This window comes from Phragmites australis, chromosome 12 (genome assembly GCF_958298935.1).
Source record: "Phragmites australis chromosome 12, lpPhrAust1.1, whole genome shotgun sequence".
Classification (NCBI taxonomy): Eukaryota; Viridiplantae; Streptophyta; class Magnoliopsida; order Poales; family Poaceae; genus Phragmites; species Phragmites australis.
The window spans coordinates 28016852-28086672 of NC_084932.1; the positions used below are offsets into that span (position 1 = coordinate 28016852).

Consider the following 69821-nt stretch of genomic DNA (forward strand, 5'->3'; position numbering starts at 1 on the left):
TCCACATGCCGATAAATGGAAATGGAATCTAAGGAGAAGAGAGAATGTGTTTAATGTTTATCTTTTTAAAAAGAAAATAGGTATGAGAATCGTTTATTTATATTAAAAAGCAAGAACAAATTCTAGATATATAACGTACACAGAGGGCGATGCTTATGAGAAAAAACAAAAGAGAAAAAAGATTATCACGATACAAGGCAAACAAATTGCTTGTCTCCTACAAAGCTCCTCATTCTTGAGCCTCATCTTTTAAGCAATTGCGCGGAGAGCTTCACCATCATTGGCTACATATTGTTATGGATGACTTTTCAAATAATTGGAGTGCATACAGTGGCGCATGCATGCGCGCAAAATAAAAACAAATTTAGATATTAGACGGCATGGATGTAATTAATATACAATCGTGGAGGGGCGTCACGATCACTATGGACAGACCAATTGTTACCTTAATTCAGTTGCATGCGCATACTACAAAATCTCGAAACACGGTTTGACGTAGTCAAGATAGAAGATATCAACCACACAAAACCCCTATACATTAATAGTCACCCCATCACACAAAGTGCCATCCATAGATCACCAAGAAAGCTGCGTGCGTGCATGCATGCATGCATGCATGTGTAGCAAGCCGCCGCGCGTACGGTTAGCCAAGAGCTCATCCATCCATGCACGCGCCGCAACGCCTCTCTGTCGATCGATCGGCCAGCTCCTTTTGTGTGTGTGGCTCTTGACTAGCTAAGTCTCTCACGTACGTACGTGCCATCTCCATCGACGACACTACACCAGCACCAGCAGAAGCAGCGTCGATCGTCAAAGCTTTCGGTCGTGGATAGACGCACATGCAATCATTGTTCATAGGCTGGCCTCACTTTCCACGGCCGGCGTCGCATCAGATTACGAGCTTTCACTAGCTTGATCACCACGGCAAACTCTACCTGCTGGTCATGGTCATGGTGTGGCAATGTCATGGCCTACAGTGCCTAGCTTAGCTTGGGGCCCAACCCGGAAATTAGAAAGCGCAACGAAGAGCACTGCCACACGTACCAACAATCCCTAGCAAAAAAGTGCAAAAATCTTTTCCTTTTTATCTACAAGTACAATCTAGACGCGTGGAAAGTGTTCATTAGAAAAGTACTTCATGGATGCAACTACAAATTGTCTATTAGAGATTAGGGAAGGTAACAAAGAGCGTCGTCGATCGCCACAAGTTGGAACAATAAAATAGAAGTGTTTTTTAATTTACGAGTACAAGTTGGACACATATAGAAGTGTTCATCATGAGAGGCGACACCAAATTATTATTACTACTAGAAGAGCAAAGATATAGAGCGTGATGAGATGGTGACGCGACACCGCGTGAGGGGATCGAACGTTTGTGCGAAGAAGAAGTCGGTTAGTTTCTCTCGTTAGCGTTGGCGGCCGGGACGGGGAGAGTAGTCATGAGTGGATTGGTGTGTAAGTGCACTCCTAATCCACTTTTGACTAGTTAACGACAACAATGCGAGGCTGATTGATACACCCGTTCACTTTTGACATGGTCATTTCTCGCTAAGTAACCACAACTGCGTTTTACTATTCATGGTTATTGATTTGTTGATTGCCTGCCAACCATGCAACAACTCCAGGGGAAAAATTATTAGGAGGTCTCAAATCAAGAAGACTATCGTTGTGCACACATAGCCTTTTAAATTAAAAAAAAGGCTAGCTTGCTCCCACACTGAAAACTAACACAAGTGATCCATGACACCCTTTTTTTTTTTGCCTCCAAAAAGTCTTTTGAGCTCCTTCTTAGCTTGGTATGTATGAATGACAGCTCAAGAACCCTGAAGTGTCCAAGGCACCATAAAGAACCTCATCTATCTTTTTTTCCATGCAACACAGGGCCAAGATGCAGCACGAGAGAGAAAGTAAGGTCTTGAGTTGTAGTTTGGCAAGGCACGTAAAGAGGCAAAATAAAGGAGATTGCTTAGAAACCAAGATGCTCATGGTTTCGTTGGAGTGCTGGGGGCGAAAGGATGCATGCCTGGTGTGCAACCCGGACCCACAGCAAGGGTACAAATGCCTCAGGGGAAAAGGTGTCCAAATTCCTACTCTCCAGTCACAAAAAAGAAAATCCAAAAACAGTTGGTCAGTAGCCTTTTTTTCTTGCATCATTGTAGATGGATGCTTCCTCACTAGAGAGAGAGAGAGAGAGAGAGAGAGAGAGAGAGATAGAGAGAGAGAGAGAGTTTATCCACTGTATTGGTAGGTTTGCATTGTAATATGTGCATCTTTTTTTTGGGAGATCCCCACAGTATATAATTTTATAAAGAACCAAGTTCAAACAAACAGTTCATAAAAGAGAAACTCACCTGCAAAAGAAGAGCAAGGAGGAAGAGGAAAACAAAAGAACAAGGAGAACAAGGAGGGAAAATTACAAAGAATTGAGCCAGGCTAAAACTGGATCTCTAGTAGCGCTGTTAAATCTTGTAGTATGAAGAGTCATTTCCTCTCTGAAGAGGCGCCACCAAGCTTCAAAAGACTGTTGAAATAGAGATTCATGGAAGCCGCCCACGAGAGGAAGAGGAAAATAAGCTCTGTACGCACGCATGAGAGTGTTCGACGAGCGATGCCTCCCGCCGGCGACGGCGACGAGCACCGGAGAAAGCCGGCCGGCCGACAGCTGAGGCTATGCTGCAAGCGTGAAGGCGTGGTTCCATTCCAGCCCAGAGGTCCTGGCTACGTGCCTCCAAGAAAAGTTGCGTCAGGTAATTGGGCCTCCTCTTAGCCCAGCCCAGCAGCTTTGCGCGGGTCGGTGAATCAAATGAGTCGATCTAATCCCAGAGTATACGTTATATGCACGAGAGAATTTTATTATTTTTTAACAAAATTTTTAGTAAACTAATACATATATATAACTATTATCATGTTATATTAGGTCTTGTGAATTTTAGATGCAGATATTTATTTATTTGTATGTTGCAGTAGCTATTACTTTATAATTAAATTTGATCTAAAATATTTAACGACTTTAATCAGGGCAGGGTGGGGCGGGGCAAAAAAAATTACTCGGTCCTGGGTCAGACGGGGCGAAGCAGCGTGGGGGACAAGTGGGTGAGGGCGGTGTAGCGAAAATGATTTTAGTAGATCATGATTGTGATTTTAATGATTAATAATAATATAGTCATTAAGACTAACATGTTTGTCAAGAATATATGTTAGTAGGTCTCATAGATGCAATATACGAAGAAGCTACCGAAGTTGGGATAAAGTTTGGTTAAATTAGAAAAATTCTCAGGAAAAATGACTAGATCGGATGATCCGGTGCTCTGGGTATTTGCACTCACCGGAGCATCTTTGTCAAATGGGGACAGAGGCATAAAAGCCTCACCAAATATTCTGGTGACGAAGCAAGGCAACACCGGATAATACACCGGACAATGAACAATGCAAAGATGAAAAAGAAGCAGAAGACCCCACCGAATAGTCCGATGATTGATTTGAACACACAGAAGAAATGCACCGGAGCATTGTTGACAAAGGGGATAATGCAGTGACCTCAGCGGAAGGTCCGGTGCTCTAAAGATGTATACACTGGAGCATATTTTTCAGAGAGGGTTGCATTGACTCGGCTGGCTGAGGATAACACATTGGATGGTCCTGTGATGAAGTGATATGCACCGCAGAATACACCGCTGCAATTTACACAAAGAAGATGTTGAATTAGATGGCTAAGGTATACTCACCGGAAAATCCGGTGATGAAGATGGAGTATACACCAGAGTATCCGATGTTCACAAGTTCCAACAGCTAGTTTCCGAGGAAGCACTCACCGAATGATCTGGTGTTAGTACTACTGTTCTCACCTGATCATCCGGTGTTAACAGTTTTTTAGAGCCGTTGGGTTAACGGCTAGTGCGCGAGTTTGAGGCTATAAATACTCTTCCACTCAGTTATTTTAGTGTGCTGGAGTCTAGAGAAGTTCATGTACACCTGAAAAGATATCCAAGCCACCAAAGTGTTTAAAGTGATCATCCAATACGATTAAGCACAAGATTAGTGAGTGATTAGTGCTTATAGACCTAGAGAGTGGGTTGCTAGATAATTGCTGCCTAGAGAGTGGATTAAGAAGTGATCCAATCTTATACCTTTTGGTACGCCGGAACCTTAGAGTCTTGGTGACTCGCCGGAAAGCTTGTTGACCCTCCTACTTGGTGTAGAGCGGTGGCAAGATGATTGTGTGGGGACGCGAAGACCCTTTTTCTTGGTGGCTCAAGCTCTGAAGTGATGATGACGGTAAGAAATCGGAAGAGAGGCTTATGGTGAGACCTTACCTTGGTGGCTCGGTGCCTTATCCGGGTGGGGGCCTTGTCTTTGTGACTTTGTGGCTCAAGAGCCGTGACCGGGTGCCGATCAGGAGCATATCCTTTGTGGAGTTCCAACGTGGATTATGGGTGACATTCATGCCATCGTTATCACAGGATAACTCTATCTACCTTATCTATGTTTCCCTAATTACATTTTTGCAATTTACCTTCTTAGATAGGTTGCAAGCGCTTTGATCAGTAGAGTAGACACACTAGATAAACCTAGAGCACATCTAGATATACATTGATATAGGTTTATCTTATATAGTTTTTAGAGCCAAATAGATTTTAAGTGTCCTAATTCATCCCCTCTTAGAATGTCACATATTCCTTCAACCATAGACGTCTAAATGGGGGTGTGGAGACGGTATCGATAGGGCCATCAAGAGGAGGAGGATACACCACTGTCTCAATTTAATTCATGGCTAGGAGATGTGTGAGTACATAATCGTTTGGGACTTGTTTATATATAAGAAGTTTTGGCAGTAGTGGATAGATGTGACAGCAATGAAAATCCTATTGGTTAGACTACACCGGTCTATTAGGGATAGCACTGAAAAGTCTATTCGCTAGACTGCACCAGCTTATTATGGGTACCACTAAAAACTGTATTTTTTCTGAAACTACGTAATGACCAATTACTCGGTCCGTGCACCGCCACTCGAAAACCACACACCCGTGACTAGAAACTACACGCCCATGACTTGATTCCAACACATGGTTGGATTCCGTGAGATCTCTAACACATGCCACCGCCACCTACTATATATAAAAATAACTCCAATGATGAATACCCTTCAGTGCATACGGACCGACTACTTCATCTCTACCATAATCCCATTCATGACTTCCAGGTCTGTGTCCAACAAGGGTAAGGGCAACATGGGCCCTTACGAGCTATGACACGACATCCTTGATACACTCAAGTGTGAGACGAAGAGCGAAAGAGAAATGAAGACTCATAGCAGATTAAGAGGGAGATCGAGCTGCAGATAGAAACGCATGAGGCACGCATGCCACGATGCGACTGCGATAAAATAGCATGCCAAAAATCGTTCCCGCTTGCCACGGTTGCTTAGTACCGATGTGGGGTAAGTGTACATGATATCCTACCATGCTACAAATTTGATCTAATTCACCTGCTTCCCTCCAAGAGCATGACAAGCCTATGTGCAAGTATGAATGGTACACGAACGAAGAAGAGTATGCGAACATCAATTACGACTACGAGGAGGCTGAGGCAATGAGGCGTGTTGATGTCAAACGGCCCAAGATGAGGCTAAAGGATCTCAGTGAAGAGTGGTGAGATAAGTACCTCACTACATATGGTAACATGCAGGTTCCTCCACGATGCGTGTACGGCCTACCAGCTGTGTCGAGACCTGAGGCACGTGACTGGCACAGGGGTATGTGTGCAGCAAGCCCTACCCTTATGGATGCAACTTTCAATAAATCCACTTCGAATATCTGGATGAGAAACCTACATCTTTTTCACCAACCCAATAGAAGTTTTCTTACACTCAGCAATCTGTCTTTCCATACGGCATGCTTAATTTAGCGATGAGGTACTACGCGTCATTGTAACTTGTTGTAGATTCTGTAGAGATAGGGTCCGAGTCGGTCTATGTTGCCTTATGTACTGTAGCAATGTATATGCAATGAATGATTACGATGAGGCTTATATGTAATATATTTTACTTTCATTGAGATGAGGGCCCGTGGCTAGGTGGATAGTCAAACAGAAGTAGGAAGGGTTGGGGCTCACCTCGTGGTTGCGACATCGCGAGATGAGGGCAATGACTACAATGGTGGTGGATCTAGGTGGCAGTGGCTTGAATCCGGTGGCAGTGGCATGGATTCGGGTGGCAGCGGCTCTCCCGAGGCTGGCTCAGCCTCCACGAGTGGCGGCGATGTGAAGGTGGCCAGGTCCGAGCAAGGTGGAACGATAGGAAGGTGGAGACGCTAACGCAGGAATGGCCAGGGCAAACTTTATGGCTGGGGCGGCGCAAGATGAGGGTGTTGACGACGATGGTGGCGGATCCAAGCGACATAGGTTTGAATCTAGTGGCGACAGCATGGATTCGGGCAGCAACAGTTCTCCCGGGGTTGGCTCGATAGGGGCGGCAATGATGTGATGGCAACCCGGTCCAAGCAGGGCCGCGTGAGAGGAAGGTGAAGGCACTGGCGCAGGGCGGTGGCGCCTGACCCGGTCCACCGTCAGTGAAGGAGACAACACAGATTTTTGGGCTGGGGACTAGAGTCTACGGAGGCAGGTGCTGATGTCTCTAGGCTTCACGCGAGGCGGGGGTTGGTGCCGAGCCAGGACCCACTTGTCATAGATGCGCTACAGGAGCTACAATGTCCTAATGCCCTTAGGGCTCACCGAGTTCTAGCTCTTTAGTATATAAGATATATTGGTAGCTCTCGTGTCGGTTCATTTAAAAAAAAAGATTGATCCATTCTTTATAATTTGCCTCATGGATCTATATTTTGTATGATCGATTTGTATTGTGTTTGTAGCCTAACCCAATTAGTACATGCATCAGTCTCGTGATATACATAGCGAATCTGGATTTAATCCAAGCCCATCCAACCAAATGATGCAAACAAACCTAGGATTTAACTCTCCAATTTGCAAACAAACCTAGGAATCATGTTATCAACTCAATCCTCACTTGGTTTGTTTTTCCTGTTGAAGGGATCGGTGATGTCTTAAGACGGTGGTGAATTAGGATACTTAGAACTATTTTGGCTCCAAAAACTATACAAGATAAACTTATATCAAATTCTATCTAGATGTGCTCTAGGTTTATCTAGTGTATCTACTCTACCGATCAAAGCACTTGTAACCTATCTAAGAAGGTAAACTGTAAGAATATAAATACAAAAACGTAATAAGGTAGAGAGAGCAAACTCGGCACAACGGATTTTTCCCCGTGGTACCGATGACATGAATGCTACCCCTAATCCACGTTGGAGCTCCACAAATGATATGCTCCCAGTCGGCACCCGATCATAGCTCTTAAGCCACCAATTCACAAAGATAAGGTCTCCACCTGGATGAGCCACCAAGCCACTATGGCAAGGTCTCACCACTAGACTTTCTTCCAGTTCCTTACTGTCGTGATCACTTCAGAGCTTGAGCCACCAAGGTAAGGGTTTTCGCGTCCATGCACAATCGCCTTGTCACCGCTTCACACCAAGTCGGAGGGTCAACAAGCTTGCCAGTGAATCACCAAGACTCTAAGGTGCCAGCGTAGCACCTGGTACATGCTTGGATCACTCCTTGATCCACTCTCTAGGCAACAATCAACTAACAACACTTTCTCTAGGCCTATAAACACTAATCACTCTCTAATAGTATGCTTAATCGCCTTGAATGATCACTTTGAGCACTTTGGTGGCTTGGATGTCTTCTCAGGTGTACATGAACTTCTCTGGACTCTAGCACCTTCCAATGGCCATTAACCCGCACACTAGTCATTAACCCAACAGCTTTGAAAAGCTGTTAACACCGGATCTGGTGAGAATAGTAGTACTAACATCGGATCATCTGGTGAGTACACTCTCACAAACTAGCCGTTGGAACCCCACTCAAACCTCTGTGAGCACCGGACACACCGGTGTATACTTTATCTTCATCACCGGACTATCTAGTTAGTTATCCTGAGCCATCCAAGCCTTTTCTTCTTCTCTGTGTAAATTACTTCGATGTATGCATCCGGTGCACATCACTTTATCACCGGACTATCCGGTGAGTTGACTTTAGCCAACCAAGCCAATGCAACCCTCTCTGAAAATAATTCTCCGGTGTGCACAACCTTCATCACCAGACCATCCATTGTGTTAAACTTCGTTCTGCCTCTTTGCACTATTCATTGTTCGGTGTATTATCCGGTGTTTATTTCATTTACACCGGATCATCCGATGGGTTGAACATTCTCTTCTTTTCTCTGGAAATACTCCGGTGCAACTACCACTGATCACCGGACTATCCGGTGAGGTATATTCTTTAGCACAACACCTTCTCTGGAAGAATTGCTCTGGTGAGCACTCTGCTCAAACACTGGATCTTCCGGTGAGGTGTTCAGGCATCTCTTCCATTTGGCAAATATACTCCAGTAAGTTCAACACTCAGAGCATCAGACCATCCGGTGAGGCAAATTTTTCTAGGACTTCTCCAATTTAGTCTAATTTTATCGCGACTGTAGTAGCTTCTTCATGTATTGCATCTATGAGATATACTAACATATATTTTTAACAAACATTAATCACCAAAATTACAATCATAATTTAATAGGATCATTTTTGCTACACCTGCAAGTAAATATTCCCCACTAGCCAAACTAGCCCTAAAGGTCAGCCAATAAATCACATCTTAATGAGCAGATAATGTCATCTTGAAAACCATAGCAGCCAATAAATGACATAAAAAGCAGCAAATATAAGGCATATAAAAATATGGTTTGCAATGTATTCAAAATAAAACTCCGCTAAATTGTTCATTGCACTTAATTAGGACAATAAAACTAGGAAACATTAATGGAGCAGAGAAAAGAATGGTGTGCATTAATACCTTGCTATGCTGTCTTCAGCTCATAAAGCAGCCAAATAAACATACAAAGCATGGACATATCACATATATAGAGCCAATGCAACAACACATCAAAACACAAGAATAACACTAAAGGAAAATTTTTACAAGATCATACGGACGCAATGCTTATTAGGACCGTTTATTTGTATTGAGATTCATGTTGAAAAGGTATATAAACAAATTATAAAGTAAGCGAGAATTAATAGATTCATAAGTACTTAGATAGAATAGATAAATGATCGAGATAGACAATACGCAAATCAGTGAGACGAATACACAAGAAAACTAAGGACCGCCACTCCCTCATGGCGCTTCTCAACAAGGATACCAGGACTATGTGCTTGGCAGCCCTTGGTGTCATGGCTATGGCATTCTCATCCTGTCACGCACAAGGATGTAATTTCTACAACCGCACATATGCATAGCATTACTTGTTTCTTCATATTTACATATTTATATTTTACATGTATGTATATATACACACACATTGCGCTATAGTGTGCAATCCACTCCCTCGATGTAGCAAGAAGCTATGCACATGGAACCGTGAGAGGCTAGGGTACGACAACCCTAAGGTGCGCTGCAATCGTGCCAAGCCAGGCCAGCTTTACGACAATTGTTGTTGCCGAGTATAAAAAATGGGTGTGCACCGTTTTCTGTCGAAATAAAAAAAAGGTATTCTACGAACGGTACCCTCGATGTTGACCGATTGAGAAACAATAATCTGTGATGTTGAGTTTAGATTCTTGGCTGCATGGATATATCTTCCGTTTTGTTCATACAAAAGTAATCTGAATTTTCACACAGCCGATTTGAATATTCAGTAAGTTCTCAATCTGAATATTCACAATGACATGAAGTCTTCCTGTCAGCACGGCACCTTGAAGTAGCCTTACCACCATTCAGCGCAAATATTAATTTATTAATTGATGAGAAATTCAGAACGGTGGTGATGATCATCACCTCCTGACAGTCTAATTACACGACGTAATAAGTGATGGATCCAGACTAAATATTTAAAGGGACTAAATCTCTTCTTCTTTCTTCTTTCTCTTCTATTTTCTCTTATTTTTCTTTCATCCTCTTCTCTCTTTCTCTTATTTTTCTTCCTTCTTCCTTTTCTTTTCTTCTTCCTCTTCTATACTTAAAAATTATAAAAGAGATCCGCCGCTGGACGTGACTGACATTACCTACCAATTTTTTTCCAGAAGAGTCACGGAGAACAGTACCTGCAAAACAGGTAGCATGATGAGAGAGTTGTAGAAACGAGGAAAAGGGAGGGAAGACGACGGATCTGATTGTGTAGAGCAAGAAGATAAGAGGGTAAAAAAACAAGGTTCCAAGGGCTTAACTGCGAGGAGAAAAGATGAGGGAGGATGCAATGAAAATTACACAGGCCAGCCGACTTGCCGAGGGCTGAACGGCCTTGTGGTTTCAAGGAATAAGGAGGATAAGGGTGCAGAAGCAAGCTGCTAAGGGCATGGATGTAAGAAACAAGGGACCAACATATAAAATCTCAAAAAAATTAGACCATTTCTCAATTTGTGCCTTTTCATCGCTGCGCTGGGCTAGATTAAGGGCCTGTTTGTTTCAGCTGGAGATTCTGAAAAGCAGCTTATAGAAGCTAGATTGTGAAAAGCTATATTGTAAAAAGCTGGATTGTGAAAAGCTTTTAGACTGTAGATTCTAAAATAATTTGGTGGACAGTTTAGTAAAATGAACTTTCACAATCTATCAAAAGCTGAGAAAAACCAGCTTCTCAGATTCCCACAACCCAACCAGCAGATTTTAAAAAACTATAACCAAAAGCTATCTGTTTGTTTCAGCTTCGGATTGTAAAAGCTGAAAGCCACAATTCGAAGCTGAAACAAACAGGCCCTAAGACTATGCCAAGGGTTTCCAATCTTGTCGTGAAGGGATTTTTGTTTTCTTTAGTGCTTCAACGGTTCCCCTTCACAGTTTTCGTCACGAAGGGATTTTCATGGTCATTACCTTTAAAACGAGATTCTCTCTCATTTCTCTTCGCGATTCTCCTCGAAGTGAAGCTGTTGGAGATGAGACAAATAAAGGAAATAAGAACGGAGAAAGGAATCGAGAAGGGAACAAAATAAAGAGAATATGGTTGAAGATGATCTAATCTTGTGTATGTTCCAATTTCATCCGATATCTCGGAAGAACCAACAGCGCTACAATCTCCCTGCTTATAGGTTGGTTTGTTTGTGTATAGGGGTGAATCTATCTTATATTTAATGTATAGGACATCGATTAAATTTTTATTTTCTAGTGTTCTATCACATGTACCCATTTATATGACATTTTCCAACGTAATAAGCAGGACATTCAAATCCCCTACTGTTTGGGTTCACATGCCATTTGGTACTAAACAAGAATCAATGTGATTTTTTTTTAAAAAAAACTTTTACCTTCGAAATAGACGTAAACTTTATTTTCAGCCAATGTCATCCTTGAATCAATATTTTCGTGTTTGCAAAAATCTTAATAGAGAAAGTTAGATTACTTAGGTCATCTTCAGCAACTACTTCAATTTTTATCATAAAAATACTTTTACAGTATCCTCTATCACTATTACAATATCCCTTATTTTTTCATCTCCAACAGCTACCCTATTTTCTACTTTCTACTCTTTTTTTTCTTTTTGATAACAGTACAGCTACAGTGTTGCTACAGCACTAGTACAGAAACAATCCTCCGAGCCCACTTACAGTACGTGAACAGTAACCCCGTAAAATACTGTAGCACCGAATCCACTGTACCACTGCTATTGTCGGAGTAGGACAACTGCTACTACTAGCCAGGAGACAAAAGACGAAAACAACAAGAAAATAGAGGGGGGGGGGGGGGGGGGATGGCGGCGATGCTACGCCACGCCGTCGCCGCCGCTGCGGCTCTCCTCGTCGCCGCGGCCGTCTCCACCGACGGCGCCTCCACGTTCTACTCCTCGGACCCAAACCTCGGCTCCGCCCGCATCGTCTTCCAGGTCACCCACGATCTCCTCCTCCCCTGTCCCCTGTTCTTGTTATTACCACTGCGAGATTCGCCCGAGATGTCTGATCTAGAATTCGCGCGAAAGGAGCGATTTTTAGTTGACTTTGGGGGAGGAATCGAACCCAGTGATATTAAATTCGCTAAATTTGTTTGAGAGATTGGGAGTTGTGAGGGGATCTTGGCGAGAATTACGGGAGTGTTGTTCTCGTGCTTGCGAGAGTTGTTCAAGAACAGGTTTCACACGGACAATGTGGTCGGGGACTGGAGTTGTGTTGTTAATAGTTGCAACGAGAGGGGTTAGGGTGGTTTGGTGATGCGTGGAACTGTGAATTGGCAGTGCTCAACTTGCTGTTCCTATACTTGTTGAAGGATAAATTGATGGGTAGTGTTCAACTTGTTATTTTGCAAGAAACTATCAATCTATCATAGAATGGTGTGTTAAGGCGCTTCCAAGTGGATTGATCTCATCTTGCATATTTCTCTTCAAACATCTGATTTTGTCACTCCTATTGGACTGTGATTTCCGTTCCCCACATAGTTTATTTAAGCTGCAAACCTAGTTTATTTATTTTCTGTTGCTTTTATGATCCCCCTTAGTCCATACATCAAACCTCCAAGTACACCAGTGGAAATTACATGATAAAATGATAGCTTCGACATGAATCTTACTACTTAATAATGCTTATTAACATTGTGCGACTGATTCAGTCATTGTAAGGAGGAAAATCTGGGCAAATTAGATGACTCAGAACTTAAAATTCTTGATTTTTGGAAACTTTGGATACATCGTTCCATTTGAGAATCTAAATCCCAGATGATGAAATAACAAATCAGGTCCTTCATTACTAAATTGGTTATGCCACTTGGTAGTGTTTGTTCCCGTTCTGATCCTCATATGTCTGTTGCAATTGCACCTGCAGACAAATCATGGTGATATCGAGTTTGGCTTCTTTCCTCATGTTGCACCCAAGACTGTTGACCACATTTTCAAACTTGTGCGGCTTGGATGCTACAACACAAATCACTTCTTCAGGGTATTTATCAGTTTAATTGCTTACTTCTTTACTTTTCATCAACACAATTTTTTTGTTTTTTTCAGTGAACTACTTTGTGAGTTAACAGTAGACTGTATTATTGCCTTTTTCAGGTTGACAAGGGTTTTGTTGCACAAGTTGCTGCTGTTGTGGGAGGTAGAACCGCCCCTATGAATGAGGAGCAGCAAAAAGAAGCAGAGAAAACAGTTGTTGGTGAATTTAGTAGTGTCAAGCATGTCCGGGGAATTCTCTCCATGGGAAGGTAGGTGTAGTACCTCCTCTATGTCTTCTAACATATCGCTTTTCTCTCTTCTGGTTGTGGCCTAAAAAAAAGACTATAGCATGTAATATCTTTCTGTCAGCACTTCAAAAGTTCATCAACGATTATCAGCTTGTTTAGTAGGAAAAAGATGAAGTCAGCCTCTTCATGTGGTTTTTCTTTAGTTTCTTTCCTTATTTGCATATTTGTACAAATCAAGAGTAGTGCAGTCTATACTTGTACACAAAGTCTCTAGCAAGTATCAGGAAATAATTACTTTTACGTGTGCACTGATAGTTATCTTATTATTGTTCTTTTTCCCTTCTGCAAGGTACTCTGATCCAGACAGCGCTTCCTCTTCCTTTTCTATCCTTCTTGGTGACGCGCCACACCTTGACAGCCAGGTATTTAACACTGCTAGTCTACTTCAAAGATTCATGATTAATATCGAATGCTTAACTGATTTGAGATTGTTTCATAATGAATTGCAGTATGCTATATTCGGCAGGGTCACTAAAGGTGATGATACATTGAGAAAACTAGAGAGGCTTCCCACCCGTAGAGAAGGCATATTTGTTATGGTACGTGAGAGAGACAGTTTTCTTTTATGCACATGACCCTTGTAATATTCGTATCTTTCATTAACTCATTTAATGATTTTCCCTCTATGCCTTCTAATTTGATTATTTAGATTATCTGCAAATATATGGAAAAAGTCTGTGGTAAAATGATGTATTTGTATGCGATGGCATTGAAATGCATTGTTGGATAGAGCTTTCTGCTTTGCCTTGGTACAGATTGTTCATCAGGCTCACTGACTGATGCATAACCTAAGAAATATTTGAATTCATCCACAATATTGTTACATTACTATATGGTTGAACTTCTGTTAAAGTGTGCCTGATAACTGAAGCTCAAACGTTCTGTTTTGTTATTATCAGCCAATCGAGCGTATCAACATCCTGTCAACGTACTATTATGGTAAGAACTGAAAGTTTCTTGTTTGTTCCTCCCTTTCCTTCATGATATTTTGAAAATCTTATTATGCAAAGTTACCAAACATAATATTATATATGCAGACCCATTATGCTTTGTGGTGTTTTACTAAATATATATGTGCCTAGGATTTGAAGTGCCAGCAGTTCTCATGTGTCTATGTTCTTAACTATGCAGATATTGATGTAGAGAGTTGCGAAGCAGAAAAATCTATTCTTAGGAGGAGACTTTCTGAATCAGCATCAGAAGTTGAGCGATGGGTGAGAATCTTACTTACAAATAATGAAGACAATTTTTCCTATGCAAACCTGAATTCAGAGAAACATTTCAAGTGGTCAACTGATGTAATTTGCATCTTCTTTTTTTTCAGAGAAGAAAATGCTTCGCCTGATGCTGGAGTTACGTTAGGTGAATTATTTGCTTATTGATTTTAATATCAGAATAACATTTACAAGGCAGGAACTTGCTATATGCGCTAAACAAAGTTGAATGAATATGCTGCACACATGATATTAAAACGCTTAAAAGGATTAACAGACTGACCTTGGTGTATTGCTTTCAGTTTGGATGAGCTATTTATCAAACGATGTGCAATCTTCCCATGATACTTCGAAATATGAAAATCCCCATTCGTTTTAGTTTCCTCTTAGTGTTCTTGTTTGTGCAAAATATTCAGTGGAAAGTTTCACAATCCACATTGTTAAGGCATTTGTTTTAATGCTGTGATAGAAGTGAACCGGAATTTTTTTTTTTTTTTTGGAACCGATAATTTTTTTTAGACCGAATGAACTAGCAATTTGGTCCTTGCACTTATGTAGTACTAGATTCCATAATGTTCAGTCTCACTAGTCACTACTAAGCTTGGCAAAATAGTATGTTCATTGATAGATTAGTAGTATGCTTTCTCCTGGTCAATTGGTTCACATGATAATCTGGGACATGCGAACAGAGTGCAGTTGCTGTTTACCATTCCAGCAGCGATTAAATTGGACCAAAACCCATGAACTATCTCTTTAGTGATTGACAACTCCTTTCATGGTAGCTTGTTCACCCTGATTTAAGTAAATAGGGTGACTGCTGTCTTTTGCTTGACTACATCCAAATATGTACTAAGTTCTTCAAATGACTAATTTATTAAGAAGTAATGCCGTAAGGGTGATAACCGGTGATTTTTATTCTTTCAATTACTCTGCCAGCCCGCCCTTTGGAAGAGTCCTTTGGTACACGTGGTAACTAATGTTATTTATTTGTACTACTATGTGATTACCTTAAATTGATGTGCGCTAATTTTTTTAAAAAAAATGAACTTCCGAAGCGTAATAGGCCAATACCTCAAATGTGATACAGAAATTGTCCTTCCAAATTAAAACAGAAATAATACCTGATTAACTTAAGTTTGACCAACATCAATTTTGCACACTAATTGCTTGCCATGTAAATTCTATCTTTTCGTTATGCAGGGCTGGTTCCATCTCCTGGGGCTGATGGCTGAGGCACAACTATGGGCGCCCCTGGAATGTGTATGTTGTGTGCATTTATACTAGCAAAGTGTTACATGAGTTGATGCTATAGCTGTAATGTGGAAGCAGTTTGATAGAAATGCGAGTAGATATTCTGTGGATCTTATTTAGCACACTATGGAATTCTGTACCGGTTGCGATAGTGCCTCAATTTGATTTTTGTAGCTTGGTTTTGTCAAACAATGTATGTTACTGGCACCCACACTTGTGTAACTTTTTAAAAAAAAATCATGTTTTTCCTGAACTATTATGTACACTTGGCTCTAGAACCACGAAAATATGCAATGAAAAGGACAATATTTTGTTCTAGCTGCTGTGAATAGTGATGCACTGAAGTCTGAACTTCCGCAGGATTCTCCTTGCATGATCCATGGAATCTAATTACTACTGAAATGAATTATGAAAATAAATATAATTACATTATTCTTTCCAAAGCTTAGATAGTACTGCTACTTGAGTTTAGTCATTGCTTTTAACTTGTCATCTCATCTCTGCATCTCCTGCTCATCATCCATGTGACTATGCGAGTGCATGAGCTGGACTGACAGAGCTAAAAACCAAGCCCAACTTGCCGCATGTCGGCCCGTATCAGGCACCAACGACAACGGAATATATATCATCTGATTTTATTTTATTTTTACCACCTCTCGTACATGAAACCAAGGAAAATTGTTTTGTTGGAGCTGTTTCGGTGATCAAAATTTGCAGTACTAGGATACGACTGGTTTGGCATATATATGAGAATGCCACTTTTTTTTTTCTCCTAGAAATATTAGCTTCGTCACTCTCTGAAAGTATGTGGGCACCCAAGTCGGTCTAGGACTGAAACCCGGGTGGGAGGAGGGAACGATAGGTACTCATATTATGCTGAATTTACGATAGGTATTCATATGATGCATTGCTTGGTGTCTAAAATAGTATCTGAAAATACTAGCCAATTGATATACTAGAAACATGGTATAGTTTTCTCTCTTCTTCTTTTTTTTTTTAAAAAAAATAGAACATCGTATAGTTATGCCCACAGTTTTTGGGACTGTCCCATCAACCAGACAAGCATATATTTGCATTGCCGGTTCCTATTCAATCGGCACCGATGCGCCGTTACTTTTTATCTGTTCTATAGTAGTTGCTGTATTTCTCAGATCCTGATACTTGCCAGAGACTTTGTGTACAAGTATATATAGTGATTTGTACAAATACGCAAATAGGGAAAGAATCTAAAGAAAAACCACATGAAGAGGCTGCCTTTATCTTTTTCCTGCTAAACAAACAAGCTGATTATCGTTGATGAACTTTTGAAGTGCTGACAGGAAGATATTACTACATGCTATAGTCTTTTTCTAGGCCAGAACCAGAAGAGAAAAGCGATATTCCCTACATTCAAGAATGTGAGGTGTATTTTGTTTTAAAAAAATCATCAAAAGTAAACTTTAATCGTTAATTTCTCTTATAATATGTTGTCAATTGCTATATATAAAATCAACATCATATTGAAAGTACATTGAAATACACATCTATTAAAATAAATTTTATATACTAAACATATATATAATTTAACTAATTGTTAGTCAAAACTGACGAAGATTGATTTTTTTTAAACAAAACATATCTTATATTATTGAACAGAGAGTATTTTACAAGGCAGATCATATGTCTGCAAATATTTCATAATTCATAGAGGAGGTACTATGTAAAAAAAAATAGAACATCGTATAGTTATGCCCACGGTTTTTGGGACTGTCCCATCAACCAGACAATCAATTCTGCCAATAATTTTCTTCGTCCCAATGGAGACTTGTAACGAAAGGGAGGATGCATGCACAGACAAATGGTATAGTTTTTTTCTAAGAAAATTAGAACATGGTATAGTTATGCCCACATTTTTTTTATCTTATCCCTTCGTTCAGAAATAATAGACATGTTTTTAAGAAAAGTCAAATTTTATATATTTTAACTAACATTTCATTAAATTATAAGTATGTCTAGTGTATAAAAAATATACAATTAGATTCGTAACTCAAAATAATTTCACACTATATATATATTTCATAACTATAAATAATATATTTTACAAGAAAAATTTAATTTCGAAAATCGAGGCTAAAAGAAATTGATCTATTATTTCCGAATAGAAAGGGTAGTACACTGCGATGCATGCTAGTATAAAGTTCGAAGCTAAAGCCAAGACTTTCAAGTCTCAAGTACTCTACATCTGCAAAAAGTGAGCTATATTTACACTGTAAAGAAGCTAGGAGCTACACTATACACGACCATGTCGAGCCGGCGCCGGATCGGAGGTCGCCGCGCGTCGTCGTCCTCACTCCCGGCCACCGCCGCCGACGAGCGATCAGTGGTCGAGCTCGCGTCGAGGCTGCGAGCTCTCCTCCCTCCCGAGGCGGCGGCCGCCACCGGCAATGGCAAGGTGCCGAGCGCTCAGCTGCTGCAGGAGACGTGCAGCTACATCAGGAGGCTCCATCGGGAGGTGGACGGCCTCGCCGAGAGGCTCTCCGACCTGCTGCCGGAGCCGTCCGATCGCGGCGTCATCGACGGCGCCGATGCGGCTTTTCCGCGCCTTTCTGATGTGAGGTCAAATGGTGCCATGCCATCACCTGGTTCCTTCAATTAGGAGTAGTTTCTTTCCTTGGCCGCCGTTGTGTGTACATGCATACGTATCGTGTATCGTGCATGCATATACGTAATGTTGGTGGTACGTACTAGAGCTAAATGAACTTATCGGATCGTGACTATGTACAATATACTATCGATGTACGTGCGTGGATTAATCAGTGCGTGTATTTTGAGGGCGTTCAAGTGTGTCGAGCTGTATTTCTCGGATCCTGATACTTGCCAGCAGTTGCAAAGCTGGAGTGAAATGGAGGGAGTGTAGGATTTTATCCATGCACAGCTTTACAATGATATTAGTCTGTACGATCTGTTATGGGTGTAGAAGTTTAAGCCATAGTGAGTGCGATAGAAGTAAAATTTTGAAAGTTAGTATTGATTTTCGATTTTTGTATGGATGCATCGGCACCCTTCTCTTCATGTACCTTGGCCCCTGCTTGCTAGAGACTTTGTGTACAAGTATATATATAGTGATTTGTACAAATATGCAAATAGGGAAAGAAACTAAAGAAAAGCCACATGACGAGGCTGCCTTCATCTTTTTCCTGCTAAACAAACAAGCTGATAATCGTTGATGAACTTTTGAAGTGCTGATAGGAAGATATTACTACATGCTATAGTCTTTTTCTAGGCCAGAACCAGAAGAGAGAAAAGCGATGCTCTCTACGTTTAAGAATGCAAAGCGTATTTTGTTTGAAAAAAATTATTAAAAATAAACTTTGACGGTTAATTTCTTTTAATAATAGGTTGTCAATTGCTATATATAAAATCAAAGTCATATTAAAAATACTTTGAAATACACATATATTAAAATAAATTTTGTATACTAAATATGCATATAATTTGATAAATTATTAGTCAAAACTGATGAACTTTAATTTTTTTAAACAAAACATGTTTTACATTCTTGAACAAAGAGGGAGTATTTTACAAGAAGATCATATGTCTGCAAATATTTCATAATTCACAGAGGAGGTACTATACCTACCTTCCCATGGAGAGAATTCCCCGGACATGCTTGACGCTACTTAAATTCACCAACAACTGTTTTCTCTGCTTCTTTTTGCTGCTCCTCATTCATAGGGGCGGTTCTCCCTCCCACAACAGCAGCAACTTGTGCAGCAAAACCCTTGGCAACCTGAAAAAGGCAATAATACAGTCTACTGCATGTCAACCGACAAAAGTAAAGAAGTAAAGTAAAGAACGTTCACTGAAAAAACCAAAAAAAAATTGTGTTGATCATTATGATAAGTAAAGGAGTAAACGATTAAACTGATAAATACCCTGAAGAAGTTGTCAACATCACTTATAGCAACAGAAAGTTGGAGCGCGGCTAAAATGAGATTGAGCCTAATACAATTGGTTGGGCTCAACTGACTTATTTACCGAGCCTAAGCCTCCATTCTCGTCCATGTCAAGCCAAGCTCGAGTAGCTCGTCTAGGCCATAAGTCTTATCTTTATATACGCTCTTTTTTTTCTTTCTAAGATTTATTATTGTAGCTCTACATTAGACCATGTGTTCATTAAGTGAGATTTGTTACTGAACTGCAATTTTCTTTAGAGTAACATTCTGATCTTGCCCTTGGGCCTAGATTAATTATCATCGCGTATACTTACAGGTCCCTTGATCATCAGATTAAGATAATAATTAATTGCAAAAAATTAATGAATCTTTTTTTAGAGGACTCAGCTTAAGAGAAATAATCAAACGTCTTAGATCGATGGACCTATTTGGAGGAGAGAAAAGCAAAGCCCGCTTCCTTTCGCTGGTTTAATTGGGCCCGAAGCGGGAGACCGGCCCACAGAAGAACGAGCGCGCTCGGCGACTGGACTGCGGGACGCGGTGGACAGCCAAGGTTTAGTCCCACATCGCTTGGCTAGACATAAACAAACCAAGTTATAATCCGTGGCGTAGAGCGGAGTGTTGTATCTTCGGAGACATCCGATAAAATTGGAACGATACAGAGAAGATTAGCATGGCCCCTGCGCAAGGATGACACGCACAAATCGAGAAATGGTCCAAATTTTTTTGAGAATTTGTGCACTGGTCCCTCGTTTTCTTACATCCATGCCCCTAGCGGCTTGTTTCTGCACCCTCGCCCTTCTCGTTCCTTACAACCAGGCCCTTCAGTACTTCATGTACACCCTCCCTCATCTTTTCTCCTCGCAGATAAGCCCTTGGAGCCTTTTTTTAGATTTTCAGCGCTGGTCCCTCGTTTTCTTACATCCATGCCCCTAGTGGCTTGTTTCTGCACCCTCGCCCTTCTCGTTCGTTACAACCAGGCCCTTCAGCACTTCATTTACACCCTCCTTCATCTTTTCTCCTCGCAAATGAGCCCTTGGAGCCTTGTTTTTTTACCCTTGTATTTTCTTACTCTTCACAATCAGATCCTTCGTCTTCCCCTCCTTTCCTCGTTTCTGCAACTCTCCTCTCATCATGCTACCTATTTTAAAATACCCTTCAGCTTGTGATTCATCGTCCATGTATATCCATGTTCCAGTTTTGTTGCAGTGTTCTGGTTTTTCGTTATGCTGTGGCAGTGAGCAGTTACAGTGGTGGCAATGGAATCACTTGGAGTGCATCCATACAGCAGCAGCTGAATAGTCTTTTTCTCTTTTTAGCCCTTGGCTGAATCGCTCTGGCCTCGGTTATGTCTGAATCGAACAACTTTCTTGCACGACGCCTCGCCATTCTGCTCCACATCTCCGCGACTTTTCTCGGAAATTTTTTGAAGGTACTGTCAGTCACTTCGTGTAATTAGATTGTCCGTTCTGAATTTCTCATCAATTAATAAATGAATATTATTTGTGCTGAATGGTGGTAAGGCTGCTTCAAGGTGTGGTGCTGACAGCAAGACTTGATGTCTTTGCTTGCCGAATATTCAGATTGAGAACTTGCTGAATATTCAGATCCAGTGTGTGAAAAATTCAGAACTTGTCGCGTTGTACAAGGACGTACTAAACGTTCGTTCGGGGCTAAGATAACCAGATTAGCTCACTTTGTCTAGTTAAAAACAAGATGTGCAACAGATATGATATTTCTCGTACTGCATTCATATATAACTGGTAGCATGTAACATCCCGGGGACCAAAACAAGCCCGGAAGGTCACTTAGACCAACCTACAAATCTGCCGAAAGCTAAGGAAAAATTTCGGCAGTACCTCCCCTGAAAGTGGAGGTATAACAGGCAACAACAAACCAGACAGAACAGATATAGAATATCACACTAGCAAAACAAAGATCCTAGCAACGAGGTAGCAACGAGGTACAAGCCTCGACCAAACAACTGAACCACCATCAAACTCATTATAAACATTACAGGGCAAAAGACAATATCTAACAGGGCATCAAGTTTAGCCCAAGAGAGAAGGTAAACGTGCAGGCGACGTGCAGCTACCCATCCCGCAAGCGATTGACACCTCAAAAGGAACTTGGAAAGAAAGCACGGGTGAGATTCGAAAATCTCAGCAAGTGAAAGGTACTTTACAAAAGCTATTTAGCCACAGATGAATGTGCTAACAATTCTAAATAGAAACTAGTAATGAAACAGACCGCCAACACTAGGAGAAACAATTATGACTAAGCAAGTCCAACGATAACATTAATCATTTTAACATTCGGTTGGTATAAGCCTTCAGAGCCGCATATATATCTATATACAAGCTAACTAAAGGAAATAAGATTTGATGTGAACAACCCATTGAATTTCATAAGAAGACATAACCATGCACATGACATGCTCTCCTCACCCTTACCCCTCCTCGGGTAACGTAAGGGTGTGCACCGTACCCCTCCTCGGGTAACATACGGTACTGTACCGGTACGGTCGCGGCCAGAAGACGGCGACAAACTTCCAATGCATGAGATGTATATGTATGACGTGCTTCAAGCATAACTATCATAACTCCCAGAATATGCTTGAGACTTCGAAATTAAACATTGCATAAAACAATAATGAACAACTGCATAATGGCATATCGTGCTTACTGCACTTCATAAATCAATCATCGAGTAAACTTCTGGAAACGTAAACAACATAGTAACCATCTCATCATCAGCTATTCAGATTAGATGAATGCATTGCAATTAAGGAATGTAGGCAATCCAGTAAGAGGTTAAAGCGTAGCCATTCACTACAATCACTTGCCTTTACCGACGATGAAGCCGGGCACTAGTCGTGACGTGAGGTCGCACCACCTGAACAAACACACCATTAGCACAACGACGCCACAATGACGAAGTAAAAGAGGATGCACGTCAATACGCTAAATGCACCTAAACCAATTACCGAAAAAGAATAACGTCCATGCCATCGGTACGCCTATATTTCGGAAGACTAAACAGAAACTGTATCACATGAAATGATACACTATTTCCAATTCAAAGCCGAACTAAAATCTCACTAATTAGACTTTGCTCTGATGATCGAAATGAATATTTCAACTCGGATGTCGTATCTTCGAATCAATAACGATTATTGAAACGAATCAGACTATTGATCACATGAAATAATACGACATGAATTGATTGATTTGATTTAATCCAACCACAAACGTCCAGAAATTACCGAGAAATCACCTTCGAAGGATTGACGACGAATCCGACGAAAATCCGAAATTTCCAACTTTTCCTTCTTTTTTTTCCTCTTTTTCTTTTTTTTTCTTTTTTCTTTTTTTTCTTTTTCTTCTCTCCCTTTTCCCTTCTCTTTCTTCCTTTTCTTCCTGGCTTCCTTCTCCCGCGTCGCTTGCTTGCTTGCTTCTCTCTCTCAGCTGCTAGCACAGAGGCATGGTGGCCGGCTTGCTTGCCTGCACGGCAGCACGACGGAGCGTGGCCACGGCAGCGGCAGCGGCGGCCCGGCGCACGGCTCCGAGAGCGGCAGCAGCGCGATGCGCAGGCGCAGAGCACGGCGACAGCAGGGGCCGGAGCGACGGCGCACGGCAGCGGCGCGCGCACGCAGCAGCGGTGGCGGCGCGCAGGCCGGCGACGGCAGGCTGGGCTAGCCCGGCGGACGGCGAGCAGCACACACAGCGCACAACGGAGAGAGAGAGAGAAAAACGCGAGCAAGAAGTGTCTGGATGGATCGAGCGATCCATCCGATACTTATCTTCCTTTTTTTTTTATTTTCTTTTTTAAACAACGAACGGTCTAAATTGATTGGGCTCGCTACGGGTCTCACAGTGCCCGGAACGGACATATGAATAGCAAAATGGGTTCGTCTCAACGAGATGAACGCGACTACGGTCTCTGATCGTCCATACGAGCCACGGATCACAAAGTCAATATTTAGTCAACTCTCTCTTCTTCTTTTTTCTCAAAATAAATTGGTATTACATAGCACATCATCTCCGCAGAATTGAATGTACTGAACTTTCCCTGTTCACCAATTCTGAATCCTGAACCTGAACAAAGGGAGTACAACAGTACGCGTTGTTCAACATTTTATTATCGCGTCCAAGCAAGCAATATATATCGATGCAACCAAGAATGTGACCAAAACTCTGCATCACAAATTATTGTTTCTCAATCCAGGGCACGGTTGGCAGAATACATTATATTTCGACAGAAAACGGGTGCACACCCATTTTTTATACTTGGCAACAACAAGTGTCGTCAAGCTGGCCTGGCTTGGCAGGAATGCAGTGCACCTTAGGGTTGTCGTACCCTAGCCTTTGACAGTTCCATGTGCATAGCTGCTTGCCACATCGAGGGAGTGGATTGCACTCTCCTGGACACCATGTAGCGCAATTCATCAGAGTCGGTACATATATATACATAAATACGCGTAAAATGTAAATACGCAAATACGAACAAACAAACAATCTAATACTATGCATATGCGTGGTTGTAGAGATTATTACTTTGTGCATGGCTGGATGAGAATGCCATAGCCATGACAACAAGGGCTGCCAAGCACAGAGCCCTGGTATCCTTGTTGAGAAGCGCCATGAGGGAGTGGCAGCCCTTAGTTTTCTTGTGTATCGATCTGACTGCTTTGTTTTCCTCTCTTTTTGTGCGAACGAAGTGTATATATTCTGACTGTTATTCTTATGTTTTGATGTGTTGTTGCATTGCCTCTATATATATCCATGCTTTGTATGTTTACTTGTTTTTCTGGCTGCTTGATGGGCTGTAGAAAACATAGCAAGGTATTACTGCACACCATTCTTTTCTCCGCTCTGTTAATGTTTACTTGTTCTGTTGTCCCAAGTGCAATGAACAATTTAGGCAGAATCTTATTTTGAATACATCGTAAACCATATTTTTATATGCCTTATATTTGCTGCTTTTTATGTTATTTATTGGCTGCTATGTTTTTGAAGAGGACATTATCTACTGATTAAGATGTGATTTATTGGGCTGACCTGTAGGGCTGGTTTGCTGTGATTGATTGAGTTGATAACTTGATATCCTCCCAGCACCCAATCCTTTCCCAAATTGGAGAGTTAATTCCTAGGTTTGTTTGCATCATTTGGTTGGATGGGCTTGGATTAAATCCGGATTCGCGTTGTATAACACGAGATTGATCCATGTGCTAACTAGGTTAGGCTACAAACACAATATAGATCGATCATACGAAATACAGATCCATGAGGCAAGTTACACAGAATTGATCTATCTTCAAGTGCACACTGATCAACACTGCGTGCGTCGTGTATAACGCAAGGATCTGCATGTGTCGGTCTCTGCAATGTATGATCGAGTTCGCGTTGTTTCTAGAAAGGCAACAAAAATCAATATTGTTCTTAGAGAGAAAATTCTGAAGACATTTCGGAGAGCGAATTTTACGAAGACCTGGCATCATTTGACATGAATAGACATCACTGCGATTTATTTCTATTGGTGATATAGCCTAGAGACAATCATAGATATGATTGTATCACGTTTATATTTTATGTACGTTTGAAATCTTAGTTTTGAAAATATCAAGAGCACATGAGCTTTACGCTAAATTTAGAGCCTATGAATTTTGGATAAAGTAAGTTGTCTTCCTTGACACATCATAGAGGAAGGAGTAGTAGTAGATGTTGCCAAAGTAAAAACAGTCGACAATTGGAATCAATCAACTAATGTGATCAAAGGTTAAAGTTTTCTTGGACTGATAGGATACTACTATAGGGTCATATAAGGATTTTCTAAAATAGCAAGGCATATGATTGTTTCATTATGCCTATAGGCTCTTTTTATAATAAGTTATATATTGTACTCTAAATATTATATTTTAATTGATGTATGTATCAGCTATTGATATACGAACTTATATGAGATACATAGAAACCCAAATATAGGTCCGATAACAACATTTCACCTTTAGACGTGTGGATACATAGAAACGTTATTGTTGTTGTATACGAGAGTGAGATGTTCTTCAAGGAACCGATGACGTGGCCCCCGTGTCGTCGATGTGCGATGCGACCTCGGCAGAGGTCCTGCTTCACGGTCCCGCGAACTTCCATCTGCGCCTCCGCTCTCCGGCTCCCGAAGCCAGACGAAGACGAAGGCCGCACACGAGACGCCCAATCCGGTCGGTTGGCCGTGTGAAGAATGTCAGGTCGCTAGCGCCCCGCTCGCGGCATGCAGAGGCATCAAGAAACAGAGCAGCAGTGGAGTGCTCTGTCCTTCGCCGTCGAGCCGGGTCGGCTCGTCTTATTCCACCGTGACGAATGACCATCTCGCGCGCGCCGTTCAGCGGAGGCGAGGGAGGCCGAGGCGCGCGCGATCTATGGCGCTGTCCTCGTACCTCAGCTTCTCGCCTCGCCACGGCCACGGCGAGCGCGCACTGGCAGGAACCGGCGACCCAGCTGACGCCTCCGGCAGTTGGCTACCATCCCTGCCATGATGAAGCGCATGCAACGAAAAGAAATAGGACGATGAGGAGGTAATGGGATCGAAAAGCTGGACGTGGAGGAGGCAGCCAGTCGCCGTCGCTGGCTTGCTCCGGTGCTCGTCGCCGTCGCCGGCGGGAGGCATCGCTCGTCGAGAGAAAGACTCTCAACGTGCGTACAGAGCTTAGATTTCATTCAGGCTCCTTCCTAACCGTTAGCATATGTGCAGTTGCATACATGTGAATTGGTAACTAGTGTGTAAATTAATCATCTGTTCACGAATCAAACAAGAACTTATACACAAGGCACACCACCACCGAAAGATCGCTGTCAATATTACAGTAGAACAGCATGTAAATCAATCTTCTATAGCTGCAAATGTTCCCTTAATTGGACGTGTCTCTTAGTGCTTGACCACCTCGCCATTTTTGAGTCACCATCGACCCATGCAGCCAAAGAAGTAGCCCTTGAACTTGCTCCTCCCCTGCTGTTGAAGCCAAATTAAATAAAAGAAAAAAATTGCAGGTCAATAAATTAATCCTGACAGTTTAATTAGCATGACAACAGCACATTCAAGCATGCTCAGCAGAAGCCCCTGTTCAATTCACTGGAGCCAGCTAACAAAAGAAAATGTCAAAAACTGCGAGATAAGTCTCACGATGCAGAGGCCGGAAAGTTTATTTTGCTGTCTAGAAAATTTAAGATAAGCATCTACAAATTAAGCGAAGAAGAGGGAGAGGAGACAGAGGAGAGGAGGAGGAAGAAAGAACCCCTATAATTTGTACCGATAATAAACATAATCATTAGAAATTAGCATGTTCTTCTTTGAGTAAAACAAGAGGTGGCATAGAGTGCATATGTATCTTCCCTAGAAATCTCCCCATAAAGTGTCTTGGGATTATCGGTACAACTGTATCATTGCTCAATGCTCAGAGTAATACGTGTTGATTTCTACTCTCTTTTGAACGATAAAAAAAAATGCTGTGTTCTACTCTGATCAACAAATTCCAGCAAAGAGTACAGGAAATGCAGAGCTAGCTCAACATTTCTAGTCCATTTGTGATACCATAAGTTCAGAGCTGCGATCGAAAAGGTGATATATGTCAGCTGACCTTGGGAGCTGCGCGGCCCGGCCGGAGCGGAAGGCGGGCCTCGGTGGCATCGCTGTGCTGGCGGCGGTGCCGGCGTCGTTCGCGGTCCTCGCTGCCGCCGCCGCCAGCCGCCGGGGAGCGCTGCTGCTCTTCGTCTTCCCAGCCGCCGGCGAAGCTGGACCAGGAGAGCGCCTTCCTGCGCTGCATCCTGGCGGCGCGGATCTTGGAGAAGTCGAGCGAGTAGTCCGGCAGCGCGCCGCCTTCCCACCCCCCGAACGCCGGCACCGACGCCCGCTGCCGCTGCTCCCCGGCCTGCATGAAATTACACACACATATCCTCTACATGTTACACCTGCGATCCTTGGAGATGAGCGCAGAAATGGAAGGTATCACAAGTTGCACCGGCTCTCACCTCCATTCGGCTCTCCCTCGATGATGAACTCAAGGTCAGAGGAGAGGAGAGGAGAGAAGAAAGCTGCTTGTTGCAGAGCAGGCTGGAGATTACAGCAAGTCTAACAAATTTATATCTGGCGGTTTAGCAAGAAACTAGCTGATGAAAGCAATGGCCATGGCCACGTCTCCGGCACAGCACCGCGTGATTTGTGTGTTCTTGGCGCCAGCGCGAGCTGTCTCGGCGTTGGATATGGCCTGTGCTAATCGAGCACAGGCGTGATTTCCTATTTGTTTACGCTTATTTCGGATCATAACGAGAACATGCCCAGCGTGTAATGCTTGTTTGCGCATCAAATCGATCACAGTTGTTTCTTAAGTAGTATTTTTCTTGGTTTCTATATTCTGCCAACGAGCTGTGCTGACAAGGACAGTACAGGTTTATATGCATTCCCAGTTATTACTACTGCTCCATCTAGTAGTAAAAACATGACATTTTAGATAAAATTTTATCAAACTTTCAAAACTGTGACTAACAATAATTTTTAAAATATTTAATTTGAAAATATTAAAATTATATGTGTAAATTTGTTTTAATACTGTGTAAATTTGTTTTCTGGTCTATGCTTGTTCTCACTCCCAACGAGATTTACAAGAAAAAGATGTGAGTAGAGAAACCCACTGAGGATTCATTTTGCTGCGTCTCGATGTACGTCGGCATATATAATCCGTGACGTTCCGAGTAGTATTTGCAAGATCAATTTGTTTGGACGTACGTACTAATGAACAATGATGATTTCACGTGAAACCGTACCAAAAAGTTTCCAATTTTGACTACGTGCATTCTAAAACGACGACAATTTGAGACCGGACGACCAAAATTCTGCAAGAAAATGAGCAGCGACTCAGCAAGCAAGGAACCGGCTGGCACCGATAACTTATCTGCCGGACCCGTTTGCATGTGACAAGTGGATGGTCGCCGGTGGCCGCGGACGGAGCTCCGGCCGATTCCATGGAGGGCCACACGCTCGGTCCCGCCTGGCTCCGTCGGCGAACCTAGGCCACCAGAATTCTCTCACCCAATTTGATGTAAAAAAAAAGAACTTCTCGCCCAATTTGTGCTAAGGCACTCATACTACACATACAAATGCTGGTGAGACTTTTTGAACCATGTAAGTACTATGGGTCTATTTAGCAGATCTTTTAGATGAGTTTCTAAAATGAAACAAGCTCTGTTATATAGTTTTCAGTTTTTATAGTAATTTTATATAAGTGATTTTTTGAAATAAATTAGACGTTGAAAACTAAAAAATTCACCTTCTCCTAATTCATTTTCCCATAAAATCACTTCATCTATAGAGTTTACCCTAAAAAATCAATAGATAATCACTTTTAGTTATAAAATTACTTTCATCAGATAATTACTTTCCCCAGATAATTTAGATGAGAGAGAGCTCTACCAAATATACCATACACCGTAGGTGAATCGTGCTAAGAGATTCCCCCAAGGAAAATTATGCTACAAGTATAGGAGGTGTTTGATTTTATTTCAATATTTGCTGGTGCTTGTCTTATTAAAATTCAGAAGCGTTAAGCATATTTGCCAGGTACATGCCTTACAAAAACTTGGCAGCATTAAGCATATTTGGCAAGTATTTGGTTTTTCACCCAATTTTGGCTGATTTTCTCCCCACTTTGAACCTTATATCATTTATTTGCCAATGTCTAGCCAAACCATTAGTTGCTAAACCGGCAACTAAATTTTGGTAAGGCAATTTTTTCTAAGCTTTGATGGCGAATTTGGCATCAAAGCATCAAACCAAACAACGCGAATTTGGCTTCAAAGCATCAATTTCTAGACTTTGTTGTAGGTGAGAAAGAAAATAATAATAATACACAACCTTTTGACAGCCATGAGCACAACCACTTTGCAGCCATGACATCATTGGGCTCTTACATATCCTGAATTCTTGATAATAGAAAGTTTATTTCGAAGTCCATACAAAGTTCCATGATGTCTAGCTAGTATGGCCATTCCGGCCTCCATGACACGAGAAAATAGAATATTAATACAATAGTAATTAACGGAACAATAGCACTATGTAAAAATATGCAAATAGTTTTAGTAAAATATCATTTGTCGATTAATATACAACATGAAAGATTTGTGCGAGCAACACTTGTATGTCAATTATTCATAACTCGTATGCGAAACCTACTAAGAAAAAAAAATCTACATCCTGCCTCTCAAAATTTTCGGACCACATGAAACAACATAAAAAAAAATACTCAGAAAGAAAAACGATTTCTCCCCTTCCCCCTTTCCCCAGAATGACCACAATAAAAACCAAAATTAAATAACAAAGCTAAAATCTGCATAAAAACAAAAAATAAAGCTAAATGATAAAAAGCAATTTTGAGAGAGAAAATAAATCGAAGTTATTTAAACCCCTCCTAGGTGACATATCCCAAAAAATCACCAAGAAAATTTGACAAACACTCTCCTTCTTCTACACCTCCTCCTTCCTCACCCATACACTCTCTTGGTTGGGTTTGTGTTGTGTGGTCTCTCCCCCTCCACCCAACCCAACCAAGAAAGAAGAGAGAGGCCCGGCTCCAGCTCTGAGAACTCCATGGCCGCCATGGACCTCCTCTCCTGCAAGCTCCTCCGCTCCCTCCGCCTCCTCTCCTCCCCGCCCTCCGCCTCCCGCTCCCTCCCCACCCGCCGCCGCTGCCGCCGCCCTGCTCCGCTCCACTGCCGCCTGACCACCTCCTCCTCCCCCTCCACCTCCACCGCCACCACCACCGAGGAGGACGAGGCGAAAAACCAGGACCTTTCCTCCCTCTTCTCCTCCGACGCCTCCGCTGCCGCCGGAGCCGGCAAGAAGAAGCGGTCGAGCAGCGGTGCATCGAGCATCCCGACGGGGGTGCGGCTGGAGGCCATCTCCAAGTCCTACAAGGGCGTCACGGTGCTCAAGGACGTGTCCTGGGAGGTGCAGCGCGGCGAGAAGGTGGGCCTCGTCGGCGTCAACGGCGCCGGCAAGACGACGCAGCTCCGCATCATCGCGGGGCTCGAGGAGCCTGACGTCGGCAACGTCATCAAGGCCAAGGACAACATGAGGATCGCATTCCTCAGCCAGGAGTTCGAGGTCTCTGCCTCCCGCACCGTCAGGGAGGAGTTCTTCAGCGCCTTCGAGGAGGAGATGGAGGTCAAGCGGCGGCTGGAGCAGGTGCAGGTCGCGCTCGAGGGCGCCACCGAGGACATGGACCTCATGGGGCGGCTCCTTGACGAGCTCGACCTGCTGCAGAGGCGCTCCCAGGACGTGGACGTCGACATGGTGGAGGTCAAGGTGCAGAAGCTCATGCCGGAGCTCGGGTTCGCGCCCGAGGACGCGGACCGCCTCGTCGCCTCCTTCAGCGGCGGGTGGCAGATGAGGATGTCGCTCGGCAAGATACTTCTTCAGGTATAAAAAATTGACCTTTACATCATGCAGGAAGTATTATGGTTGCAAACTTACAACGTGAGGAATTGCGATGTGTGGAAACGAAATTTCATTCACGCAAATTGGCGATGAGTTCCGATAGGATTGCCATCCTGTTGTGTACGGCAATTGCCCAAATTTGTGTATTAACATTGTAAAATTTGATTATGCGCAGGACCCTGATTTGCTGCTGCTTGATGAACCTACAAACCATGTCGATTTGGACACCATTGAGTGGCTGGAGAGCTATCTTAAGACGCAGGATGTGCCAATGGTCATCATATCTCACGACAGGGCTTTTCTTGATCAACTGTGTACGAAGATAGTGGAAACTGAATTTGGTGTGTCCAAGACATACAAGGGTAACTACTCAGAGTACATTCTAGCCAAGGAGATATGGGTGCAGACTCAGTATGCTGCGTGGGAGAAGCAGCAGAAGGAGATTGAGCAGACAAAGGAACTGATAAACAGACTTGGAGCTGGAGTTAATGCAGGGCGTGCTTCAAGCGAGCAGAAGGTAACTACTTCGATTGCAGCTTGCATCAATCAACCTGATTGACCATCATGTTTTCAGCCTCTATTCTGTTTTAATCTCTTTTTGCTTACTTTTCCTGTGATTACTAACTTTTATCTTATTTTGAATGGTAGAAATTGGAAAAGCTTGAAAAAGAAGGGTTGATTGAGAAACCTTTCCAAAGGAAGCAGTTAAAGATCAGATTCCCTGAGCGTGGAAGAAGTGGTAGGACTGTGTTAGCGATAAAGAATCTTCAATTCGGATTCGGGGATAAGGTCAGCATTGTTGTGTGAATGCCCAAAATGGCTTTCAAAATTTTATTTCTTTTAATCAAGAAAGCGTAACTGTTTCCACATATCCTTATTGCTTTGGCATGTGTCCAGACATTGTTCAACAATGCTAATCTAATAGTCGAGAGAGGTGAAAAGATAGCTATTATTGGCCCCAATGGATGTGGGAAGAGCACACTGCTGAAACTTATTTTGGGAATGGAGAAGCCACAAGGCGGCGAAGCGATTCTTGGTGATCACAATGTATTGCCAAACTATTTCGAGCAGAATCAGGTACAGCAAATTACTCTAAATCTTCTCATATTGTTGTTTCAGATAAGGTCCAGATATTAGGGCACTTGGTTTGTTGGTCATACTCCAGAATAACTGCAGTAAAAATTGTCATCTTCCAATTAGATTGATGGAATCTGATGTCTTACCAGGCAGAAGCTCTTGATTTGGAGAAAACTGTGCTAGACACAGTAGCAGAAGCTGCAGAAGATTGGAAACTTGACGAGATCAAAGGTCTCCTTGGTCGTTGTAATTTCAGGGATGACATGCTTGATAGAAAAGTTCAGTTTTTAAGTGGTGGAGAGAAGGTAATGCACATTTTCACTGTAGTTCTTACTCTTTATGAGTTAAGTTTATAAGCTCTGACTGAATGCTTTCCATTTCTAGCTGCCAATGATTTCTTTACAGTAATATTAGTCTTTATATAATTACTCATTCTTTACTGTTATTCCTTAGGCAAGGCTTGCCTTTTGCAAGTTCATGGTGACTCCATCTACTTTACTCATCTTGGATGAACCAACAAACCACCTTGATATCCCATCAAAAGAGATGCTTGAGGTCGGATGCAATTGGCATTCTTTATAAAAATCAATTTTCACAATCAATAATTCCTCATTTTTGGGGTTGAAGATAATATTGAGCTGCAGTCCTAATAATTTCTTTGCATGCATGACAGGAGGCAATATCGGAATATACAGGTACTGTGATAACAGTTTCTCATGACCGTTACTTCGTAAAACAAATTGTTAACAGAGTAATTGAAGTGAACGATCAGACTATCCAGGACTATCAAGGAGATTATAATGTAAGTATCCTATGATCTTTAAAGTTATATCTTATAATTCCTGCAAATTTCTGATTGCATTGGGAGTTAAATGATCTCTCTTTTGCCTATAGGCTATAGTAATACTGTAGTACAACCAGGTACTCAATGCATCTATCTAGCAGAGATCAGTACTTTGTGTTATTGAGTTAGTCGCAGAGCAAAGTAGTACATCAGTAACGTTAGCAATAATAATGGCATCAATCAAGGTATAGAACACATCACAGTCATCAAGAAAGCTTTTATCAGTGAGTTTTTCTCCTGGCACATATGAAGACCACAAAAACTAGTAAATGTGAAATTTTCTTCATCAATGTTTGCAGTATTACCTTGAAAGGAACCTTGAGGCCAGAGAGAGGGAACTCGCACGTGAGGAAGAGCTTGAGGAGAAAGCTCCCAAAGTGAAGGCCAAATCAAAAATGTCGAAGGTGAAAATTGCTACTATCCCTCAGTGATGCAAATCTGGTGTGGACTATAAATTTGGTTCTCTTTAGTTTGTCCATCTAAAATTTCCTTTTGCTGAACTGCAATGCAGGCAGAGAAAATCGCCAGAAAGAAGCAGAAGGTGCAGGCCTTCCAACAAAGCAAGCAGAAATCGAAGTCGCTTAAAAATGCAAAGAGGTGGAAGTGAGCTTTCATGGTTCCTCAGACATTCGCAGAGCCATATCTATCTGCGACACCGGTACAAGGCAGACACCAGTATTTGCTTCTCTGCCTGTTGTGCTGCATGCTACAACCGGTAAATCAACAGAAGCACAGGGATACATCAGCAAGGAAGTAATCCTAGTAGCACCGTAGAAGACCAAAAATACTGTAACTAATCTGGACACGCTGTATTTCATTGTACATATTACAGGCAGTTTCTGAAGGTGAAGGAGGGATGGTTTATTTTGAAATCAATAGAAATGCCAGTATGTTCTTTGTCACTCCTATAGCAGAATCGCACATTGTACAAGTTGTACTAATTGGTACGTTTTAAATATAAAGGATGCAAATCAGGTTAGTTCAGACTTGTTTATGCTGCAGGTTTAGATAAAATTTGGTTTGGTGCGTGGTGTGTTACATGCGTAAAATGCAGGCAGCCGAGATAGCTTCTGCTGTTGGAAATGCAGTCTGATGAAAGAATGAAATGCGGCGATTCTTGCAAGACGATTCTGAACTAAGAATGGAATGTGCACCTAATTATTCTGAGTGTTTTTAGAACGAATTCTAACATTCCCCCTTAACAAACAACTGGTCAGTTGATCAAGTTCACAACCAAATGATACGAATTGGGAATACAAATGCACAAACAGATCATGTAAATCTATCATATGAAAATAATAAAAGTGAACAAGTTCCAAGAATTATCAAGTAAACACTAACATAAATTCTGTCAGGAGTCATTGAGTGAAACGCTAAAAATTCTGTTACCCCCTTGGAGAGAAGATGGCATAGCTATAATATACAGTAGTAACGAACATGACAATTCTGCCAGAGCCGCAACTCCAGGACATAGCAATATAGCATAATTATACAATCTCATGATGCTCCAAGCACAAATCAATGTTCCCACTGTCTCCCCAGTAATTGCACCATGAAAAGATTCAAAGGATACATCGAAACAATGCAAGCAGACCAAGATTCGCGGACCCTTGGAAGGCTGAGCTTCGAGCATGAACATCATCTTTCATGGCATCTCGAACATACAATGACCGGTTTTTGACATGGTCCAATACTATATTCTCAGGACAATGTTCAGAAAGAATGGAGATAGTCAAACAAAGCTGGTTCAGGATGGTGAATGCATATAAAAAATGGGAAGGAGAAAAGGCATTAAGCAACTAAGCAATTCAGGAGCATAAGTTAGATTTTGATTTAGATGGTGAAGCGAATCTAAAACAGGATGGTAGGAAGTTAGACTTTAAAAATGAAGGTACCAAATGGTAAGAAACAAGAAAGGAGGACCTCCTTACTACATAATTGGGGACCAAGATAATATGAAACAGAGAAACACTATACAAAATCCATGAAATGAAGAGAGGATCACAACAACTAGATTTGCATCTGTGTCTCAGAGTTACAAAAACAGAAGCCATTGAGAACCATTCTAGAGGCCCATCCAGCAGTCCAGCCTGAGCGCAACCAAGATTCGTTGCGTTCATAGGTCCATCTGTGCAAATCAATATCCAGATACAGAATTAAGTCAACCTTGAAGAAATGTCAGTCAATAAAAATGGCACTAACCAATCGAAATTAGAGCAAGCCAAATAACCAACGCAGCCATTCTTGGCAGTAAGACGGTTTACCATGAGCAGTGGCGGAGCTTGAGCAAAAGGCAAGGTGGGGCCAAGTTGTCATGCTAATCACTAATCAACAAAGTAGCAAGGAAAATAGTGATTTTGCTCCTACTTCAATCCCAAAAACTATACTATTATACTAGAGCAATTGCAAATTTGAAGCTTATAGAGTACTCTATAATGTATAAGGAAGAAATATGATAACTTATAGATACAGAAGTACGAGAGGTAGATATTCGGTACTCTATAATGCATAAGGAATAGAACATTAGAAAAGAAACATGAGAAGTTATAGATGCAGAAGAACCGGAGGTAGATATAATGATATTGGCCATGCAATACACAGACTGATTAACAAGTAAATTTGTCTTTTTAATACATGTGCTTAGAAGTAGATAAGAAAGTTTTGGATGGTAGGGGGGGGGGGGGCGAACCCCGTTTGGTCTCCACACGTAGCTCCGCCGCTGACCATGAGTACCCAGACAATCATCAGGTGCCCAGCATTGTCGGCAAGGATGGTGGCTTGTATGACCCAAGCAGCCCTGCGCTGCCAATTGGTCGAACACCAACCTTCACTGGCGAGGGCGCCACTGCTGGGTGCGGGGACAACTACTGGCGTCGGTGCAGACGCAGCTGCCAGACTAGGCGCAACGATAGCTGCTGCTGGGCTCCGTACAGCCGCAGCAGACGCCAATGCAGAGCTCAACGCAGCGGCTTCAAGAATCGGGTTCTGCCCGAGCAATGCCGCAGCCCGTGCCGGGTTCCGCACGTACATCGCAAGGTCTCCCACGCCACCGGCCATGATGGCATCAAGCACCGGCTGCAGCGCGGGTGCCTCTGCTGCCGTCGGTGGCGGCGTCACAGCAGCTGAAGCCGCCGTGTCCGCCTGGGGCACCTTGTTCCTCCGCGCAGCCTCGTTGGCGAGCTGGCAATGCAGCGTGCGCCCCTGGAGCACGCGGTACGGCTCCTCGATTGCCTTCGCGGCGCCGCCCGCCGCGCGGTACACGAACAGCGCGTACCCGCAGGAATTCCCTGCCTCGGCGTGGAAGCCGAACGGCCCGCCCTCGAGCTCCCCGAACCGCGCGAAGAACTCACGCAGGCGCTCCGCGCTGGCGTCCGGCGCGACGTTGGTCACGTACACCCGCCTCCCCGCGGCGGCACCCCCGCCGCCGCCGCCGAAGCCAGACGGGTCGGGGCCGGCGGAGGCGCACTGCGCGGAGACGGGGCAGCCAGCGACGCTGACGCCCGAGGCATAGCGGAGCGCCGCGCGGAAGGACACGAAGCCGTACCCCTTGCAGCGTCCCGAGGCGCGGTCCGCGACGGCGTGGCAGTCCGCGAGGGGCCCGAAGCGGGAGAATGCATCCGCGAGCGCTGTGCGTCGGCGTCCGGGGACAGGCTGTGGACGAAGAGCCGGCTGTGGGAGGGCGACGCGTCGGCGGCGGCGGCCACCTCCGCTAGGATGGCGAGGAGGCTGGGCTTCGAGTCAGGTTCGAGCAGGCAGCGAACGGAGCCCGGCGTCGACGGCCGCGAGCAATCGGAGTCGGAGCCGGTGTCCGGGACAGGGTCGCGCCGCTTCCGGCGTTTGCATTCTGGGGTGGAGGTGGATGGCTGGGAATGTGGTGGTTCTCACGGGGCTCCTTGGCTTTGTCTTTCTTCCTCTTCCCAATGGCCGGGTGGGTCGCCGCCGCCGGCGATGGCAGAATGGAGGCAGTACGGGACCCACCCCTGGGCCACCGGCTCACAGTCTATGAAAACAAGAAACCGCAACGAAATTTTAAATAGATACCAAGTTATATTAGATCGTACCACAAGTCGTCTGGGTGGTGTAGTTGGTTATCACGTTAGTCTCACACACTAAAGGTCCCCAGTTCGAACCTGGGCTCAGACATGACATTCTTTTTTGTTTTTTTAATTTGTTCTTTCAACTTTTAGTTTTGTGCATCGTAGAATTCCATTCTTTCAACTTCACAAGCAAACCAAGTATGTGTTTGTTTTTTGTACAATAAGAAATTGCATATAAAAGTAACCAGTAACGGATCCAAAGCAAAAATTTAAGAAGGCTCTGTCTCTTTTTCTTCCTCTTTTTTTTCTCTTCTTTTTTCTATTATTTTTCTCTCTTTTTCTTCCTTTCCTATATCCAAAAATTGTAAAGGAGGCTTGAAGGCTCTCAAGTTTGCCCGGGGTAGGAGGGGCTCAAGCCTTCCCGGTGGATCCGCCCATGGAAGGACCAGGATCCCTGATGTCGCGTGTCATCGCTGATGTATGGGGCCGGGCCTACGTCAACGACGATGCCAGGGGATCTCATCCCCCATGGAAGTACACCAGTTCAGTTCATTCACATTGAGATGCAAATTAACTGAGTTGTACACTATAATCCATACGTATTTCCCAGAAGTACAGGCATGTTGTCTTTCAGTGTCACTATGAATGTTCACACTTGGTTGCTTTCAACCTTCTACAAACATGTGGTGTAGAAATATATGATGTTCGAAGACAAGACACGTCACAGCACAGATGAGTGGAACTGGACCAACTAAAATCTAAGCTTCAGTTTATGACTACTGCCATCCATACTTCAGATAGTGACATCCTAAATTGCAACTCTTTGTTTAAACTCTGAATGTTTCCATGGTTTCTCTGGCTACTCAATTCAATGCAGCTCATGAACCTAAATATTCAGTACCACACTGAAACTAAATATTTTGCAGTCATGATCGAGCATCATCCTAAATCTTGCATGGAAATTAGAATAAGAAAGGCTATTTAAAGAACCTAACATTGTGTATTTCTCCTTGCAGTAAACGAAAAGGAAAGTCAAAGTAGGAGAGCTAAACTGAGTTTCATTGCCCCCCTTGTTTGTCTCAACTCTCATCAAGACAAATGGAGTGATGAGCAGAATGCAGTGGAGTGCATGCACGCCTGTTCATTTCAAACAATTTTACTAAAGAAAGGATCCTAAATGAGGTCATCAGGACTGGTTTAGACATCAAAATACTAGTAGTCCTTATCTAACACAGCAATATCTGGTCAATGTGCCGCTCCAAAAGTAAAAGTAATTTGGTCAGACTCTGAACTTACTATGCCATCGAAAAATTGCACTTTGAATGCCCTAAAAAACTGTATATATTTTGAATGCCCTAAAAACTGTATATATTTTGAATCGACTATGTAAGCTATAAATATTATGCCCGCTTGTAATCTGTTCAGTTTTCGTAGGAACTAGGAAAAGCTCCTCGTTCAATTTCTGTGGGAATGTAAGAAAATTCTCATGTTCCAAACGTGACCTTAGCAATCTAGTATTAAGCCGAAGGGACATAGGCAATTTTTTGCCTAGGCCTACCGCCTCACACACCTCATTTGGATGGGCACATACCATGATACCATGTGAAAATGGGTTAAAGGCTAGAAGTTGCAAATATGTTAGAAAAACCTAGATAGCAGTTGTCAAAAATCTCATGAGTTGTGGGTGAGGTTACGTTGCACATCCATGCAAAAATTCAGGTCAAATTCAATCATGTTTATGAGAAATTAAAATGACAAATTTTAAGTGCAACTGCACCATAGGACAAAAATTCAAGGTCAAATTCGATCATGTTTATGAGGAATTAAAATAACAAATTTTAAGTGCAACTACACCATAGGACAAAAATAACGTTGCACCGAAAATTTGTCATTTTTTTTCTCAAATAAGAAAATAGGAAGAGCATTGTCGCGGTAAGGATGTAGAGGGCGACGCTACAAGGGGCACTTTGGTAACAGCAACTTGATGGAAAAAGGCAAGAATGTCATCAAATAAAAGAATAGGCGTGGCATGGTGTCAAAATCTAAAAGGCACACGAACTGATGTGAGGGTTGGAAAGTCACACCACTTCAATTGGTTTCAAAAACTGAAAATTTTCCCTTGGGAAAAAGAGACCCAAACATCCACTCATTTCCGGTTGTTTTATTTTTGGAGAAAAAATCTATTCTTTTTCTGTAAAGATGAAAAACTATTTTTTTTACTATAGTAGTAACAATCGGCTTCGTAGGTTTACTTGTAGAAACATCTAAAAACTGAGCTTTCATATGTTAGGAACTTCTGTTGTATTAAATTTTATAAATATACAAATTTAGTGCTCCGTTAGGAACTCCAAATTTTAAAAGAACTCCACAGGTAGTCATTCAATTTCTAGGACCAAAAAAAAATTTCTCACATTTTAAATAAGACTTAATCAATTTCTTGTGCTAAGTTAGAGTCGATTACGGTCATGAAACCTGATAACTAGGTATGCAAATAAATATCTAATTGTTAGTTTTGGATCACTGTTTAATTTATTTTTCCTAGTTTAGTTAGATAAGAGTGAATCTTTAGTGCATTTTTTTTAGTTTTAAATCGACCCAATAACTTAAAAATACACAACTTGCATCCGTAATCACAACTTTGGAATAATTGGCAAAGCATGTGTCGAAAGTAGCACCTAATAATATTCCTAACAGATATTTAGATGCCCAGCACCTAATAACGATTTGATCCTATTTTATGTGTTACACTCTGCATATACATTATTCCTGGTAGACATGTTTCGTCCGCGGATTTTGATTGAAGGTGCTTCATGGCTTTGTGCCTTTATTTGCACTAATTCTCAACGACAATATGTATCGTTCTAGAGCCACGAGTATTAATTTTAAACCATTTTATCATGACCATTTTTACAAACTATCTCTAGAACATTGGCATGTAATTCTTGTGGCTAGGATTGTAGCACAGAAACCAATGCAACGGAGAAGCGGCGGATTCCGGTGGCCGGGCAGCTGCTCCTCCTGCTCCAGCCGATGCGGCGGCGGAGTGTGTCGGGACGAGAGAAGCGAATGGCGGTGGTAGGCCGAGCGGGTGGAGTGAGTGAGGCTTGAAACTTTTTTATTTTTATATATTTTAAATTAAAAAATTACTAATATATGTGGAATTATATGTGCCGGTTTTTAAAAACTGCAAATCTAACCCTTCCAACAGGCAACAGGTTGAAAAATAAAAAAATATTATATTCGAATGCTATCAAAATTCAAAACACTATTAAAATAGTCCTGAAAAATTATATGGTGCAGATGATGTTATTATCTAGCTCTCTAAAAATATTTAACTAAAAAATTACTTGTGCAATGAGAAAAAAAATAAATTTTAGTATCCAAATTTTGTCTTTTTTCTCATCGTACAAAATATTTTTGTCTGAAATATTTTTGGAAAGATATGATAGCATCCTATACAAAAAAAATCTTTAGAATTTTTTCAATAGTGTTTTGAATTTTAAAAATATTGGAACATCTTTTCAATGGGTGACAAGTGGCCTGTCACCAATGGATGACGAGAGTCTAGATTTGTAATTTATTAAAACAAATGTATATATTTATAATTTTTTAATTTAAAAATAAAAAAAATTCATGAGGCTTGGACGACTGCTTGGTCTGAGAAAGAGGGATGCCTCGACTCACAGCGTCACATATGGGCCAAGCCTAAGCCTAAGCCCAACAAAAAACTAGGCCGACCGACTAGTCTGGCTGCCAGCTCAATCTAACCAGAGAAATTGATTATATATCTCAAAATTAATCAATTTTTAATAATATATTTGAAATTGATTATTTTTATTATATATTAAAATAAAAGATAAATATCAAAAATTTATCTAAATCACATTAAGATAAAAAATCAACAAATTATCACTTACAAATTCAACTAAAGAACTGAGTGCTCAACTATATAAAACAAGAGTTGGTTCTCGTATCATATTTTTCTCTTATTCTCCTAACATCTAAGAAAATATATTAAAATTCAAATAATTTACTCACTTTTATTATTCATCTTCGTCTTTCGGTCTTTCTATCTAGTTACCAGCTATAAATATAAAACTTATTTTACTTAAAAAAATAAAAAAATAAGAGAAAAATTAGCAGATAATCTCCTTATTTTTTCAAATTTCATCTGAAACTACGATATTGCTCTGACGTATTCATTCGATAATACTCCTATAGCACATCCATATCTCTATAATATAACTTATACTTGATATTAACGTATCTAATATTTATATTTTTACTACAACACATAAATATTTAACTAGTATGACCAAAACATGATTAACTTCAAAAGTATTATCAAATTAACTTTGAACCTATAATCTAATTTCCGAATCTAACGACCCGCGACAGCAGCCGTCCGCCGACCCGAAAGCTTCCCGCCCCGCGGTCAACCCTTCCGCGCGCACGGCCACCCCAACCTACTGCCACGCCCAGCCCCACCCGCCGCGCCACCGGGCCCCACGCCTCATCCTCCGGCGCGTAGCCGCCGTTCGCGTCGCAGAAGTTTTATACCTCGCTTCGCCGCGGGTCCTACTCCTCCACCCGCGCACCTAACCCAGCTCCTCCAACCCTCCTCTCGCTTTCTCGTCTCGTCTCGTCTCCTCGCCTCGATTCGGCTCGATCGAAGCGGGCGGAGGAGGCTAGGGCTTCGGATGGGTGCTTCGAGGAGGTTCTAGGGGCGCCCGCGTTGCTTTGGAGGAGCGGCGGGCGGGGGATGGAGGAGGAGAAGCCGTCGTCGTCGCCGCTGATCCCACCGCCATCGGAGATCGACCTGGAGGCGGGCGGCGCCGGGGACCAGCTGCAGTGCCGGATCTGCCTTGAGACCGACGGTGAGTGTGGCTCCGCGGCCCGGCCGGATTCGGGAGCTGCTGCCGCTGCCTGTTTTTTCGTGATTGTTTTTTTGCTGCGATTTCTCGCAGGGTGGAGGGGATCTGACTGCTTATGCGGGTGTGCGTGTGGGTGTGGGTGTGGGTGTGTAGGGAGGGACTTCATCGCGCCGTGCAAGTGCAAGGGGACGTCCAAGTACGTGCACCGCGACTGCCTCGACCACTGGAGGTCTGTAAAGGTGAGCGCTTCCGCTCCTGGCTGCTGCTTTGCCGGTCTCTGCGTGAAAATTGGGCGAAAAGATGTGGTTGAGTGTTGGGGAGGCCGGCTTTTATCTGCATTCTTTGCGCTAAGCCATCCAAGTGGTGTTTGTGCGCAAGAAGTTATTGAATTGTGTCGAAGATTGAAGCTGTGACTTGCACTTTAATTCTGTGAATTCGTGGAAGCTTTATCTTCTGGATTTGTGCTTAGACTTGGTAGCTTTCGGTGTGATTTGCTTCCATGTAGTGCTGTGCGGAATTTGCACGATATGTTGTTGCTGTATGTTGGTGAGGCCAGGGGTTTAATCAGCAGCATTCGTTATAGATATCGTCGGTTCTTTTGACCTCATTCTTTGCGGTGAGCTACAATGGTTTTGTCTGAGTTGAAGTGATGGAAGCATGCGATGAATGGGTTGAAATTTGCAGCTCTGATATTCATGGTTTAAAGCCACGAGTGCGTGGAAGCTTACCTTCTTGAGGTGTGTGTTGTGTTTAGATGTAATTGTCGGAATATCAAATTGTTTGTGTAGTGGGGAGTCGGTGCATCATTAGTTGCAATGACCTAGCTAGTAGAACACGAGAGATGCCAAACTCCCCCCCTCAACATTTAATTCTATTGGATCAGTTGGATTATCTGTTGACTTCCTATTAGAGCCAATTTGTGTATAGGTTCCTATGTTTGGTTAATGCCATATTGACTCCAATCTGTGAGGTAATGGTATTGTCTTATATGTTTATGAAGGTCAGTCCGTCCTTATTAAAACTTGGCATGTCATTTTATTTTCCCTAAGGTTGTGAGCCAGTATGGCAGTGCTCTTAACATACCTTTTATGGATAATTGTATTTTATTCATTAGGTTATTGTTTTCTATGAATTTCTTGTTGAAATGTTTGTTTATCAGATGGATTTCATCACTTGAATCTATGTTTGACATGTTATTTGGCTGTGTCAATATAAATTTCAAAACTTTTATGAATACCTTCATTCTGATGAAAAGTTATCTCAATCTGGCTTGTTCGTTTCTCGAAGAAGTTCTGTGTTGACCAAAAAATTGTTAAAGTTTTTGTATACATATGCCAGTTGCTCTTTGCCGTTGTGATTGTCCTCCAGCAAAGTTTAACAGTAGGGCATGCAAATGCAGGTACAATGGTACACATGCGAAGATCGTCAAACTTTACATCATTGATGCATCACTTGGAATAAAACTATACAAGCATGAATATTTTCATCTTGCTGATGCTACTTTTTTAGGAATGTTCATTTTATTTCCACTAAAATCCAATAATTTTTTGTGAGCCAATTACACATATAATAAAGATCTGGCTCAATCAGATAGAAACACAGAATTGAGATGAAATTACTTGATCGGACACAAAAGTACATTCTTTTGAAGTTCATCAATTTCTGTGTTTCATGAACACTTTCCCAACTGGTTTTTTTACTTTCAAGAAAGTTATTTAATTGAGTCAATAACAGGTAGGTCATTTTTTTTTTGTTTCTTTGGCTTACGGTTTACTTTTTGTTTGGAAATTAAAAAATTGTGGGTGTCACAGTTTGTTAGACACTGGCGTTCCCATGTCTAAATCTGGTAGTTAGTATTGGAAAGTCTGCTTTCTGTTAGGGTGTTGGAATGTCTACATCCAACTGGAAGTTGTGCTGGTTGGTAATGGCAGATGGAAGTTCGAATGGGATTGGAGGTTGGACTTGGATGGTTCAGGTTATGTCACAAGAACATGTACTTCTGACTAATGGAATATTGTAGTTTACTGTTTACAGTAGAAAGGTTACACTTTGTTGTATCAGTGCTTAAATAATGTGAGATCTCTTGTGCAATAAAAAGTAAATGGTGTACCTTTCCCTATTGTAAGTGTAAAAGCATCCGGTAGTTTGCCTGTGTACATTTTGTTGCCTGACTTATTTGGAGCTTGCATTTGTAGTCAAATTGTTGATCTTTCTTGCAAGACTAATAACTTACCCAAGTTACCATGCATTGATGCTTTGTCATTTACAGGAGGGGTTTGCATTTTCTCATTGTACCACCTGCAAGGCTCCATATTACTTGAGGGTTCATGTCCACACTGACAGGAAATGGCGAACACTGAAGTTTCGTTTCTTTGTTACTAGAGATATACTATTCATCTTTGCTCTAGTCCAGCTTGTAAGCCTTTGAGATTTTTTTTATTCCCTATCCATTGTCTACATTCTATTGAGTGATACATAGTATTTTCTTGTTTCTTCATTCAGGTCATCTCTGCACTGGCATATTTGGTACATTTTATTGATGGGTACCAGCAATATTGGTTGAGGACGGCCTGGGGTTTTGATAATGAAGTTAGTTTTTATTATATATGTGGTAAACTACTTAATCATTCCTTTGTTACTACTTTGACCTGTTTTGCATGACTGTTTGATAAAACCATTCCCTGATTTTGAGAATTCTCTCCATGGTAGTTCACCATTCATCCTTAGAACTCATCAATTGCATGTGAATTCTTTAGGTTTTTAAAAATATATGAAGAAATGAAATATGGGAATAAAGAATAAGTATGAATAATAGGATACTAGGATAAATTATGTTGTCTTTGCCAGTATGAACATAGTTAGGCAATTATTGGTAGGTGACATGCAGAGTGGCATGATAAGTTTTGGTTACAAGTTTACAACTTAAGCATTTTTCCATGGCTAGACAAATGAGTTTTTCCATTAAAAGTTCAGCTCAGCTGCGAATGCAATGATTATAGCTCGTAAAACGAGCACATGCATGTGAAGAAACTAAGCTCAGAGAGCACAGACATTGAAAGTTTTTTTATTAATATACAGACTTAAGTAAGATGAGCCAAGTTGCTATAGTTAAATGGAACACTAATTTGCCAAGATTTCAGTCGCTTCTGTCGCACATAATGTTTTACTTCTGAACTGAGCACTTATCTCTTGATTACAGGTGCATTGTTGTTTTTTGCTTTGTTGGGGTTATCAGGATGCTTTATAACTTGTTATGATCGAAGAGTACGGAATGACTTGGCTCAGCCTTGTCGAGAATTATGTCTTTGTTGCTGTCAGCCAGGGTATGCTTCCATTAGTTCACACTCTACATTATGATATACTGTCATAAGCTAAAGTAGCGTTTTAGACTTTTAGTCTGAAAAGCGTTGGTCAACACAGTTAACATGTGGTATACAGTGTGTTTAGCTGTTGCTATATACTCCCTGCAGTCCGAAATAAGGGTCGTTTTGGACATCGACACGGTCCCTAAAATACAATTTTGACTACTACTTTTTGTTGTAATATTGATAAAATATAGCAAAAGTATACTATTATGAAAGTACTTTTTCGAGACAAATCTATCTGTATCATTTTCAAGTATCAAAAATCAATACATAAAAAGTAATTTGTAGACAAAATTTAAAACAGTTGACTGCATGTAATCCAAAACGACACTTGTTTTGGACTGGAAGGAGTAGTTAACTGTTGCAGCACCTGCAGAATTTCAGTGGATCCAAAAAGCATGCTTTATTGTGCATGTCTTTATATGATGCTCTTCACACCTTTTTCACAATGCATGGTATCAGTGCTATCCCTGTCACTTGTACCCACACTAGTTCTATTTCAGGATGTGTGCAGATTGCCATCTGCCTGGCACACTTTGCATGTGGACCGACTGTGCTACCTGCTTTGAAGGTTGCACAGCTACAGCTGGCGAGTGTGGTGGTTGCCTGGGTGGCGCTGGGGAAGCAGGGCTACCATTGCTCTTCATCATGGGAGTGATTGTGCTCGGGCTTTTCACGGTTATCGGCATATTCTACAGCGTTCTGGTAGCGACAATGGTTGGCCAGCGGATCTGGCAGCGACACTACCACATTCTTGCCAAACGAATGCTAACCAGGGTGAGTATAAACGTCTATTCATTTTTCAGCTCAATGACTAGTTTTACTCAAGTTCAGTTTCGTGTTTTCCAGGAATACGTTGTAGAGGATGTCGATGGCGAGCGTGCAGACTGGTGTCCGCCGCCGCTCCCTGCGGAGCACATCAGCCAGCTGAAGTCTCTGGGACTTCTATAGCTCATGCCATCAGGTCAATGCAGATGATGACCTTAAGTTAGGACTTGCGCGGCACTACCCACCTGTACAGGAGGCGATACAGAGCAGGAAGGCCGGGAGTTCCTGGCTTCTGCAGCGAAATGTGGCGATATCATTGGCCTTTTTTTTTGTGTACATTGTAAAGTGAAAAATATTTGCCTGGATAGTTGACAACACCGTAAATTTTTATACCAAGTGAATTGCTTACTTTACTAAAGTCTTTGCGTGGCCTTGTGCAAGTAACTTTGTCATGCGTTAACTAGTATATCAGCTTTTTTATATCAGAATGACAGAACTGGGATTCATTGTATGATCGAACTTTCTTTATTTATATAAATTTTAATTTAAAAATTGCAAAATTATGTTGTCATTTTGGAAATCTGCAAAAATTGGCGTCTTTCACCCGTACAGTGGGCGAGGTTGAGTAATGGGCGATAGGTTTAAAAATCATAATAATGATGTGTTCTAATGCTTTTAACCTTCAAGACACTATCAAAATAGTCATGATTTTTTTTTAAAAAATATGTGGTGTATAGGATGCTATAACGTGGCACTTAACAAATTTTCGGACAAAAACATGACAGATGGATGGACTATTTGTACGAGAGACGTCTATTTTTGCAAGTTTCTAAAATAACAGTAAAATTTTGTAATTTTTAAATAAAAAAGGTATTTAAAAAAATCTTGTATGATCCTGGTGTTTTTTTACCTTTCAAGTTCTGCAGCTGGGGCACTCCATCTACCCAGTACATACACTAACATGCATGCCATATTTCCTTCGCAAAAAAGAAAACATGCATGCCATATTCTACTGGATTACCATATAACATTTCACTAAAAACTTAACAGGCCTGAATAAGCCCAAATTCTCCTAGCCTAATTTTAAAAGCAGGCCTGTTAGGCCTAATTATGTCGACCCGTTGGGCCCAATTTTACCGAGGCCGAGCTTCTTGATTATTTTGATTAGGAAAAATACGCTTATTTTTTTGTAAATTTCGGAAATGGCCGCACAAGTTTGTATTTTTAAAATTAAAAAATATAAAAATGAAAATAATTCGAGCTTCTCCCACCGACACCGCAACCGCGACACTTCGCTCTCTCTCCCCCACGCAACCGAACCAAATCCGGCGAGCCGAAGCGGCGGCGGAGGACGAAGGCGCCGGCGCGAACAAACGCAGGAGGAGGAGGAGGTAGCGGGGATGGATCCGGACGCCGTGAAGTCGACGCTCTCCAATCTGGCCTTCGGCAACGTCGTAGCCGCCGCCGCCCGCGACTACCAGAAGGTGACTCCCTGACTTACCCGCCCACTCCGTCCCAACATTACCTAGATTCTGTTCATGGATTAACGAAAATGGATAGTAACCATTTTCTTTTATGAGGATTCTCTCCTAGTCCTATCCTATCCATTTCGAAATCTTGGTTCAACTCCTCTTATGGCTAGATCCAATCTCGTGGCCCCTGCAGAAAGGAAAAAGAATTTCACTCTCTTCCTTCCAGTGACGCATTGCGCGGCTCTGATCCAAGCTTGTGGATCGCGGAGCTGGCCGAGGAGACGGCTAGCGGCGCCTGCTTCCTGGATCTATCGGGACAGGAGCGCGCGGACGCGTAGTTGATCCAGCCTAGGTTGTAGGTTCTTGATTGCAACGGGATGCTGAATTCGGCCGCGGAGCTCTCGATTGCGCCGTGGCGATGGGAGCGGGGAAAGCTTGCATATTTGCTTGCGGATCGGTGTCTGATTGTTAGTTCGAATGTGAGTGATGGTTCTTGATGCACATATACTTCTTTTGAATAAACCAAACTCATGGGTTTTCAGACGAGCTTTGTTTTCTTGTGATGTACTAGATTTTGGGTGGTCTGGAGCGTGTTTCGTGGAGCAACTGAATTTTCTGTCTTTGGATAGGTATTATCGGTTCATGTCGAATCCTGTGTTTTGAACAAGTCCACTTATAATGTGAACTTCCCAATTTTACAGTGTTGGGTCTATGGGATAGTGCATTTCAGTGTGAATATGAGACTTGTGATGCTTTCTGATGTCTTGGTGGTTTGGATATGACAGTATGTTCAGCAAAAGGACTTATTTAACTATAAACATGGCCATGAATGGCTTAACATTGGGAAGTTTAGAACTATCAAAGTTTTGGCCGGATAAGGACCATGGAGTGGAAAATTTGTATGTTTCATTCCTCCTCATTTCACACCCCTATATACACCAAAGGATTGAATTCCATAGATTCATAGCAATGTACATCATTGCCTGGCTATCATGGAAAACTTTTGTTGTGAAGCTCTCATCAAACTGTTTTATTCCTATCAATTTTTCTTATTTTGCAAAAAAAAAAAAAAGAATCAGTTCTGTTAGCCCACATTGCTTGTTTCTTTTATCTTTGATTTTTTTAGACTCTTTGTACTGTGGTTGGCAATCTCCTCTTCTTGTTCCAGTCATTTTCATTTTTGGGTTCTTTATCATGGGATAGAGTACCCTTTTTTTTCTTGCTTTTTTTTGAATTCCTCTGCTCACATTGTAAGCACAGCACTTTTTCTCTGTACTCCATTATGGATTTCATTTTGCGATACTGACATAGTTGTACATCATTTTAGGAAATTTTGGCTAAAGAGAAGGCTCAAGCAACACCTGCAAGCCATGATGAAGTTGATCTTGATGAATTGTTGGATGTGAGTAGAAGCATAAATCTTTATTTACTTTTCTCTTGTATTGCTTTTTTCTGGAGCACATAGTATTTTGTTATATTGTCAGTTGTTACATTATCATTGCATCATGGAACTGCTCTCCAGGACCCAGAACTTGAGAAGTTGCATGCAGAGAGAATCGCTGCTCTAAAGGTACTGATCTGCATCTTTCACTTATGAAAATCATGCAAGTGCTGTGTTCATTTCATGCCTCAAACCTCTCTACGCAACAGAAAGAGGCTGAGAAGCGTGAAGTGCTAAAAAGGCAAGGTCATGGTGAATACAGGGAGATAACTGAAGGAGACTTCCTAGGAGAGGTTACTGGCAGTGAAAAGGTCATATGCCATTTCTACCACCGTGAATTTTACCGTTGCAAGTATGCCATAACTTCTCTTTCTTTCTTTTTAAATATATTGCTGTGCTTTTGATTCTTATGGAAATTAATTCTCTGCGAATGTTTGCTAGGATCATGGATAAGCATTTGAAGGCCCTTGCACTGGTCTATGTGGGAACAAAATTCATCAAGCTTGATGCTGAGGTCTTAATGGGTTATCACTGTTAGCTTCAAATTACATCCATTTTGTTACATGAAGGCTAATCTTGTCAGTAACTGCAGAATGCTCCGTTCTTTGTGGAGAAACTGGCAATCAAAACATTGCCCTGCGTTATATTGTTCAAGTAAGTGCATAAACTGTTCACGACTCATGGTCACAGGACAATGTGTCTCACTGTTTGGTGTTTTTTGCTATTCCAGTTTCACCATGTAAGGGCCGATGTGAGATTGTGATCCGGTTGATATGTTTGTATTTCAGGAAGGGTATTGCCGTTGACCGGTTAGTCGGGTTTCAAGACCTTGGGAGTAAAGATGACTTCTCGACAAGAGCATTAGAAAACATTCTCAAGATGAAAGGTAACCACAACTTTTTGTTTTATACAGCACTCGTTCACAATTTGGAATGACAAACATGCCAACCTCAAAAAATTGTAGGTATAATCGATGAAAAGAAGAAAGATGACGATGAAGATGACGAAAGTGAGTCTAAGAACAGGAGGGTTAGATCTTCAACCATTCAAGATTCCGACTCAGACTGAAGATGAAATGAGGATGAACCCTTTTTGTAAAATTAATCCGTTTGTTCTGTACTGTAATTCTCAAAATCTCTTTGTGATTTACGTGTGTTCCGTGTTGTATCAATATCGGTTACCAGGACAAGAGGATTGGAAATGGTATGGCTGGATGTAGAAGTGATTTTTTTTTTTACTAGCTAGGGTTCGTGCATAATCCCATTTTGTGTAAGCTAGGGTTTGTGCCTTCTGACATTTTGTTGCCTATGTGCACATCAGCTTGTTGAGAGTGGGCTAGTGTGAAAAAGATCAAATGATCACCCAAATAAATGGTCAAGGCAGCTGGCTAGGTCAGTGGGTCCCACACACCTTGTCTGTTTGTACTTGAGAATCTCATTATTAGGGTTTGAGCAACAATTGACTGATCACTTCACTCACTGGTACTGTCCATGACCAAGAGGCTAGGTTAAACTTGGTTTATTCGTTGACTGTGAACTATGTCTCAGTAATTAAAAATTGGATGGTCATTTTCTTGTGGTTTCTGAATTTTTCTCCCTTAACACTTGTGTATTTTTACCCATGCTTTCTACCGACTCTTTTTCCAGCCCTGGTACAATGATTGCTAATGTTGAATTCTCCCAACACATGATATTCTTGGACGAATTCAAAACGGTGCGAATTGCTTCATGCAAAATCCCTTCTGCATTCATACATTCTTTTTTTTTCTTTTAAATTTTGTGCCCATCACCAATAGCAGTCAGTTGCTCGCTCTTTACTCTTTAGCTCTCGTTCCAAAAATACCCTTTTTTCCCCCTGTGAATTCTCTCAGAAATTACAACAACTCAGAGAAAAGAAAACAGCTAATAACTTGTAAAGATTATCCATCCAAAGTGAACTGCATGCAATGCAAGTATAATCCTTTTCCAGCCCAAATAGTAAGGGCCTAGTTAGCCGACCTCTAGCTCCAAGAATATTTTTCTAGTTTCAGAAATTTGTAGAGTTGAAGCTATAGTGTACTAAAAATTTGTAGAGTTGAAACTATGGATACACGAGTGTGCTTGGATAAGTCATTTTATTTTTTATTTTAATTTAAAATAGAGACTTAAACTATTTTATCTAGCCTACAAACATAAGATCTAATGTAGAGTTGGGAGCTAGAGCTCTACTGTAATGCCCCAGATATCTGCATACATGAAGGTTACCGACTAACGCCTATTTCTAATCAAAACTAAGTTTATTGACACATTTCGGCAAAGTTTCCCATGTATCTGCTCCTTTTTCTAAACAAATAAACACACTCCATTCATAGGCTTATATATATATATATATAGAGAGAGAGAGTACACCCTGGGTCAACCTAGCCTAGTCGTGCCACGCCACGTGGCCGCCCACCTTGCTCGTGCCCGCCCAGCTGAGCGTTTGCGCCAGTCGAGCCCACGTGCGCCATGTGGCAGCCCACCTCGCTTGCCCCACGCACCTGCGCCCGTCACGTGTCTCTCGTCCTGTGCCACCCGCTTAGTAGTTGTCCAATAGCTGTCATTTAGTAATTCTTTAGTAATTTTGCTATGGATTGAATGCTTTCAAGTACAAGTGTGAAAATTTACTATGACTCAGATGCTTCAGTAGTTGTTATTAGTGTGAGAATTTACTATAATTTGAATTCTTTAGTAATTTTACTTTAGGTTAGATGCTTTCAAATATAAATGTGAAAATTTACTATGGTTCGGATGCTTCAACAGTTATCAGTAGTTTTGTTCAATAGTTATGTCAGTAACTGTTGAGCAGTTTTAATTCATAGAAAAATTATTCAGTAGCGTCTGTAGTTCAGTATTTAGTAGTTCCAAGTCACAATAAAATTGTTTAGTAGTGTGTCAGTAGTTTTGTTCAGTACTGTTAGTAATTTTGGTCATTAGTTTGTTCAGTAGTTGCTAATAGTTTGTGTAAATAGTTTGCCAGTAGTATCAATAGTTTATTCAGTAATACCAGTAGTTATTTCAGTAGTTCTCGATAGCTGATCACGCCTTCAGTGGTCAGTAGTTGCGTGCGGGGGATGGCGTGGGGCGCGGGGCTGGGACACGTGGCACACGCGGGCATGTGCGAGCGCAGGGGGCATAAGGCACGTGATACGAGCATGGGACGCGTGTGAGGGATCAGTGACTTCCTAAGAAGGGGGAGGGTGAATTAGGATAATTAGAAACTAATGGCTCTCAAAACTTTACAAGATAAATATATCTCAATTTCTATTTAAAAATACTCTAGATTTATCTAGTGTGTCTACTCTACCACTCAAAAGAGTTTTGCAACCTATAGCCAATCCTAACAAACTACTCTAGTAAGATAAATGCGCAAAGGTAGATTGCAAGAATGTAAACGCGAAAAAATAAATAAGGTAGAGAAAGTAAACTCGGCACAAAGGATCTTTATTCCGTGGTATCGATGGCATGAATGCTACCTCTAGTCCACGTTGGAGTTCCACTAAGGATATGCTTTCGGTTGGCACCCGATCACGGCTCTTGAGCCACCAAGGCTTTAAGCTGGATGAGCCACCAAACCACTAAGGCAAGGCCTCACCACGAGCCTCTCTTCCGGTCACTTGCCGTCGTGATCACTTCGAAGATTGAGCCACTAAGGTAAGGGTCTCCACGTCCCCGTATAAGTGTCTTTCCGCCGCTCCACACCAAGTCGGACGGTTAATAAGCTTGCCGGTGACTCACTAAGACTCTAAGGTGCCATCATATCTCTTGGTACAAGTTAGGATCACTCCTTGATCCACTCTCTAGGAGCTATCACCCAGTAACGCTCTCTCTAAGCCTATAAGCACTAATCACACTCTAATTATATGCTTAATCCCCTTGGGTGATCACATTAAGCACTTTGTTGGCTTAGATGTCTTCTCAAGTGTATATGGGTTTCTCTGTACAGTCACACCTTCAAATGATTGAGTGGAGGGGTATTTATAGCCTCAAACCCACCAATTAGCCGTTGCTTCAAGGACTCAACTTTATTGTAATCACCGGATGTTCCGATGTTAATAGTATTACCATCACTAGAACATCCGATGGGTACATCTTCAGAACTAGCCGTTGGACTTCCACTCAAAGCCTATGTGAACACCGGATATTCCGGTATACTTCATCTTCATCACTGTACTATCCGGTGAGTTATCCTGAGCCAGACCGCGCCACTTCTTCTCTGTGCAAAACACTCTGGGGTAAGCCTCCGATGCACTTTCTCTTGACACCGGACCATCCGGTCAGTTCATATTCATTCTTTGACACTTGAAATCGCTTCTACAAGAAATGATACCAATTGTAAAACTAGTGCCATGAAAAGAACATACAACTAATAAACCATATAAGTTGCTCATAAGAAAGAGAGAAACACAAGCAACCTACCATATAAAAAACCTACACTAGATATTGCAATAAATTAAAATATGCACATGCAATACTAGATAAGGCAAATGAACTACAACAATTGAAAGATTTTGCATGAACAAAGATCTAACTACTATTTACCTCTTTTACCTTTGGATAAGAATTTGGGTATATATGATCTTCATTGAAGAGCCTAATCTTATATACTTGGCTTCTTTGCTTGAATCTTCACTTCATCTTTTGATCCAAGTCTCCAAATCCTCATAACCGCCTTATGCTTCAAGTTTTCTTTGGAACTCAAATCGATTAGTGCCCCTTCATGTTGGTGGTGACTTCCTTGGGCACCCAAATAGGTTGCTTCCACCCCTGGTCTTTTCTCTCAATCATATGCGCAACTACCTTGCCATTTTCCTTCTTCTTGAGCTTATAGTGGTTGCTCTTAGTCTTGTTCTTGTAGTTGGGTTTAGTGTAGAGGTTGTAGGTTTTGTTGGAGATGTTCATTGCTTTCTTCTTTTCCTTGGTCTCCTTCTTGACTTGCTTGCATTAGAAGGACTTATGGCCTTCTTGATGACACTTGAAGCATGTCACGGTGGATCTTTTCACAAGTTTGTTCACCATGGTTGTATAATTATTGAGGAGGTTGGACATAATTTTTGCCCTTTAGTCATGCCAAGTCTTCCTTGAGCTTCTCCACTTCTTGTTTGAACTCATCATTCTCTCATGCAATGAGGTTGGTGATTCTATAACATTCTTAACATAAATCTCATTACAAAGAGATGAGCTATATAGATCAATCAAATCGTCACAAGAAGTGGAAGCATTTATCTACCTTAGACTTGAAATTAAATAGAGAGGTGGATTGCTTCAAATGGACTTTAGTTTGAGATTCAATGCACTTAAATTTTATCTTAAGCTCTTCATGCTCATTGTTTACCAAATTGAATTTGCTCAATAGTTGCTCATAATTAGAAACAAATGTAGTATGAATGTCACTAAGTGCATTGACTTTTTTAAGCTCCTTTGATTGTTTTTTAAGGACATTTGTTGCTCATTTATCAAATCAAGAAGTTCTTGTTGAAAGGAGGAATCCTCATCGGATTCATCATCGCTTACATCATTTTTCATATCTTTGACCGTAAGGCACTTAAGTGATGACGACTTGCGCGATGACAACCTTGAGGAAGAGTTTATCTTGGAGGGGAGGATGGTAAGGCTTTTATCACTTGAACTCAATTCTTCATTGTCACTCCCCCATCTTTCTATTCTTGCAAATACTTTGGCTTTTCCCCTTGTTTCTCTCTTGTTCTTGGTCTTCTTCTATTTCTTGATGTGATCAATTATTTTGACCAAGTCTTTCATAGAGATTCGGTGATCAATCTTAGCTTTGATCTTCTTGATGTTCTTCTCCACTTGAGAGATGAGCTTAGCGACTTTGGGGTTAATTTCTTCATCACTTGATGTGCTTTGCTCATCATCTCCATTACTCTCTTCATCTTCATCCTTATCTACATCATCTTTGCTTGAGCTTGACTCTTTATCTTGCCTCATCATCTTTGCCTTTATGTGTTGGTATAATGTTTGCTTGTTTGTGAGATCAATGTTCTTGGTATCGGATGAGGAAAAGACTTCTACCCTCATGTTTATGATCATCTCATGGGCAGTGATCTTGCCGAGCACTTGACTTGGAGTCATCCTCTTGGCGTCGATGTTGTTATAGATGATGGAGACTATTAACTTGTACTTTGGAAGCAGAGCTTGAAGCATTTTTCTTACCAATTGATCATCTTCAATCAGCGTCAAATCTAACTCATTGATCTCATTGGTAAGAATATTCAAACATGAGTATATATCATTAGTATTTTCATAGGGTAGTATTGATTCCATTGAACTTAGTAACAAGCACATGATATTTCTCATTGCGCATACCCTTTGTGCCTTCATGTATCTCAATGAGACTAGTCCAAATATCATGTGTATTGGTGAGAGAATAAACATGATTAAATACATCAACATTTAAGGATGATAAAATGACACTCTTCGCCAATGCATCTAATTATCTTTCCTTGTTGGTGATGTGTTGCATCATCCCTTCCTCGGTGACCCTCCAAACATCTAAGCCTCGGACTTGCAAATAATAAGATATTAGAGTTTTTCCAACGGGGAAAATTTGTGCCATAAAAAAATAGAGTACTATGGGTATCCATCCCAACCATGGAAGTCACAACTCACTAGATAATGAAGCCTAACCGATCAAAATGAGACGAGTTTCAAATGCCACTTGAATGACGGATCCTTACGAAAGGTGTGAGCCCTGGCTTTGATACCCATTGTGAGGGATCGGTGATGTCCTAAGAAAGGGTTGAATTAGGACACTTAGAAACTAATGGCTTTACAAACTTTACAAGATAAACCTATCTCAATTTCTATCTAAATATACTCTAGGTTTATCTAGTATGTTTACTCTACCGCTTAAAAGAGTTTTGCAACCTATAGCCAATCCTAGCAAAGTACTATAGGAAGATAAATGCGCAAAGGTAGATTGCAAGAATGTAAATGCGGAAATATAAAAAAGGTAGAGAAATCAAACTCGGCATAAAATTTTTTTATCTCGTGATATCGATGGTATGAATACCACACCTAGTCCACATTGGAGCTCCACCACGAATATGCTCCTTGTCGGCACCCGATTACTGCTCTTGAGCTACCAAGTCACCAAGGCAAGGCCTCACCACAAGCCTCTCTTTCTGTCACTTGCCGCCGTGATCACTTCAGAGCTTGAGCCACTAAGGCAAGGGTCTCCGCATCCCCGTATAAGCGCCTTGCTTCCACTGCACATCAAGTCGGATGGTCAACAAGTTTATCGGTGAGTCATCAAAACTTCAAGGTGCTGTCATATCTATTGATACAAGTTAGGATCACTTTTTGATTCACTCTCTTAGAAGCTATCACCTAGCAACGCTCTCTCTAGGCCTGTAAGCATTAATCACTCTCTAATTGTGTGCTTAATCGCCTTAGATGATCATATTAAGTACTTTGGTGGCTTGGATGTCTTCTCAAGTGTATATGAGTTTCTCTGGATAGCCACATCTTCAAATAACTAAGTGGAGGGGTATTTATAGCCTCAAACCTGCCAATTAGTTGTTGCCCCAATGGCTTAACTTTACTATAATCTAGAGGGTACATCCTCAAAAGTAGCCGTATGACTTCCACTCAAAGCCTATGTGAACACTGGATACTCTAGTGTATACATCATTTTCATCACCGGACTATCCGGTGAGTTATCCTGAGCCAGACTGCGCCACTTCTTCTCTATGCAAAACACTCTGGTGTAAGCCTCATGTGCACTTCCTCTTGACACCGGACCATCCGGTCAGTTCATCTTTATTTTTCGACACTTAGAATCGCATCTACAAGAAATGCTCCAGTGAAGCCTCCAATGCACTCACTTTTCATCATTGGACCTTCCGGTCCGTTGTTCTCCAATCTTCAACACTCACAACCCTCTCTGTAAAAATTTCTTCGGTGTATATATTCCGCTGATCACCAGACCTTCCGGTGAGTTCAAGTTGTTCTGTCCCGAGGCAAAATACTCTGGTGTGCACCTTCTTCATCAACGCCGGACTATCCGGTGGCTTCTTCAGTTCTGCTCTTCTTTGTAGATAAAGCTCCGGTGCTACACCTTGCTGAGCACTGGACTATTCAGTGAAGTGTTCAGCCTTCTCTCCACCTTTGTTAGAGATGCTCCAGTGAGTTCAACTTCTTCTGCACCGGACCATCTGGTGAGTACATTTTTTCTGTGACTTTTTAAATTCAACCAAGCTTTGTCCTAGCTACGATGACTTTTTGATGTATTGCATCCATAAGACAAACTAACATATATTTTTGACAAACATGTTAGTCCCAATGACTATGTTACCATTAATCACAAAAATCGCAATTATGGCCTAATATGACCATTTTCGCTACAGTGCGCGTGACGCTCAGGTCGAGCGGGCTCAGTGGCACGCGCTAGGAGCTGGGCTGGCGACCTGCTGTGGGTGGGTGTAGGTGTAGAATAGCACTACCGTGTATGTATATATGTATATGTGTGATCCAATATGTTGACTAAAACACGAGTGAGTGAAAATACTCAGCAAGTACAATTTAGAACCTAAAAGAACAACACAATGCCCGAAATCAATGAAGAACGAGAAATAACAACGTTTTTATTTTCTTAAAAACAACAATGAAACATTAGTTTTCTTCTGAAATGGACATACATGAATATATCCTTGCATTTACCCGAAAAACCGAGTGAGTGAAGCCAACACTCACTCATAGGATCCTGAACATAAGAACCAATTGCAACTCCGGTATCACCGGCATTTGAATGAAATGTAAAGGAATAACTTGAAACTAGATAATTTGAAATAAACACAATCATGAACTCAAAACACGTGAACACATAAGAAAATACGAATATGGAGTGAAAAAATTTCATAGGGATTAATAAAACATCCAGTGAGTGAATCATGCCATAACACGGGTTCGTCGTGCACTTGCCTTAACCGTGGTTAGGATCCAGTTTCACACCTTTAGCACCGACACTACCTAAACCTGAAGAACCTATTATACTCAGAATTTGTCCAAGAAAGTCAACATGATTATACATTGAGTGTTTGAGCTATGCTCTCTATTTGAATCCCAAAATCCCTGATTCTATCATTTTCCGAGAAGTAGAACCAATAATCTGGGTTGCTCTTAATCACATGGTTGAATTTTACCTCAACTAACCCTAGATTTCGTATCAAACTGTTATACATGAACTGGTTCAATAATCCCTAATTTTGGTGACAAGTCCGATAATCGAAATTTCATTTTTGAACAACTAGGGATTACAAAGATGTTACCTTAAGCGAGAAGATCATGAATTGGCAACAAAACTGATAAAATTCTCGAAAAATCCCTTCTTCTCCTTTTCTCTCTTTTCTTTTATTTCTTTCCTTTCCTTTCCTTTCCTTTCCTTTCTTTTTTCCTTTTCTTTCCTTTCTTCGTTTTCTTTTGCTCATCCCTTCCTTTCTCTTTCTTCCCCTTTTCCCTTCCTTACTTATCTCGTTCTCTCTCTTTTGCTCTTGCACAATAGCGATAGAGAGCAAGTGCCCCCTAGCAGCAATGGCTAGAGATCGATGGGCCTGGTGATCGAAGATGGCGCAGGAAGGTGATGACGGTGGCATGGTCTGACCAACGCAGTGGGAAGTAGCGGCGAAGCTAGCCAAAGTCGAGTGATGGCGAGCAGGCTGCCCAACGGCACGTGAGACAGCAACAAGCGGGGCGGCGGTTGTAGGGATCGGTGATGTCCTAATAGGGAGGGGGTGAATTAGGACACTTAGAACTATTTGGCTCCAAAAATATCACAAGATAAATCTATATCAATTTCTATCTAAATGTGCTCTAGGATTATCTAGTGTGTCGAGTTTGCTCTATCTACCTTATTTACATTTCCACATTTACTTACTTGCAATTTACCTTCTTAGATAGGTTGCAAGCACTTTGATCGGTATTTTCCAGTGGTATCGATGGCATGAATGCCACCCCTAGTCCACGTTGGAATTCCACATAGGATATGCTCCCGGTCGGCACTTGGTCGCGACCTTTGAGCCACCAAGTCACAAAGACAAGACCTTCACCCAGATGAGCCACCAAGCCACCAAGGCAGGATCTCATCACTAGCCTCTCTTTCGGTCCTTGCTGTCGTGATCACTTTGGAGCTTGAGCCACAAAGTCAAGGGTCTCTACGTCCCCGCACAAGCGCCTTGCTGTCGCTCCACACTAAGTCGGAGGGTCAACAAACTTGCCGACGAATCATCAAGACTCCAAGGTACCGGCGTACCAAGAGGTACACTGTTGAATCATTCCTTGATTCACTCTCTAGGTAGCAATCACCTAGAAACTCACTCTCTAGACCTCTAAGCACTAATCACTCACTAATCTTATGCTTAATCACCTTAGATGATCACTTTAAGCACTTTGGTGGCTTGAATGTCTTCTCAGATGTACATGAACTTCTCAGGACTCCAGCACCCTCAAAAGACTGAGTGGAGGGGTATTTATAGCGTCAAACTCGTGCACTAGCCGTTAACCCAATGGCTATGAAAAGTTGTTAACATCGGGTGATCCGGTGAGAATAATAGTACTAACACCGGATCATCCGGTGAGTACACTCTCACAAACTAGTCGTTGGAACCCCACTCAAGCCTCTATGAACACCGGATACTCCAGTGTATACTCCATCTTCATCACCAAACTTTCCGGTGAGTATACCTTAGCCATCCAAGCCAACATCTTCTCTAGGTAAATTACTCCAGTGCCTTCTCCGGTGCTTATCACATCATTACCAGACTATCCAGTGAGGTCATTGCATTCTCCTTTTTTTCAACAATGCTCCGGTACTTTCCTCCGGTGTGTTCAAATCAATCACCGGACTATCCGGTAGGGTCTTATGCTTCTTTTGAATCTTTGCACTGTTCATTGTCCGGTGTTGACTACACTCGGTCACCGAACTATCCGGTGAGACTTTCATGCCTTTGTCCCCCTTTGACAGAGATGCTCCGGTGAGTGCAAATACCCGGAGCACTGGACCATCCGGTGTAGTCTTTTCTCTTGGGACTTTTTCTAATTCAACCAAACTTTATCCCGGTTTCAGTGACTTCTTCATGTATTGCATCTATGATACCTACTAACATATATTCTTGATAAACATGTTCGTCCCAGTGACTATGTTGTCATTAATCACCAATTCACAATCATGGCCTAATAGGACCATTTTCGCTGCAATCTCCTCTTTTTTGGTGATTGATGATAACACAACCAAAGCAATTGGCAAATAACAAATGATTCCAAATGTAAAGATCATAAATAAGCATAAAGTCTTACCACATTGCTTGGATGCATGTTCTTACCACTTAGTTCCCCTTTGTTGTGGCTCCCCCTTTCTCCATTGACACTATCTTCTTTGATTTGACATAAGCAAGAGCTTCTCCCCCTTTGTTAACCTTCATGTATCTTGCACTTGCTACAATCTCTCCACATTGTTAATCTTGCATTTCTTGCTTTGGTCATCAAACTTCTCCCCCTTTATCAACAATCTCCCAAAAAGGACTATATGCATATGTTGACTTAAAGGGAAAAACATTAAAGCACAAGGGAGAGAGCTTCACAAATCATGATCCAATTAAAAATGATACCAATTGTAAGAATATCACTACAAAAGAATGATACCAATTGAAAGGGATTAAAATACATTGATCATAATTCATGAAACTTATATAATATAGTCTAAACTCCCCTATATATATGTATATATATATATATGACGAGAAAGAAACATATGCACAACTAGACAATATGTCAAGATAGAAAGTTTAAGGTATATTATGCATGGAGGTAGCTTAAATGAACAAAGATTTGACAATGATACGAATTGAAGCGTTTGAGCATTGCATACCTCCGGGAATATGTTGATTGCTCCATGAGACTACAAAAGATGCAACTTGAAACACATGTTAGTCTCAAAATCACAACCTATAGGATATACTCCCCCTAAATGTGTGCATATAAGTGTTGAATACTTGTGGGATATATGCACTTGTTATTGATAACAGCGTGAACTTATCCTATAGATTAGATCGTGGCACATAAAAGATATCAATTGAAAAACTAGTGCCATAAAAGAAACCTACCACTAATAAACCATGTAGGTTGCTCATGGATAAGAGAGAAATATAAGCAACCTACCATATGAGACTTACACTAGGTATTGCAATAAATTGAAATAAGCACATGCAATCCTAGATGAGGTAAAAAGAACTACGACAAATGAACAGATTTTGCATCTAGTTTCATTACCTCTTTTACCTTTGAATGGAGATTTTGGGTATATGATGGTCATGAACTTCATCAATAAGCCAATCTTGTATACTTGGCTTATTTGTTTTAATCTTCACTTTATTTTGTAAGCCGAGTCTCCAAATACCCATAACCGCTTTGGGACTTCAAGTATTCTTTAGAATCCAAATCGCTTAGGACCCCTTCATGTTAATGATGACTTCCTTGGGCATCCAAATGGGTTGGTTCCACCTCCAATCCTTCTTCCTAAATATGTATGCAACCACCTTGCTATTTTCCTTCTTATTGAGCTTATAGTGGTTGCTTTTTATCTTGTTCTTGTAGTTGGGTTTGGTGTAGAGGTTGAAGGTCTTGTTGGAGAGTTTTGCCATCTTCTTCTTTTCCTTGGTCTTCTTCTTCACTTGATTGCATTGGAAGGACTTGTAACCTTCTTGATAGCATTTGAAGCATGTCACGGTTGACCCTTACTCAAGCTTCTTCACTATGAAAGCACGGTTATCTTGAGGAGGTTGGACATGTCCTTTTCCCTTCAATCTCACCAAGTCATCCTTAAGCTTCTCCACTTCTTGCTTGAGCTCATCATTATCTTGTACAATGAGTTTATTAGATTGTTCTATAGTAATATTCTCAACACAAATCTCATTGGAAAAAGAGTGAGCTAGATAAAGCATATAAACCATCATAATAAGTGGAAGCAACTACCTTAGGATTGTACATAAAAAGAGAGGTAGATTGCTTCAAATAGACCTTAGTTTGAGATTTAATGCACTCAAATTTAGCCTTAAGCTCTTCATGCTCCTTGTTTAGTAAATTAAATTTGCACAATAATTATTCATAATTAGAAACAAATGTAGCATGAATGTTATTAAGCGCATCGAATTTCTTATGCTCTTTAGATTATTATTTAAGGGCCCATTGTTTCTCATTGATCAAACGAAGGAGTTCATCGTAGGAAGGAAAATCCTCATCGGATTCATCATCACTTACATCGCTATGCATACCTTTGGCCATAATGCACTTGTGAGATGGCTTGCGAGACAACTTGTGTGATGATGACCTTGAGGAAGAGCTTTTATTCGATGGGAGGATAGTGAAGCTTTCATCACTTGAGCTTGATTGTTCATCTTCACTCACCCATTTTTTATGCTTGCAAATGCTTTGACTCTTCCTCTTGTCTCTCTCTTGTTCTTAGTCTTTTTCTTCTCCTTCTTGATATGATCAATTGTTTTAACCAAGTCCTTCATGAAGATTGGATGATCAATCTTGGCATTGATCTTCTTGATGTTCTTCACTTAGAGATGAGCTTGGTGACTTTGGGATCCATCTCTTCATCGCTTGAGGTACTTTGCTCATCTTCTTCATAGCTCTCTTCATCATCTTCACTTGAGCTTGACTCTTGCTCTTGTCTCCTCATCCTTGCCTTCATGTGTTACCATTGAGCTTGCTTGCTTGTGAGAGCAAGGTTCTTGGTGTCGGGTGAGGAAGAAGCTTCCACCCCTATGTTCATTGTCATCTCATGGGCGGTGATCTTACCGGGCACTTGACTTGGAGTCATCTTCTTGATGTCATTATTGTCGTAAATGATGGAGACTATCAACTTATACTTTACAAGAAGAGCTTGAAATATTCTTCTCACCACTTGATCATCTTGAATTGGCTTCAAACCTAACCCATTCATCCCATTCACAAGAATATTTAAATGTGAGTACATATCATTAGCACTTTCATGTGATAGTTGCTTGATGCTATTGAGCTTAGTAACAGGCACATGATATTTCTCATGGCGCACATCCTTTATGCCTTCATGTATTTCAATGAGATTATTCTAAATAGCATGTGCATTGGTGAGAGAATAAACACGATTGAATGCATCAACACGTATAGATGATAAAATGATACTCTTTGCCAATGCATCTAATTGCCTCTTCTTGTTAGTGATGCGTTGCCTCATCCCTTCCTCAGTGACTCTCCAAACATCTAAGCCTATAGCTTGCAAATAACAAGACATTATAATTTTCCAACGCGGAAAATTTATGCCATCAAAAAGTGGAGCACTATATAAATCCATCCCAACCCTAGACGTTATAGCTCTAGGATTTTAAGCCTATTAAGAGCAAGAGGCTCTAATACCAATTGTAGGGATCGGTGATGTCCTAAGAGGGGGAGTGAATTAGGGCACTTTGAACTATTTTGGCTCCAAAAACAATACATGATAAACCTATATCAATTTCTATCTAAATGTGCTCTAAGTTTATCTAGTGTGTCTACTCTACCAATCAAAGCATTTGTGTGGGGAACCGTCCAAATAATATTCTAATTAATCACTAGGAGGATCATAATTCATAATCGCAACCTCGATGATTAACCAGAATATCATCCCCGTAGTCCCGGTATGTATTTTGTGCCCAAGGATCGGAACACATGCCTTCCAACATGTACATCACAACATAGCTTAATAAAAAACGAGTAATAAATATTTATATTACAAGTATTAAGCATGCAACAGATTTCAACAATTTACAACAAAAGCGAGCTAGAAGGAGACAAAATCCCTCAACTCCTAACCACAAAAGAACTACGCAGCGGATAGTTAAACTTAAGAACAACAAAAGAGAACGACGCCACACGCCCTTAGGCACCGTCTCAACACGCGACCTTCAGAGTAGGATGCACTACTCTTACCCGCCACTCTGATCGGTAGGCACAAAGTAGCCAAAGACAACCTCTTCCTTAGCAGCAGGAGTACCTGAAAGCGCAGGCATGAGTACGAAGGTACTCGCAAGACTTAAACCATATAGAGCACATATACATAGCTCGACTCCAAGAATTATGCATTGATCATTAGCAAGGATGAACCACAGGTTAGGTAAAACATATGCACTAAGCATCCTAGATATATATGTGAGCGACTAAAACTTAACCAAAACATATGAAAACTACCCTACAACTAACAACTGAACAAAAGTAACTGTAAACCAACATGTATATCAATAAGTAACAAGAACTAACATTACCATCTCTCACATACCGAATTACAAACCATACTCGAAACTCTACGACCGATGCAGATGGACAGAAGCATGCTCATGATCGAGAGCGCGGCAGTTCGAACTGTTTATACACCGTGTAGGGGATACTCTTGGACCCACACGACACGAGGACCATTCGGCTTATGCCACTGGCCAAAGTGCACACAAGGGGGTACTTGTGACAACATTTCTCAACCAGCCCCAACCGTTTGGATCATGTATTGCTCGGCGCGACGGTACTAGAACTACTCTCAGAGCAAACTAGTACCGCTACAAGCCTGTCCGCTCACACCGTCGATGTCCAAGCCCAAAAAGCCATAGCTGCGAAGGTATTCAACTCGCCTTACCATTAGATCAACATGTGATGAGTAAGGTAAGTGCTAAAGCCAACAACACCGAGGATCGATGCTTAACCGGCGCAAAGCGGTCTACGGTGTCCGGTTTCCTCCACCGACCTACCCAGGGGAACTCCACATTCGGGCAGGACAAAACACCTCCTAGCACTGCTCACACCTCGTCTCATACTCACCACTCATACAACCATCTCAACCTTAATGTAATCATAAGAAGGTCCTATGCTCGCGAACAATGGAATGCGCCGTCGTTCGATTTCTACCGAATGACCTAAGTATGACTAAGCATATAAGTTGAACTCATACTTAGACATTGACAACATCTCAAGGCTACAAGGAATGTGAATACACAAGTATTCAAGGTAGAAGAATGCAATCGGCATAGGTTCTACCTATTGGTACCCGACACTGACTCACTAAACATGCATACATACATAAGCACATTTCATCAATTTTATACTTATCCAATTACACAAGATCGATCAATATGCTTAGTTCCTTGTCTGGATGCACTGGTTCAAACAGGTGGGACGCCTCGGGATCACCCTGGACCTCCGGGATCGACAGATCGGTGATCTCTAAAAAAAATCAACGTGTGCAATGCAATGAGTATGAATGAAGTGCAAAAAGGTATGCCACAAAGCTTAACACATGCTAGAAGTATAAGATATGCGAATGAACACAATACTAAACTATCTAAATGAAATCCGGAAAATAACAGCCATCCGGAGTATCCGGGATCGGACCCTCCAGAAGAGGCGCTAGATTGCTGCTTTTTATTTGACTGGTCCGGAGTATCCGGGTGAATTCGGAAGATCTGAGTATCCGGGAAAGGCTTTTTTTTGATTAGCACTATTCAAACTCGACTCGGAACCTCTGGGTTGGTCCGGACTATCCGGGATGTACTGGACACTCCGAGTGAGGTTCCGAATGAAACTCTCGGCTACACGACCACATAACTACCGGATTATTCGAGTGATACAGACTTGAGTTCTTCACGATTTTTCCACTGAGGTGATTTGACTCACTTTACAAATTTGTGCTATACAAATGTGTATATGCCCCATCTAAAAGATTATAAACCAATCTCGCACCCTAAACCCTAACCAATTTTGAATACAATTCAACGGATAAATTCTGCTGAACTCGGAGTATCTGGGTGAGTCCGGAATATCCGAGCTAGCCAGAAAACTGTTCTTGAGTGGATTTTTGGTTGATTAGAGTTGTGACCTTTTTCAAGCCCAAAGGGGACATGTTAGGGATAGTCTAAAGGTACTAGAACTTACTCATCAACTACCAACACGACTCTATGGCTCATTTTCGACGAAAACCCTATTTTTGCTCCAAAAAGCTCAAGAATGCAAAGAACTTAAGAACTATTCGATTCTTCCACGAAAACGAAAATGGATCAGATAGATGAGTAGCTCATGAGCTAGAGAATGCAATGGTACCACATGCATACCTTGAATCCTCTACTTGAGCTCAGATTTTGGAAGAAAAGAGAGAGTGAGCTTGAGTGGGAGAGTGAGAGGGGCAGAGCTGCTGCTGCTGCTGCAGCTTGGGGGACGTGAGGAGTGAGGAGAGGAGAGAGAGAGGGCAGGTGTGGTGCTACCCACTTGAGAGAGGGAGTGAGTGAGGGGTGGGGCCCACATGTTAGAGAAAATGGGTATTTCTAAAAAGCAATTTCCATTCTTTTCTCCCCTAATTTTCTTTCTCTTATCCAAATGATTTTTAACGAAGTGTATTACTGCTCCGAATTACCATTACATAAAATTAAGCATAATGCTTAAGAAGTATGATTTTGCTTAAATACGTGATTAAGAATTTAGGACGTGACAACTTGCAACCTATTTAAGAAGGTAAATTGCAAGTAAGTAAACGCGAAAACGTAAATAAAGTAAAGAGAGCAAACTCGGCATAAGAATTTTTTCTCGTGGTATCAGTGACATGAATGCCGCCCCTAGTCCACGTTGGAGCTCCACAAAGGATATGCTCCCGGTCGGCACCCGGTCACGCCCTTTGAGCCATCAAGTCACAAAGACAAGGCCTCCACCCGGATGAGCCACTAAGCCACCAAGGTAAGGTCTCACCACTAGCCTCTCTTTCGGTTCCTCACCGCTGTGATCACATCGAAGCTTGAGCCACAAAGGCAAGGGTTTTCGCGTCCCCGCATAATCGTCTTTCCGCCGCTCCACACAAAGTCGGAGTGTCAACAAGTTTACCGACGAGTCATCAAGACTCGAAGGTACCGTTGTACCAAGTGGTACACTGTTGGATCACTCCTTGATCTACTCTCTAGGCATCAATCACCTAGCAACTCACTCTCTAGGCCTATAAGCACTAATCACTCGCTAATCTTGTGCTTAATCGCCTTAGATGATCACTTTAAACACTTTGGTGGCTTGGATGTCTTCTCAGGTGTACATGAACTTCTCAGGACTACATCACCCTCAAATGACTGAGTGGAGGGGTATTTATAGTCTCAAACTCGCGCACTAGTCGCTAACTCAACGGCTCTGAAAAGTTGTTAACACCGGATGATCCGGTGAGAACAATAGTACTAACACCGGATCATTCGGTGAGTTCACTCTCACAAACTAGCCGTTGGAACCCCACTCAAGCCTCTGTGAACATCGGATACTCCGGTGTATACTCCATATTCATCACCAGACTTTCTGGTGAATATACCTTAACCATCCGAGCCAACATCTTCTCTGTGTAAATTACCCCGATGCCTTCTCTTGTGCTTATCACATCATCACCAGACTATCCGGTGAGGTCACTGCATTGGTGGTGCGGTGAAGACAGCGGTAATCGCAAGTGATAACATGTAAGGCGGTTGTAGATTTTAGGGTTATGGTTATACAGCTCGAGTTTTGGTCGGTCCCGGGTCAAGGTTTTTAACACGTCATAGGCGGTCAAAGGTGGCGGCCGGCAATCGAAGGTTGGTTTGTCGATTGTTTTTTGTGTGTGTTTGCTATGAGATTCGGTCTTACATCTGGCAAACTAAAGATGGCGACGGGTAAAATGCCCACGGGTAGTGACCGCCCAGACTCGTACCCGTGAGCTTATACCCAAAACGGCACCCGTTACCCGCCATAGGTAAGAAATGCTACTTGTGTCCGCCACCCGCATGCATCTTGTACCCACGGGCGCATCCGTATGCCCGCCCACAGTACAGGTTTACGGGTAATTAAGGTGGTTTTATATACTTAAGCTTCCAGTTTATATACCTAGTGATGATTTAGACATATATGAAAGGTAATTGGAGCGGTTTACAGGTTCACATGTGTAAGTATACTTTTTTCTTGTTCATGACCTTTTGCCCATCAAATTTATAATCAAACATGTATCCGTACCATGGACAAATATTGAAAGGTAAACCCGCATCTTTCGAGTTTCTTACCCACAAGCACACAAATAATCTCTACCTATCTATTGTCATCTTTATGTTAAACATGATGTAAATATTACTCTTACCTTTTACCCCTGTCTGTAAAAGACAAAAGGTCAAAACAAGAGATTTTCACCCATCACCCACCTCCTGAGTACTGACACTCTCTTTCTCACTGCACCCCACCATCAGATTCCTGTCCCCACCCCCACACCTCCATTCATGGCCCCTTTGTTCTCATTCCCTTGTCTCCACCCACCCTCCGCCTTCACACCAGTCCACCACCACCACCATTAACGGTCAGCTCCCTCCTCACCAAGAAGCCAACAAAACCCCAGTGTCACTGTGCGCACGTGAAGCGAGTGACCGGCTGGCCGGGATCGAGCGGCGGCCGCATTGCCGCGTCCCTCGCAGTTGTCTACAGTGCGATCTCGGCTCCGCCCGCAGCAGCCGCCGCCACGAGGGTTTCGGTGGGTTCTCTCGCTCGTCGTCGCTTTGATTAGTTCTTGCCTTGTGATTCTTGAGTGCTGTGTTCTTGGACTGAGGGATCAGGTAGGGGAAGAAAGTAGGGTTCTTTGATGTTCTAATCTCTGGTGGTTTAGGGTGGGTTCTTGGTTTGGTCTGATCTTTTTGTGCTGCATTTGACCGATTTGAGCTCCCAGGGGGTTCCAGTGGTGATTGTTAGGTAGCTGGTGGTTCATGAGGACCACATATTAGCTTGTATTAGAGGAGGAGAGGAGATGGGGGGATATCTTTGCCCTTGTTGCCTTTTCACCTTTTGCCCATTTCGTCCTGCTGCTAGGGCTGGTTCCAAGACAGGATTTGGTTAGTGCCCTGGTCATCTCCTGGGGATTTGGGGGCTGCGTTGGAGAGATTATCATGCTGTTTAAGTGCTGCTTTTGAGGTGGTGGTATTTTTTTTCCCTTCACTATGATACAGCTGCTTGATCAGGGGTTGGAATTGGGGAAAGGTCTCACTTTGCTGGTTTCTTTTCTCACTCTTTTGGTCCAGCTTATCTGCTGGCTCAGACCTTGCTTGCTTTAATCATAAAACTGGTTGAGTGCTGCCCTTTAGGTGGGCTTGGTGCAGGCCTTCAAGGAATGCGCTTTGACCGTTGGCTTCTGATGCACGGAGCATTTTGAGTTAATAAAAAAAAGTTACTTAGCCATTTTTCTTAGATGTATGATTGGTTGGTACTAAGACCTGCAACATGTTTTAGTTTGAGCCCTTGAAGCAATGCCAATTTTCTCTTTGTGGAGTAGACTAATTGTTTGCCTGAAATGATTGCTGTGAGGCTTTGAACTGCGCCACTTCAGCTCAAGTTGGCAGCAGAGGTTAAAAACTTTGTGCTTCCGTGTGCAATATTTCGTTGCTGGTCTATGTAAGTTTTGTGAAGTTTGTTTATAAGACTATGATGTGAGGTTGTTTTTCTGCATTTTATGTGTTGTGATCTGATCTGACAGGTACTGCAATCCTTTTCCCTGTGTTGCTAATATCTGAGGGGCGAAGACTACTGCTGGCCACAAGCAGGGTTTCTCATTAATTGGTGGAAGCTTTTTATCTCTGGTTGGACTTTGATGAATCTACTGGTCTCTAGTATATTGTGAAATCCCAATGGGTTCTTCTCCCTCCAAAGCCACCAGAGAGGATGCCCTGATACTGTGCAGGGATCGAATGCGCCATATCAGGCGTGCCAT

The 69821-nt window shown here is 41.8% G+C and overlaps 7 protein-coding genes, 2 non-coding genes and 1 pseudogene across 13 annotated transcripts in view; 8 read left to right on the forward strand and 2 right to left on the reverse strand.

Moving 5' to 3' along the window:
* Positions 1–11771: 11771 nt before the first annotated feature.
* LOC133887546 (peptidyl-prolyl cis-trans isomerase CYP23-like) lies at positions 11772–16002 on the forward strand. Its single transcript, XM_062327533.1, has 9 exons — positions 11772–11941; positions 12870–12983; positions 13097–13245; positions 13574–13646; positions 13734–13823; positions 14184–14223; positions 14416–14498; positions 14609–14646; positions 15699–16002. The coding sequence occupies exons 1-8, from the start codon at positions 11810–11812 to the stop codon at positions 14627–14629; spliced, it is 702 nt and encodes a 233-aa protein (XP_062183517.1). The 5' UTR covers positions 11772–11809; the 3' UTR covers positions 14630–14646; positions 15699–16002.
* A 2028-nt stretch (positions 16003–18030) lies between these two features.
* LOC133886475 (transcription factor ILI7-like) lies at positions 18031–18384 on the forward strand. Its single transcript, XM_062326167.1, has one exon. It carries the CDS (start codon positions 18031–18033, stop codon positions 18382–18384), a length of 354 nt encoding a protein of 117 aa, XP_062182151.1.
* Positions 18385–20307: 1923 nt separating this feature from the next.
* LOC133887590 (U6 spliceosomal RNA) lies at positions 20308–20410 on the forward strand. The gene has a single exon (XR_009903624.1). It is a non-coding gene; the product is annotated as a U6 spliceosomal RNA (small nuclear RNA).
* Positions 20411–26336: 5926 nt separating this feature from the next.
* Positions 26337–27822, reverse strand: LOC133887234 (uncharacterized). 2 transcript variants are annotated; one of them, XM_062327184.1, is made up of 3 exons: positions 27709–27822; positions 27318–27608; positions 26337–26689 (listed from the first exon to the last, which is right to left on the reverse strand). In XM_062327184.1, exons 1-3 carry the CDS (start codon positions 27712–27714, stop codon positions 26639–26641), a joined length of 348 nt encoding a protein of 115 aa, XP_062183168.1. In that variant the 5' UTR covers positions 27715–27822; the 3' UTR covers positions 26337–26638. The 2 variants fall into 2 exon arrangements, with proteins under 2 accessions (XP_062183168.1, XP_062183167.1); XM_062327183.1 differs by having other exon boundaries at positions 26337–26692.
* A 2351-nt stretch (positions 27823–30173) lies between these two features.
* Positions 30174–34073, forward strand: LOC133886603 (ABC transporter F family member 5-like). Its single transcript, XM_062326316.1, has 9 exons — positions 30174–31150; positions 31344–31685; positions 31817–31957; positions 32066–32245; positions 32395–32550; positions 32699–32800; positions 32919–33047; positions 33389–33493; positions 33601–34073. Exons 1-9 carry the CDS (start codon positions 30320–30322, stop codon positions 33694–33696), a joined length of 2082 nt encoding a protein of 693 aa, XP_062182300.1. The 5' UTR covers positions 30174–30319; the 3' UTR covers positions 33697–34073.
* A 1698-nt stretch (positions 34074–35771) lies between these two features.
* Positions 35772–37597, reverse strand: LOC133886476 (UBP1-associated protein 2A-like; annotated as a pseudogene).
* On the forward strand, positions 37159–37232 carry TRNAV-CAC (transfer RNA valine (anticodon CAC)). The gene has a single exon. It is a non-coding gene; the product is annotated as a tRNA-Val (tRNA).
* Positions 37598–41712: 4115 nt separating the features above from the next.
* On the forward strand, positions 41713–46551 carry LOC133886918 (uncharacterized). Its single transcript, XM_062326830.1, has 7 exons — positions 41713–42003; positions 42154–42239; positions 44270–44416; positions 44503–44611; positions 45200–45323; positions 45869–46142; positions 46215–46551. Exons 1-7 carry the CDS (start codon positions 41889–41891, stop codon positions 46314–46316), a joined length of 957 nt encoding a protein of 318 aa, XP_062182814.1. The 5' UTR covers positions 41713–41888; the 3' UTR covers positions 46317–46551.
* Positions 46552–47392: 841 nt separating this feature from the next.
* LOC133887501 (thioredoxin domain-containing protein PLP3B-like) lies at positions 47393–50283 on the forward strand. 2 transcript variants are annotated; one of them, XM_062327480.1, is made up of 9 exons: positions 47394–47617; positions 47799–48084; positions 48933–49007; positions 49128–49175; positions 49256–49398; positions 49488–49560; positions 49639–49700; positions 49835–49932; positions 50011–50283. In XM_062327480.1, exons 2-9 carry the CDS (start codon positions 47983–47985, stop codon positions 50112–50114), a joined length of 705 nt encoding a protein of 234 aa, XP_062183464.1. In that variant the 5' UTR covers positions 47394–47617; positions 47799–47982; the 3' UTR covers positions 50115–50283. The 2 variants fall into 2 exon arrangements, with proteins under 2 accessions (XP_062183465.1, XP_062183464.1); XM_062327481.1 differs by lacking the exon at positions 47799–48084 and having other exon boundaries at positions 47393–47617.
* An 18035-nt stretch (positions 50284–68318) lies between these two features.
* LOC133887260 (protein ALTERED PHOSPHATE STARVATION RESPONSE 1-like) overlaps positions 68319–69821 on the forward strand; it is a 4657-nt gene continuing 3154 nt past the window's right edge. Inside the window, exons 1-2 of one of the 3 annotated variants that reach the window (XM_062327200.1) lie at positions 68319–68594; positions 69588–69821. The exon at positions 69588–69821 is cut by the window's right edge and continues 881 nt beyond it. In XM_062327200.1, the coding sequence (XP_062183184.1) occupies positions 69739–69821 (83 nt within the window). In that variant the 5' untranslated portion in view covers positions 68319–68594; positions 69588–69738. The other 2 variants (XM_062327201.1, XM_062327202.1) reach the window with 2 other exon arrangements.

What these genes read in the sequence shown, in the direction of transcription:
- LOC133887546 (XM_062327533.1), top strand. Translation starts at nt 11,810, where the DNA reads ATGGCGGCGATGCTACGCCACGCCGTCGCCGCCGCTGCGGCTCTCCTC. An exon ending in CGCCACACCTTGACAGCCAG is followed by an intron (nt 13,647 to 13,733) that starts GTATTTAACACT and finishes AATGAATTGCAG; the next exon opens with TATGCTATATTCGGCAGGGT. An exon ending in GAGAAGGCATATTTGTTATG is followed by an intron (nt 13,824 to 14,183) that starts GTACGTGAGAGA and finishes TGTTATTATCAG; the next exon opens with CCAATCGAGCGTATCAACAT.
- LOC133886603 (XM_062326316.1), top strand. Translation starts at nt 30,320, where the DNA reads ATGGCCGCCATGGACCTCCTCTCCTGCAAGCTCCTCCGCTCCCTCCGC. An exon ending in GTGCTTCAAGCGAGCAGAAG is followed by an intron (nt 31,686 to 31,816) that starts GTAACTACTTCG and finishes TTTGAATGGTAG; the next exon opens with AAATTGGAAAAGCTTGAAAA. An exon ending in ACTATCAAGGAGATTATAAT is followed by an intron (nt 33,048 to 33,388) that starts GTAAGTATCCTA and finishes CAATGTTTGCAG; the next exon opens with TATTACCTTGAAAGGAACCT.
- LOC133887234 (XM_062327183.1), bottom strand. An exon ending in CGGGCCGCGCAGCTCCCAAG is followed by an intron (nt 26,693 to 27,317) that starts GTCAGCTGACAT and finishes TGGCTTCAACAG; the next exon opens with CAGGGGAGGAGCAAGTTCAA.
- LOC133887501 (XM_062327480.1), top strand. Translation starts at nt 47,983, where the DNA reads ATGCTGAATTCGGCCGCGGAGCTCTCGATTGCGCCGTGGCGATGGGAG. An exon ending in GTCTGATTGTTAGTTCGAAT is followed by an intron (nt 48,085 to 48,932) that starts GTGAGTGATGGT and finishes ACATCATTTTAG; the next exon opens with GAAATTTTGGCTAAAGAGAA. An exon ending in AGAGAATCGCTGCTCTAAAG is followed by an intron (nt 49,176 to 49,255) that starts GTACTGATCTGC and finishes TCTACGCAACAG; the next exon opens with AAAGAGGCTGAGAAGCGTGA.
- LOC133886475 (XM_062326167.1), top strand. Translation starts at nt 18,031, where the DNA reads ATGTCGAGCCGGCGCCGGATCGGAGGTCGCCGCGCGTCGTCGTCCTCA.
- LOC133886918 (XM_062326830.1), top strand. Translation starts at nt 41,889, where the DNA reads ATGGAGGAGGAGAAGCCGTCGTCGTCGCCGCTGATCCCACCGCCATCG. An exon ending in GATCTGCCTTGAGACCGACG is followed by an intron (nt 42,004 to 42,153) that starts GTGAGTGTGGCT and finishes GTGGGTGTGTAG; the next exon opens with GGAGGGACTTCATCGCGCCG. An exon ending in CCAAACGAATGCTAACCAGG is followed by an intron (nt 46,143 to 46,214) that starts GTGAGTATAAAC and finishes CGTGTTTTCCAG; the next exon opens with GAATACGTTGTAGAGGATGT.